The sequence below is a fragment of the Cryptomeria japonica genome, chromosome 4 (genome assembly GCF_030272615.1).
Source record: "Cryptomeria japonica chromosome 4, Sugi_1.0, whole genome shotgun sequence".
NCBI classification, from domain to species: domain Eukaryota; kingdom Viridiplantae; phylum Streptophyta; class Pinopsida; order Cupressales; family Cupressaceae; genus Cryptomeria; species Cryptomeria japonica.
Genome location: NC_081408.1, coordinates 598,768,523 through 598,840,611, shown reverse-complemented (window position 1 = coordinate 598,840,611; position 72,089 = coordinate 598,768,523). Strand labels below are relative to the sequence as shown.

Genomic DNA, 72,089 nt, shown 5'->3' with positions numbered 1-72,089 from the left:
CCTTAGGACACCATATAACCCACAACACAATTTGGTGTCTTAAGGGGTCGTATGGTGTCCTAGGACACCGTATGACCCCTTTGGACACCATATTACCCCTAACGACACCATAAGGTGTCATAAGGGGTCTTATGTTGTCCTTAGCAGTCATATGGTGTCCCATGAACCCTTATGACACCTTAGGACACAATATGACCCCTTATGACACCATATTGGGTCGCTTTGGGTCCTATGGTGTCCTAAGGGGTCATATTATGTCCTACGACCCCTTAGGACGCCATATGACCCCTAACGACACCATATGGTGTCATAAGGGGTCATATAGTGTCCATAGTGATCATATGGTGTCCTATGACCCCTTAGGACACCATATGACCCCTTAAGACACCATATTTGGTCGTTATGGGTCATATTGTGTCCTAATAGGTCATATTATGTCATATGACCCCTTTAAGACATCATATGACCCCTTAGGACACAATATGACCCCTTATGACACCATATTGGGTCGCTTTGGGTCCTATGGTGTCCTAAGCGGTCATATTGTGTCCTACAACCCCTTAGGACACGATATGACCCATACCGATACAATTTGGTGTCTTAAGGGGTCATATGGTATCGACCCCTAATGAAACCATATCATGTCATAAGGGGTCCTATGGTGTCCATAGGGGTCATATGGTGTCCTACGACCCCTTAGGACACCATATGACCACTTAAGACACCATATTGGGTCGTTATGGGTCATATTGTGTCCTAATGGATCATATTGTGTGAAATGACCCCTTTAAGACATCATATGACCCCTTAGGACACAATATGACCCCTTATGACACCATATTGGGTTGCTTTGGGTCCTATGGTCTCCTAAGGGATCGTATTGTGTCCTACGATCCCTTAGGACACCATATTAACCATAACGACACAATTTGGTGTCTTAAGGGGTCATATGGTGTCCTAGGACACCATATGACCCCTATGGACACCATATGACCCCTAATGACACCATATGGTTTCATAAGGGGTCTTGTGTTGTCCTTAGGGGTCATATGGTGTCCCATGAACCCTTAGGACACCCTATGACCCGTTATGACACCATATTAGGTCATTATAGGTCCTATGGTGTCCTAAGGGGTCATATTATGTCCTACGACCCCTTAGGACACCATATGATCCCTAACGACACCATATGGTGTCATAAGGGGTCCTATGGTGTCCGTAGGGGTCATATAGTGTCCTAAAACCCCTTAGAACACCATATGATCCCTTAAGACACCATATTTGGTCGTTATGGGTCATATTGTGTCCTAATGGGTCATATTGTGTCATATGACCCCTTTAAGACATCATATGACCCCTTAGGACATAATATGACCCCTTATGACACCATATTGGGTCTCTTTGGGTCCTATGGTGTCTTAAGTGGTCATATTGTGTCCTGCAACCCCTTAAGACACCATATGACCCATAATGACACAATTTGGTGTCTTAAGGGGTCATATGGTGTCCTAGGACACCATATAACCCCTATGGACACCATATGACCCCTAATGACACCATATGGTGTCATAAGGGGTCATATGTTGTCCTTAGGGGTCATATGGTGTCCCATGAACCCTTATGACCCCTTAGGACACAATATGATCCCTTATGACACCATATTTGGTCGCTTTCGATCCTATGGTGTCCTAAGGGGTCATATTATGTCCTACGACCCCTTAGGACACCATATGACCCCTAACGACGCCATATGGTTTCATAAGGGCTCCTATGGTGTCCATAGCAGTCATATGGTGTCCTATGACCCCTTAGGACACCATATGACCCCTTAAGACACCATATTTGGTCGTTATGGGTCATATTGTGTCATAATGGGTCATATTGTGTCATATGACCCCTTTAAGATATCATATGACCCCTTAGGACATAATATGACCCCTTATGACACCATATTGGGTCGCTTTGGGTCCTATGGTGTCCTAAGGAGTCATATTGTGTCCTACGACCCCTTAGGACACCATATGACCCATAACAACACAATTTGGTGTCTTAAGGGGTCATATGGTGTCCTAGGACACCATATGACCCATAACAACACAATTTGGTGTCTTAAGGGGTCATATGGTGTCCTAGGACACCATATGACCCCTAACGACACCATATGGTGTCATAAGGGGTTGTATGTTGTCCTTAGGGGTCATATGATGTGCCATGAACCCTTATGACCCCTTAGGACACCATATGACCCATTATGACACCATATTGGGTTGTTATGGGTCCTATGGTGTCCTAAGGGGTCATATTATGTCTTGCGACCCCTTAGGATACCATATGACCCTTAATGACACCATGTGGTGTCATAAGGGGTCCTATGGTATCCATAGGGGTCATATGGTGTCATATGACCCCTTAGGACACCATATGACCCCTTAAAACACCATGTTTGGTCGTTATGGGTCATATTGTGTCCTAATGGGTCATAGGACACCATATGACCCATAATGACACAATTTGGTGTATTAATCTCTCTCTCCTCCTCTCCCCTAATCTCTCTCTCTCCCCTAATCTCTCTCTCTCTCCCCTAATATCTCTCTCCCCTAATCTCTCCACCTATCTCTCTTTCCCCTAATCTCTCTCTATCCCTCTCCCCTAATCTCTCCATCAATATCTCCTTATCTCTCTCTCTCCCTTCCCCCTCCCCATCTCTCTCTCTCTATCTCTCTCTCTCCCCTAATCTCTCTCTCTCTCTCTCTCTCTCTCTCTCTCTCTCTCTCTCTCTCTCTCTCTCTCTCTCTCTCTCTCTCTCTCTCTCTCCCTAATATCATATACTAATTTACTTATAAATTAATATTTTATAATATTAATACATTAATAAACATTAGATTAATTATGTGCAAATTTAGTTAGTGAATTTACTTATTAAAATCGGATATCTGATTTGTGTTGTAAAATTTTTAAATTTCAAATTTTGGCTTGGGAATGCTTTGGGATTTGGCTTGGAAGTGACAAGCCTGGAAAGTTAACTGAAAAAATGTGTTTTTCAATAATCCTTGATTTTCCAAACTTTACACTGGTGGCTGATGGCTTTTTTTGTAGCCAAAATTGATAAAACGAAAAAGGGTTTGTTAAGGACGTTCTCATATTTCCAACAATATAAGGCTTGTCTTATTTTGACTTTAATAAATAATTATTATTTATTTTCTAATTGAATTTTGACAATAGTCCTGATTGATATATTGATTGAAAAATACTCATAACTTTCAAATGGTATAACATTTTTTTAATCTGAAACATGCATCATGTCCTATGCTTTGTCTACTATAGGGAAAAAAAAATTTAAAATTAAATTCCGTAAGGTTTTGACCAAGTTAAGGTGGTCAAACTTAGGAGTTTCTGAATTTATGAATTGCTATAGTAAAAAATTCATAAATAATTATTTACTTTATAAAAAATTTAAAAAAAATATGTGTCACATCCGGACATGAGTCTAATACTTATATTATAAATATTATAAAAAAATATTATGATTTGATTGTGATTAGGGTGGTCATACATACGTCTACTTCTTATCTTTTTCCTGAAATTTTAGTACCACTGCATTGAAATTTGAAATTTTCATCAAATAGGATTTTTTTTTTCCAAAACACAACTAGTAGCATAGAAACTATATTCAATTTTCTATATATTCTCTTCTTACATATTTGAAAAATAATGTTCACAACTTATTCAAATTTTCATGTCAAGTTGCATAACTCTGACTTTCTGAAATGTCTTTGCCACTTAAGAACCTGTTTTGGCACACCATGATCCTGGACATACCCTTGTCCTCCTATTAAGGTGGAGAGACTTTTTCTATGTTGGGATATGATTGAAATGTTTGGGCTTCTAGGTTGTTCTTCTCCTTTCCTATCTGAGGTGGCACTTTCTCCTATTGAGGTGGAGATTCGGTGGTTGGGAGTGGTCAAGTTTCAGCTTGCTGCTAGAGGGTTCTTAGGGTTGATGTCCCACCTTCTCTCTTGTCCTATCAAGGTGGACCTCTTCCCTATTGAGGTGGGTAAATGGTGTGAGGAGGCCTTTTGGATGGATGTTGTTGCGCGTGTTGTTGGTTGAAGTTGCCTTTCATTTCTCTCATGTGTTTCTTCATGGCAAGGTCTGGGTCCTCTGTGTCCCTACTACCTAGATTTTTTTGTGGCTTAAGGGACCCTTTCAAATCCCTCCTAATTCTATTTGGAATCAGTCGGCTAGTTTTTCGGTTTCAGGTTGTGGGAGCCTGGTACAACCCACAGGCGAGTTGGTTGATGCTAGTGTTTTCAGGTTTTTTTTCTTTCATGTGTGTGTTGTTCGTGGGAGCCTTGTTTTTCCCACAGGCAAGCTAGCTGCTATCAATTTTAAAAGGCCCAGTTTGGCAAGTTGTGGTTTTTGGTTAAGGGTTAGTTGTGTTGTTGGCAGGCTGAATACTTTGTTACAGGTTAAGGGAGCCTAGGAAAACCCTTGTTTGGTGGTTTTTGAGAGACAATTTAAATCCCATGATGAAGGTTAGGGAAGCATTTCAAAACCTCATTAGTCCAAATTGTGAGTATATGTTGATCTATTATAATCTGGTGTTGTTGAACTTGATGGGTGCCTAGATACACCCATGGAAACATATGTAAGTGAAGGGAGTCTTGTAAAACCCTTGTTTATGTGTTAGGGATGATTTTATGTCCAATTTGTCGTTTGGTTATTGGTATGTTGATGTTCTTTTCTTTTAGCTGTGTTGTATTGTGGGTTCCAGATCCTGGTAAAATCTAAGGGTTTTGGGTCCCTTCAAAACTTGTGGGGTTTCGGGTCCCCTCAAAACCTGTTTTATGGGGGTTTCTTGTCCCCTCAAAACTTGTTTACCCTTAATATAAAACATAACATTTTTCAAGGATCGTTTTTAAAGATCTTGGAGACATTTTTCTTAACTGCTACACTAACTATTTGAAATGCTTATGAAGCCAGCCCCTAGTGTTATTTCATGCATTTAAACATGGGAGTGAGAAAAACTTCTAAAAACACAAACCACACAATATAAGCATATATTCAATATGTTCAGTTATCAAAGAGATGTATTAAAACTTACATAATGACGAATACATTAAGCAAGATAAACTCACATATATGGCAGAAAAAGACAAGAATGAATAAAGGATATGTACAACTTGTTCAAGTCCTAGGGTATGTATAACTCCTCATTAAAAATATAAATAGACTTTGATCTAAACAAATTTGACAAGTAATATGTATATATAAAAGAAGAAAAAGAAAACATTGTTGATAGAACAATATAAATAAATTGAGACAACACACATAATACTAATTTGGGTTAATAAAGTTGAATGAATCAATGAGAGATGCACTTACTATGATCAAGAACTTCAAATTTAATAAAGACCTTTAAATATCACTTCTCACTATTGACTGTAGCCTTCATAACCTCTATTTCACCTTCCTTCTTTTTTCTATGATCCATGTTAATGTATTTGCTGCTCAAAATCTCTTGACCGTAGTCTTTAGAACATCTATTTCACCCTCCTTTCTTCAGTGCTCCATGTTTCCTTCTTTCTTTTGTACTCTGTGTTAATGTATTTGTTGCTCAATCTGCTACTATTTTTTCCCTTTTCTAAAGTTTTAGTTACATAGTATTCTTTTGGCTAATACTAATATTTTTAAGAAGACAATTCATTACATGGACATGCATTCAGCTTTTCTTTAAAAACTTTGACTTCTTTTTTATTAAAAAAGAGTCAAAAACTTTAAAAGTAATTAAATATTTTTTCCTTAAATTAAATGCTTTTTCTTATGAAATCTAATTTATAATTTTTTTCAATTATAATTTTTTATTTTATATTATGTTTTGATTAGTAAAAACATTTTTGTCAGGGCATCCACATGCATTTAGGCTTTAAAAAAAATTGATCTATTAAAAAAAAATTAAAATTAAAAAAAATTTAAAATCAAATGCTTTTTATTATAAAATCTAATATATAAGTTTTTTTTTCAATTATTAATTTTAATTTTATATTATATTTTGATTAGTAATTTTTTTTTAATATGATAATATTGTAAAATCAATTTTTAAGCAAAATTTGAATTTAAATAAAATAATTTCAATAATATAGACTACACTTTTTTTTAAGTTGACTTTGCATTTTAAAATTATTAAATTTATTTTAGTATTTTTTAAATAAATATTCTATTTAAAATTATTATAATTTTTTTTATTTTCATTTATTATTTTTAATTTTATATAATATTTTGATTAGTGATTTTTTAAAACTACAATCTTTTCCTTTAACTATTGCATGCTTAATACTTTTATATGCATTGAAAAAAACTCTAGTTTCCTCTTTATGCATTAACATGTATTTAGTAATAAAGTTTTGATTTCATATTATGCAATTTGCTAATATTGGCATGTCTAGGTTTCTTTATCAAGCTAACCAAATAATTATTATAAGTTTTTTTGTTCAATTATTATTTTTAATTTTATATTATATTTTGGTTAGTAATTTTTTTGAATATGATAATATTTTAAAATCAATTTTAAAGAAAATTTTGAATTTAAATAAAATAAAATAATTTAAATAATATAGATTATGCTTTTTTTTAAAATCTCTTTCCATTTTTAAATTATAAAATCTAATTTTTAAATTTTTAAATAAATATTCCATTTAAAATTTGTTATAAGTTTTTTTTCAATTATCGAGGTAATAATAGCTTTATAAACACTTCGTTGGTGAAGTGGCCACCAAGGTTCAAATCCCTGCTAGGCCATTATGCTCGCAAGCCCTTGTGCCTTCGTTGTCCCTGCTAGGCTATTGTGGCCTTGTGCCTTCGTTGGGCCATTGTGCTCACGGATTTGAACAAGTGAAATTGTTCTTTATCAAAAAAATAATAATAGCTTTAACAAAAAAATTATTATAAGTTTTTTCTAATTATTATTTTTTATTTTTTATTATATTTTGATTATTAAATTTTTTTGAATATGATAATATTGTAAAAGCAATTTTAAAGCAAAATTTGAATTTAAATAAAATAGTTTAAATAATATAAATTATGTTTTTAAAGAAAAAATTGAATTTAAATAAAATAAAATAATTTAAATAATATAGATTTTTTATTTTTTATTTTTAAATCTTTTCATTTTAAAATTATAAAATCTAATTTTTAAATTTTTAAATAAATATCTCATTTAAAAATTATTATAATTTTTTTCAATTATCCATCTAATAATAGTTTTAACCAAATAATTATTATAATTCTTTTCAATGATAATTTTTTTAATTTTATATTATATTTTGGTTAGTAATTTTTTTTAATATTATAATATTATAAAACCAATATTTAATGAAATAATATAGATTATGTTTTTTTATATTAAAAATAGAGTAATCAAAGAGAGAAGAAACAGCCCGAAGAAGTCCCAAGAAGAAATCAGCTCCGGAGGCAAGCCTCACACGGAGAGAGTGTCACAACCAAAAAAACTGAGTATATAAGTTACATTAAATACGGAACCAATATTTACAAAAGAGCAGAAACTTGAAAGAGATTAATAAAGTAAATCTTCAAACTGATCCACCCACGCAGTCCATCCAAGAGGCCCTTCCATCCAAGCTATGCTTTTATTGGCTTGGATTTGAGCAATCTTTTTTATCTGATCATCAGTTGCACTTTTGTTTTTGGTTATCTCCTTGTGTAATTTTTTCACCGTTTTGCTGAAGAGAGCCAAGTTGTTCATGTGCCTACGGTAATCGTACCCGTCTTTCATTTCAAACACGAACATTGTGGAGTGTCCCATTTTGAGGAATCTGATAAGTTTTTCCTTCTCGGTCATCATTGTGATACAAACCTGCGAAGAAATTTTAAGAAGGGTGAGTTTTAAGAACAACTCAGTAAGAGATCTATGCACACCTTGAAACCTTTCTTCATTTCTACATTTCCAAAGCTACCATAAAATGTTAGAGGAGATAATGAACCATAACATATTAGAATCATTTTTAAGACCATGTATATAGCCCGTAGCTATTTCAAAAATATCAATGAATTTAGGGTATGTTATTCCACATAAGGCCCAAATCTTCTTTGCAAATTTACATTCAAAGAATATGTGTCTACATGATTCAGGTTTATTACAAAGATAATAGAGATCATTAGGCATCAAGTACCTGTTGATGGGGAGCCTATTAAGCATCATAAGCCATTTAAAACATCTGATCTTGGGATCAATAGAGGATTTCCAGATTCTATTAAAAATTTTATTCCAATCCTTCATCTCCAGATCAGTATACCACAAGTTATTCACATGCTTTATAATATCTTGGTTATTATTCAAAGAATTATATACATTTTTAGCTTTGATTTTATATAGTAGGGTGCCATCCGTCCATTTGCTATTGTTGTATCTGTGTGAGTCAATGAAACATCTGGAGGGGATATTTGAGCAAGCTCTAGATATCATGAAGTAAGTTTTTTTATGAGCGGCCGGAAGATTGTATTTATTTTTTAACTCTTCCCAACTGATCAAGCAGTCATTCTCAAATAAATCAATGAAGGTGGAGATTCCTAATTTATTCCAGAATTTAGCCGAGCAGCCTTGAGTCAGGGCAAGAGGCTTCCCTTGGCGATACAGATTCCACCATATGGACCTCTCACCATGAAGAAGGTTGTCCGAGTGAAAGGAATTATCAGAAATACAGTGTCTCGAGGACTCCCAAGCTTTCCATATGGTTTTAAAGACAAGAGATCCATGAACATATGTTGGTAATTTGCCAAATAATATATCAGCAAATGGTAGCTCTTTCCATGATTTATCCTTTTTTGGGTAGCCCCTCAAAATATTTTTTCTGACAAGTACTTTCCAAGGTTCATCTCCTTCAACACAGTGAGAGACCCATTTGGTGGCAAGAGCTATACCTTGGAGCCTGAGGTCTTTCAGGCCTAGCCCACCATATTTTTTATCAGTACTGCACCAATCCCAATTAACGGCGTGATGCTTTTTGTTACCTTTACCGTCAGACCAAAGGAAGCTCCTTATGGTCTTCTGGATTTCCAATATTTGGTAGTTGTTAAACATCCAAGCTGAAGCGTAGTATATGTTGTATGAAGATAATATTTTTTGGCAAACTTGAAGTCTTCCAGCAAGAGACAAGGATCGGTTGTACCAGTTATTAATCTTTTTGGTGATCTTGGACTTAACCCAGATCCACATATCCTTAATAGAAGGATCAACAGCGAAAGGGATACCCAGGTATTTGACAATATTGTTGGGGCCCCCCCATTGGAATCCATAGTTCAAAAACCAACCCGGAGGTTGCTCGTTCCAGCCAAGACAAATGCATTTGCCTTGAGAGAGTCTAGCACCCGAAATCTTGCAGAAAAGGTCAAGCTTTTTGGTAAGATAACTAAAGTTAATATCTTCCATTTTAACAAATAAGCTAGTATCATCAGCGAATTGGCAGATGTTCAACTCTTCATTGTTAGGTAAGGTGATGCCTTTGACAGCTGGGGATATAGTATTATCAGTAAGAATATAGGATAAAGCTTCAGAAGCAATGACAAAAAGAGCAGGGGCAAGAGGACATCCCTGTCTAATAGATCGGGTCAGAGGAAAGGGATCAGATAAGGATCCATTAATTTCAACTTGAGCCATAGCATCTTTAAGAAGGATCTTTATGTAGTTACAGAAGATGTTAGGGAATCCAAAGGCCTTGAGCATAATATCGATAAAATTCCATTCAATTCTATCATATGCTTTCTCAAAGTCTAAGAGAAATATAGCAACGTTCTGATTGGAAGACTTAGCCCAGTTCATTGCTTCCCAGCTGGTTATGAGGTTTTCCAAGATATATCTACCTTTAATAAATCCAGTTTGAGTGGATCCAACAAATTTAGGCAAGATGCTTTCCAATCTGCGAGCTAATACTTTGGCAAGAATTTTATATGAGACATTCAATAAGGTAATTGGTCTCCAATTTTTTATATTTGTTTTGTCTTGTTGATAATACTGCCCAAAGACCCTTTATTAAAGGCTTCATTATAAAGGTCAAGGAGATCCGAGCTTATCCATCCAATATTAGCTTGATAAAACTCAGCCGGGATCCCGTCAGGACCAGGAGTTTTATCTTTCTTAAGAGAAGAGATAGCATTAATAATTTCCTGTTTAGTTATACTTTGCCCCAGAGTGTCTGAATCGGTCTGCGTTAATTTTTTGGGGATAATGGAACTAATTGTGTTCCTGAGAGCAGAGGATTCTCTGTTATCCTCGGAAGTAAACAGAGTACAGTAATAGTTAGCAAAAGCTTTCTTAATGTCATTAGGATCAACTAACTCCTTATTATCAACATAAATGCTAGTAATATTTTCATTAATATGTTTTTGCTTAAGATAGTTAAAAAAGAATTTGGAGCCTTTATCACCATTTTGTATCCAATGTGTCCTGCATCTAAGCTTGGCACCATTGACAAGTTTTTGTTGATGCAAGCGAAGGTTGTCCCTAGCGGCCGAAACAATAGTGACTAAGTTATGATTGGAAGGGTCATTCTGCAGAAGAGTTTCAACAGTTTTAAGCTTATCAGCGAGATTTCTCTCAGCCAATCTATAATTCTTGGCCTCTTTTTGTCCAATTGTTTGAAGCAGGGTTTTCCAAGCAAGCATATTTTTTTGCCATCTATCACAGCATGAAAGGGACGGGTATCCATTCTTATTGACCGAACTAATGAGTTGGATAGCAATCAAGATGTCATCATCTTCCAGCAAGGAAGTATTGAGGATATATCTAGAGTTACCATTCCGAGGGGCTTGAGGAATACATGTGAGTTTGATACAGGTAGATATGGGATGATGATCCGAGAGGGCCGTAGGATGAACTGAAACAGCATTGCCAAATTTATCAGGGATAAAGGAAAAGCTATTCGAATGAGCGTAGAATCTATCAAGTCTAGCATATATACGGGAAGAGCCTTGCTGAAAGTTACACCAGGTGTATCTAAGATTAGGAGAAATATTGACATTGTTTTTAATAGGATCAAAAAGTTTTTTATATTGGATCATATTATTCCAATGGTCAATCTCAGCCGGCTTCCAGCTAAAGGGTCTGCCACCCGATTTATCAATTTGAGATTCAATCATATTGAAGTCTCCTCCCAAAATCCATGGGATGTCTGGAAGGGAGGTTAACCAAAGCCAAAGGTCAGCCCTCTCCATAGGGTCATTAGGGGCATAGACAGAGCATATTCCAAAGGAAACATTATTGAAACAGAAAGATGCCCACACAGAACTATTGCATGGAGATCGACCTTTATCCATAATGTACTTGGTCCATTTCGGATTGATAAGCAGCGCAGTACCACCCCTACCTTTTGAGTGAGCAGTACAGATTTTTATGGAGTCTTTCCAGGTAATGTCAAGACTACAATCTAACATAAAATCAACAGCTTTGAGTTCTTGTAACATAATGAAATCTTTGTTCTTAATAGTGTCTAAAAAACGCTTAGCAATATATTTCCTATCCGGGGATTCAAGACCCCTTACGTTCCATGAGATAAAATTCATTCTAGATTGTTGTCAGTGGGAACGCAAATAAGTTCCATGGACCCTTCTGTCCTGTTAGAAATGCTTTGAGAGGATAATTCTTCAGTCCCGCACCCGCCAGGACTTTTGTTTTTTGACCCCGGAGGTCTACCCCGTCTCTTGGATCTGGGGAAATCTTTCTGCCATTCTAAGTCATCCGCTTCCGCTTCAGAAATCTTAGAGCAGACATTCCCACTTTCAGGTCTAAGCGACAGAGTAGAGATATTTTGGTCTTTTGTAGGCTCGGTAGGAATAGTTATCTTGTTACTTTTATTTGCTGGAACTATTTCCAGAAAATATCCTTCATCAATTTCTTTGAAGGTCTTAGTTTTAGCGGAGGTAGGATTAATATTAACTGGTGTGGGAGGAACATAGGTCGTAGGAGTCACAGGTGGAATGTTAGCTTTGTTAGTTTTATTACCTTGAGCTTCCGGGTTTTCAATTTTCCTTCTTCTTTTTATAAAGAAGAAGGAAAACTGATTATGTTTTTTGTTTTTTTAACTGCATTTTATAAAAAACATTATCTATATTATTTAAATTCAAATTTTGCTTTAAAATCAGTTTTTCTATATTTCTAATCAAAATATAATATACAAATTTTAAAAGAATGGAAAATTTATTTAAAAATTTATAAACTATATCTATATTATTGAAATTATTTTATTTAAATTCAAATTTTGCTTGAAAATTAATTTAATAATATTACTAATCAAAATATAATTAAAAATTTTTAAAATAATTGAAAAAAAACCTATAATAATTTTTAAATAGAATATTTATTTATAAATTTATAAATTAGAGTTAATAATTTTATTTAACAAATTAATTGAGGGTCAAATAATACTACAATGTCTACCACAGCGATTGCTCCTCTGTCTCTTCCGTACTGATACAATAAATAAAGTCTTAATACTTTGACCCTTAATTAATTTAAAGTATAATTAATTTTTGTTTTAAAAATAACGTAACACATATAGCTAAAACTTTAAAAGGAAATAATAAACATGCTTAAAATTATATCCATTCGTTTTTACCATACATTATATTCGATCCTTTGTATAATTTAGAAAGATACTTCCAGCTCCATTTTCTGAAACAGACGAATACCTAGCCAGTTTAGAATTTCGAAACTCGAAGAGAACATCAAATGAAAAAGGAAACAGCCAAGGTTCGGTGATGTTTACCTGATAAACCAAAATGGCAGCCCAAAAAACTCATAGAATTTATTGCCGTTCAATGAAAATCAAAGGCTGGCAATCGTCTTGCATCGAATTCAGAGGATGTCAACCGTTGATGCTCCGAAAAAATCCACCCATGTCGCAAAAAAACCATGAACTCGATCCTGATAAAAACACTTCTCGCTTATTCCGCGGAAAAAGATCTTTAATCGAAATTTGCTTTTTCCAATTGGATGAAAACACGGCGTTTTAATTGAAAGCGAGACTTATATCTAACGACAGAAGAACCCTAATATATGAATCGAAATTCTCTAGTTTTACATGAATTCCTGTGATTGTTTTGCCCTGAAGAGTAAATGGGTATAATGAGGAGGGATATAGTTAGAGCATGTATAGCAGCCGCCATGATAATAGCAGTCTGTGCAGGCACTGAAGAAGTAGAAAAGCTTTACATAGTCCACATGGACAAATCTCAAATGCCCACCACATTTCTCACCCATCATCACTGGTACAAATCGGTCATGTTATCTGCCATGGGCGTTGAGCGACAAGGTGAGGTGGAGAGAAAGTTGGTGTACACGTATGACATCGCCATGCATGGCTTCGCCGCATTGCTGACGTGGGCAGAGTTGGAGGCGGTAGAAGCATTGCCTGGGTATGTGGAAAGCCATGAGGACAGAGGCAATGTGGTGCTCCATATGGAAGAGTTTAAGGAACAACGAGAATGGATTCCACCCTCCAAGGGCAAGACTCGTTACGGGAGGAAGCTTCAGACTACTCGTTCATATCACTTCTTGGGGCTCTCGGAAGAGGAGGGGCTGTGGCCTCAGTCGGAGTTTGGGGATGCCAATGACATTGTTGTTGGCATTGTTGATTCTGGTATTTGGCCTGAGAGCCCAAGTTTTGTTGGGGATGGAATGGGTCCAGTTCCTACCAAGTGGAAGGGCACTTGTGAACCTGGCCAAGACTTTAATGTTTCTCTTTGTAACAGGAAACTTATTGGATCTCGCTATTTCAACAAGGGTTTTCTAGCGTTAGGTAATGTTAGAGATGAGATATTCTAAGGAAATGGTTTTCTAACATATTTTTAAGTTTAATGTTATTCTATTGTACATGTCATATCAGCAAAAATATGATTTCTATTAGTATATTAGTATTGGTTATGATCTTAATTTACATTCATTAAGTAATATATTAAGTCTAGAGAATGTCAGTTAATTCTAAGTTTTTAATATTTTTATGTCTAGAAATCAAAGCTTAATGTATGATTTAAGCCACTAACATTTTTATGTCTAGAAATCAAAACTTAGTGTGTGATTTAAGCCGTGCTATGATAGGTAAGAAGGTTGATTTGAAGAAGGATTTCAATTCAGCACGAGATGCTTTTCGCCATGGCACATTTTCAGCGTCTATCATAGCAGGCCAGGGTATCCCCAATGCCAACTTTTCTGGTCTTGGATTCGGTCTTGCCAAGGGAATGGCACCATATGCACGCCTGGCAATGTACAAGGTTGCATGGTATGACTCTAGTTCTACCAACAACATTTTCATTTCAGAAAGTGATATTGTGGGTGCTATGGAGCAAGCCATAGTAGATGGAGTGGACATCATCTCAATCTCATTATCATCAAGGCCACTCACTACAAACTACACAAAAGAGCCTGTTATATTCACCTCCTTAGAAGCTGTGCAAAATGGGGTGCTTGTGGTTGGTGCTGCAAGTAACACAGGTCCTAAGATCGGCACAGTTCAAAATGAGGCTCCATGGTTGCTCACAGTGGGGGCAAGCACCATCGACAGAGCCTTCCATGGCATGTAAGGAATGTCTCTCCCTATGTTATGTTGTTAACTCAATGCATCTTGGTCTAGTCGTTTACATGTGAAATTCATTTCTATTGTCAGGATCACCTTGGGCGATGGTCAGGTTGTTAAGGGAACCTCCATGTACACAAAAGAGTTCTCCACGTCTCAAAACTTCGAAATTATTTTCGGCTCCATATGTCTAGAGGATAGCTTGAACTCCACATATATAAGGGGCAACATTCTCTATTGCGATGATAGCAGTGATGTCGATGTGTATACACGTGTGCAGGTGGCCAAGACTGCTGAAGCAATCGCTGCCATTATTGTCTACAATGATGCAGTAGACCTGCTGGGAGGCATCTATTCAATGCCAGTTGTGTTTATAGATACAGACCAATCACAAGTCATAGCAGACTACATGGGTACCACAGATACTCCAGTTGCTAGCTTCCAGTTCCAAATAACAGAGCTTGACCATACTCCAGCACCCATGCTAGCAACGTTTTCAGCAGTAGGGCCTGGCCCCCTTTTCCCAGATATCCTTAAACCTGACTTGGTGGGCCCTGGTGTTAATATCATGGGTGCTTGCCCTAATAGGTACAGACCTGGTGCATGCACCAGTATAAGTTCTGGTACATCAGCTTCCACTGCACACGTGGCAGGCATAGCTGCACTGCTTAAGGCAGTGAATCCAGATTGGACCCCTGCAGCCATAAAGTCAGCTATTATGACAACGGCAGAGAAGCTAGACAACACAGGCCATCTCATCAAGTCTGCAAACATTGTAGCACCTGCATTGACCCCTCTTGAGATTGGTTGCGGCAATGTCAACCCCCAATTAGCATCTAATCCAGGACTCGTCTATGACATGGGCTACAATGATTACATGAATTATCTCTGCTTGACTAAGAGGACAAATGGCGTTATCTGCCAAAATGGCAAGGGTTCGCGATATGATCTCAACCTTCCAACTTTCACTGCAAATTTCCTTTCTAGGACGGAACAAGGGACAAAGCAGGTGAGGGTTTTTAAGAGAGTTTTAACCAATGTTGGAGGAGGGGGGAATGGTGTGTACAATGCCGTTGCATATATGAATCCAATGATAAATGTGACGGTGACACCTAATATGCTGGTTTTCAACCAAATTAATCAAAAGCTGGAATTCGCATTGACAATGGAATTGGCTGGGCCGGTCTTAGTGACAGATAAAGTTCTTGATGGTTTTTTGTTATGGTCTGATGAGTCAGACAACGGAGGGGGGCATCAGGTTTATAGTCCACTTGTTGCACTATTCCCGCATAATTATTAAATTTAATGATTCTCCTGTTTATATCAATCATCTATGTGCCTACCCATTTTTAACAGATTGATTTTTATGCTCTCTGATAATATTTGAATCAAGTTCTATTTGTGTTCTATAAGTATTGTATGAGCAAGCAAAAGATTGTCTCCTATGCCCAAGCAAAAGATTGTATGAGGAATGCCATTTTATGAGTTTTATTATGTTCAATCTATTTGTTCAGTTGTAATCAATACTACACTACTCATTGTTTATGCCTTTAGAAGATAAATTTTAAAGAAGACGACTTTCAAGTTCAGAATATCTGTGTTAGATGTGCAGTTGGATGTGCTATCATTGCCTTTTTTTCTGCAGTGACGATATTTACATGGCATCTCTAATGTTTATAGATTAGTTATAACCAAGACTGAAGTAGAATAATTACATGTTTTGTTTCTTTTGTCTCTGATCTTTTGCAAAATACGTATATATCGATTTGTAGAGTATAGACTCCTTTTGTAGTCTGTGTTCTCTCCAACAGAGGCCATTGTGTTGTTTCAGTTTTGCCTGGTATACATTGGCATTATACAACTCTTATAAGAGAATTATATGAAAAGATTTTGAGTTTCATGCGACAAGAAATATCATTAGATTATGAGAGAATTATGATACCCTTAAATTGGAAGATGAATCTTAAACTATAAATTATTCTAATAATATGACTCATTAGTGATCAAGTGATGCTTAATACTTGTGATATCAGAAGGTTAAATTTTATGGACATAATTTGAAAATATTTATATATTAAAAATAGTTTAAACATGAATAGTGATTTTAAATGGAAGCATATGGTTTTTGTCTTATGGATAAAGTGCTTTATTAGTTTTTTTTTTGTTTTTTTTTGTTATAGTAAGACTACACATGATTATGTTTTGGCTCAATGGAATTTTAAACTTAATTCATTAAATTATCAAATTTTGATTAAATAAGAATATTTTATTTTACAAGTTTAATTTTAGAATTAGATATTGTCTATTTGTATAATGCTATATACAACATATGAACATACCAACCTATGAGGTTGGTAATTTGTTATTGATGTTTGAGTTTACATTGAATTACATTTCTAATGGTTGTGAATTTAATTGAATCATTGATAAATAAAATATATAACTGTAATTTGATTTAGATCTTGTAGAAAACTTGATCGCCTTGTATGATTAAATCAATTTGAGGAAATATTGTCTTTTCTGATTATTGCCTTGCGAGTTTAATTTCTGTATTCGCCTTTAATTATGAAATGGCATGTTTTGCTTTGTTTAATAGGACCCTGTCGTATGGATTGACTTGGGGTACCTGTTTCAGTCCTCGATTCCGAGTTGACTGTTGTTTTGTGGTAATGTCGTAATCGGTCATATCCTCTTTGTGTGAGTCGAATGATGATTGTGGTTGACCGTTGTTGGTCGGGTCTCTAGTTAGAGTACCGTCAGTAAGTGTTTACCCTTGAGTCGTGTTTGACCTGATGATTGTCTCTTCTTCTTGAACTCCGTTCGTCTGACCATGTCTTTTCTTTGGTTTGAGTTCGTTTGAGTTTAGTCTAGTGTCGTATGGGAAAGTGGCTTTCGATTGGGGGCCGCACCCAAAGTGGTTGTTGGGTAACCCGTCGAAAGTGAGTCTAATAAGTGATAACCTAAGTAGATTAGAATGTAATCTCTAAATAAGATAATGTGCCTCACACATGAGATGAGTGCTATCATAGATTCGACATGCTGTGAGAAGGCCTGAAATGGCAAACCACCATTCTTGTCTTCACGAGAGGATGTGTGGGTCCACATGAGGCTTGGATGGGCCGGAAGCTCGGATTAGGTTGCCAGGGTGACCCAGTGTATGGGACCGGGACCTATGAAGACTTGCCATGGTAACCATACTAGGTTGTGTGATGACACTTGTCCCTACGTTCGCTAGTGTGTTGTCGTTTTGTTCTGTTAGGAGTACCCTTGTGAGTCGTCCTTTTGTCTCTGCCCTTGTGAGTGTCGGTTTCATGTTAGACCTTGGGTGGTGATGGCTCAGTTTTATGGATGCTCTCTTGGACTCTTGTTTTAGCTTTGATTATGTTCAGCTGGATCCTGTTCTTTTTAAGGATCGTTTATGTATTAATAGACCGATGTGGTCGTTTGTATATTGCTTATGTATCGCCTTGATGGCTGGATTGTAATTGGTGTAACCTCTTGTATTCTTAACTTTATTATTTATCAGAGGGGTCTTGCAGTTGCGCAGACCCGGAGATGTAGCCCTTTAGGGGTGAACTCCGAGATCATTATGGTGTTATGTGATGTATTCTCTTATGCTTCCTTTATTCAGCTTTATCATGTATGATTAACTTATGTTAGAATGGTTAAGTGGATAATTGGAATTGACTTTAAATGCTTTTATGCAGTTCTTTCTTGAATGCCATGTTGATCGAATGCTTAAGTGGTTGGATGAGATTTATGGTAAATGCATGTGTGATATTGTCTTTTAAAATGCAATAAGTTAGAATATGTAAGAACGTAACTTAGAGTAGTGGATATACTCAGTTGTTGTTAAGGAATTTAAATATGCTTGGAAAGATCTATTATGTTATGATGAAATCCTAGTGTATTAGAATGTTAGATGTATGGTTTGTAATTTTAAATGAAAAGATTGAAAGAAGAGTATGAATAGATCTTAATGGATGAGTCATTGCTTGCGATTTATATTTCCATCTTTTGAAATAAATTATCCTGATTAAGAATTATTTCATTGTTAGATTATCAGCTTATTGGATTAATTGTGTGAGTAAAGTGTATTGTGAAAATTTAAGTAATCTCGTTGGGAAACTCTTTAGGAGTTAGTTGAAGTCTTCCGCTATGTAATCTGAATCTTGTTATCTTGTTGCATCTTATGTGTTGTAACTTTTAAAAAAAAAAAAATTGCACTCTATTCTTGTAATTTTGGCTTATCCCTTCGGGGTTTCCTGGCGGGGCATTACAATACCAACCTATGAGGTTGGTAATTTGTTATTGATGTTTGAGTTTACATTGAATTACATTTCTAATGGTTGTGAATTTAATTGAATCATTGATAAATAAAATATATAACTATACTTTGTTGTAGCTATGTGTATGGATTTATTGATCTTTGCAATAAGGAACAACTATCAATTGAACAACGAAAGAATCATCAAGACCTTATCATTTAATCACTTCACATTGTGAACAATGTGAATTTTAACAATATGTATCGTAGAGAAATAGACACCTTAGCCTAACAAAAACTAAGACTTTAAGGGTGAATCAATTATCTTGGCCATGAGTGATTAAAATTTATTAATTAAAACCCTCATGATTAGCTATGATTTTTGTGTCTGATAATATAATGTCTAATGATAATATAAAGTTTAATGTCTTTTCATATTATGTAAATTAGAAAAATATAGATTTGTAATATTATCCAATTTTATAAGTGACAAAAAATGTTTATTTTTTTTATGGTTTATACATTGCTGGACTCCTAGGAGTAAGGTATTCCTTTAAGTCGTGATTTGAAGGGGCTCAATGAATAGTATCTACCATCCCCTTTAAAAGACTAGTATTAATAGAGATGTGAATAGTGGTTTGACCAATTATTTTTTCATGGAAGGCATACACACCCAAGTTATTTGGGTGTGCAATCTCATGACTTATATTCATGATATGTAAGGAATTTGGTTAAACTTATGTAGTGTTCCATGTGTCTATGTGTGACGTGGAATACCCTTGAAACCATTCATTTTAGACTTTTGCAATTTATTCTTCATTATATAAAATTATTCTTTTTTGAAGAGCATTTAGGGTAGGGAGTGGAAGACGATTTGAAAATATGGAAACTTGAAGGAGGAGAAAATTCTTGTATCCATGAATCTCATTAAGAGGATAAAATTTATGCTTGTATGTGTGTTGAAGAGAAAGAGTGCCCTTATGTTGTTTGTGGGATGAGAATGGGACCAATCCATCCATTTTATTTATGGTGATTCTAATCCCTATCACCTTTTCTATCATTTCGTTGGTCTTACAATATCCAAATATTGAAACTAGATTATTGATATTCCTCTTGCTTTAGTGATGGTGAGATCGTTATATGACTTTATGCACCATATTTTTTTGGGTGGACAGAAGTATGTTCGCATTGATATTATTATCATGCTTACTTGGAGCCTCTCTTAAGTTGAAGTGATTGAAATATAACTAAAAAAAGTAATAAATAGCATAAAAAATTGTATACATTTATGATTTAAATATATTATTTCTCTCTCGAAAGATAATGTTTCAAGTTGACTAGGTTGTGATAGAAATTTAATTTTTATGTGAGAAATATCTCAGATGAATTTTTTTTATATGTATAGCACTTGTAAGAGAATTGTAGTGTCATAAAATTGCGACACTAGCAATTTTCAAGTTCGAATCCCCTAGCCCCAAAATTGTGATGGGTCCTCACGCATGCGAGATCGAATCCCCTAGCCTGATCAGAGACTAGAGACTAGAGACTACTCAACCCTCAAAATTTGCTTCTTCCTTGGCCTCCGCACCACCCTTAAATTGGAAGATGAATCTTAAACTACAAATTATTCTAATAATATGACTCATTAGTGATCAAGTGATGCTTAATACTTGTGATATCAGAAGTTAAATTTTTTGGACATAATTTGAAAATATTTATATATTAAAAATAGTTTAAACATGAAAGGTGATTTTAAATGGAAGCATATGGTTTTTGTCTTATGGATAAAGTGCTTTATTAGTTTCTTTTTTGTTTTTTTTTGTTATAGTAAGACTACACATGATTATGTTTTGGCTCAATGGAATTTTAAGCTTAATTCATTAAATTATCAAATTTTAATTAAATAAGAATATTTTATTTTACAAGTTTAATTTTAGAATTAGATATTGTCTATTTGTATAATGCTATATACAACATATGAACATACCAACCTATGAGGTTGGTAATTTGTTATTGATGTTTGAGTTTACATTGAATTACATTTCTAATGGTTGTGAATTTAATTGAATCATTGATAAATAAAATATATAACTATACTTTGTTTTAGCTATGTGTATGGATTAATTGCTCTTTGCAATAAGGAACAACTGTCAATTGAATAACAAAACAATCATCAAGACCTTATCATTTAATCACTTCACATTGTGAACAATGTGAATTGTAATAATATGTATCGTAGAGAAATAGACACCTTAGCCTAACAAAAACTAAGACTTTAAGGGTGAATCAATTATCTTGGCCATGAGTGATTAAAATTTATTAATTAAAACCCTCATGATTAGCTATGCTTTTTGTGTCTGATAATATAATGTTTAATGATAATATAAAGTTTGATGTCTTCTCATATTATGTAAATTAGACAAATATAGATTTGTAATTTTATCCAATTTTATAAGTGACAAAAAATGTTTATTTTTTTTATGGTTTATACATTGATGGACTCCTAGGAGTAAGGTATTCCTTTAAGTCATGATTTGAAGGGGCTAAACGAATAGTATCTACCATCCCATTTAAAAGACTAGTATTAATAGAGATGTGAATAGTGATTTGACCAATTATTTTTTCATGGAAGGCATACACACCCAAGTTATTTGGGTGTGCAATCTCATGACTTATATTCGTGATATGTAAGGAATTTGGTTAAACTTATGTAGTGTTCCATGTGTCTATGTGTGACATGGAATACCCTTGAAACCATTCATTTTAGACTTTTGCAATTTATTCTTCATTATATAAAATTATTCTTTTTTGAAGAGCATTTAGGGTAGGGAGTGGAAGAAGATTTGAAAATATGGAAACTTGAAGGAGGAGAAAATTCTTGTATCCATGAATCTCATTAAGAGGATAAAATTTATGCTTGTATGTGTGTTGAAGAGAAAGAGTGCCCTTATGTTGTTTGTGGGATGAGAATGGGACCAATCCATCCATTTTATTTATGGTGATTCTAATCCCTATCACCTTTTCTATCATTTCGTTGGTCTTACAATATCCAAATATTGAAACTAGATTATTGATATTCCTCTTGCTTTAGTGATGGTGAGATCCTTATATGACTTTATGCACCATATTTTTTGGGTGGAGAGAAGTATGTTCGCATTGATATTATTATCATGCTTACTTGGAGCCTCCCTTAAGTTGAAGTGATTGAAATATAACTAAAAAAAGTAATAAATAGCATAAAAAATTGTATACATTTATGATTTAAATATATTATTTCTCTCTCGAAAGATAATGTTTCAAGTTGACTAGGTTGTGATAGAAATTTAATTTTTATGTGAGAAATATCTTAGATGAATGTTTCTTATATGTATAGCACTTGTAAGAGAATTGTAGTGTCATAAAATTGCGACACTAGCAATTTTCAAGTTCGAATCCCCTAGCCCCAAAATTGTGATGGGTCCTCACGCATGCGAGATCGAATCCCCTAGCCTGATCAGAGACTAGAGACTAGAGACTACTCAACCCTCAAAATTTGCTTCTTCCTTGGCCTCCGCACCACCCTTAAATTGGAAGATGAATCTTAAACTACAAATTATTCTAATAATATGACTCATTAGTGATCAAGTGATGCTTAATACTTGTGATATCAGAAGGTTAAATTTTATGGACATAATTTGAAAATATTTATATATTAAAAATAGTTTAAACATGAATGGTGATTTTAAATGGAAGCATATGGTTTTTGTCTTATGGATAAACTGCTTTATTAGTTTTTTTTGTGTGTTTTTTTTGTTATAGTAAGACTACACATGATTATGTTTTGGCTCAATGGAATTTATACTTAATTCGTTAAATCATCAAATTTTGATTAAATAAGAATATTTTATTTTACAAGTTTAATTTTAGAATTAGATATTGTCTATTTGTATAATGTTATATACAACATATGAACATACCAACCTATGAGGTTGGTAATTTGTTATTGATGTTTGAGTTTACATAGAATTACATTTCTAATGGTTGTGAATTTAATTGAATCATTGATAAATAAAATATATAACTATACTTTGTTTTAGCTATGTGTATGGATTTATTTATCTTTGCAATAAGGAACAACTATCAATTGAATAACGAAAGAATCATCAAGACCTTATCATTTAATCACTTCACATTGTCAACAATGTGAATTTTAACAATATGTATCGTAGAGAAATAGACACCTTAGCCTAACAAAAACTAAGACTATAAGGGTGAATCAATTATCTTGGCCATGAGTGATTAAAATTTATTAATTAAAACCCTCATGATTAGCTATGATTTTTGTGTCTGATAATATAATGTTTAATGATAATATAAAGTTTAATGTCTTTTCATATTATGTAAATTAGACAAATATAGATTTGTAATATTATCCAATTTTATAAGTGACAAAAAATGTTTATTTTTTTTATGGTTTATACATTGCTGGACTCCTAGGAGTAAGGTATTCCTTTAAGTCATGATTTGAAGGGGCTAATCGAATGGTATCTACCATCCCATTTAAAAGACTAGTATTAATAGAGATGTGAATAGTGGTTTGGCCAATTATTTTTTCATGGAAGGCATTAACACCCAAGTTATTTGGGTGTGCAATCTCATGACTTATATTCGTGATATGTAAGGAATTTGGTTAAACTTATGTAGTGTTCCATGTGTCTATGTGTGACATGGAATACCCTTGAAACCATTCATTTTAGACTTTTGCAATTTATTCTTCATTATATAAAATTATTCTTTTTTGAAGAGCATTTAGGGTAGGGAGTGGAAGAAGATTTGAAAATATGGAAACTTGAAGGAGGAGAAAATTCTTGTATCCATGAATCTCATTAAGAGGATAAAATTTATGCTTGTATGTGTGTTGAAGAGAAAGAGTGCCCTTATGTTGTTTGTGGGATGAGAATGGGACCAATCCATCCATTTTATTTATGGTGATTCTAATCCCTATCACCTTTTCTATCATTTCGTTGGTCTTACAATATCCAAATATTGAAACTAGATTATTGATATTCCTCTTGCTTTAGTGATGGTGAGATCCTTATATGACTTTATGCACCATATTTTTCGGGTGGAGAGAAGTATGTTCGCATCGATACTATTATCATGCTTACTTGGAGCCTCCCTTAAGTTGAAGTGATTGAAATATAACTAAAAAAAGTAATAAATAGCATAAAAAATTGTATACATTTATGATTTAAATATATTATTTCTATCTCGAAAGATAATGTTTCAAGTTGACTAGGTTGTGATAGAAATTTAATTTTTATGTGAGAAATATCTCAGATGAATGTTTCTTATATGTATAGCAATTGTAAGAGAATTGTAGTGTCATAAAATTGCGACACTAGCAATTTTCAAGTTCGAATCCCCTAGCCCCAAAATTGTGATGGGTCCTCACGCACGCGAGATCGAATCCCCTAGCCTGATCAGAGACTAGAGACGAGAGACTACTCAACCCTCAAAATTTGCTTCTTCCTTGGCCTCCGCACCACCCTTAAATTGGAAGATGAATCTTAAACTACAAATTATTCTAATAATATGACTCATTAGTAATCAAGTGATGCTTAATACTTGTGATATCAGAAGGTTAAATTTTATGGACATAATTTGAAAATATTTATATATTAAAAATAGTTTAAACATGAATGGTGATTTTAAATGGGAGCATATGGTTTTTGTCTTATGGATAAAGTGCTTTATTAGATTTTTTTTTGTGTTTTTTTTGTTATAGTAAGACTACACATGATTATGTTTTGGCTCAATGGAATTTTAAACTTAATTCGTTAAATTATCAAATTTTGAATAAATAAGAATATTTTATTTTACAAGTTTAAGTTTAGAATTAGATATTGTCTATTTGTATAATGTTATATACAACATATGAACATACCAACCTATGAGGCTGGTAATTTGTTATTGATGTTTGAGTTTACATTGAATTACATTTCTAATGGTTGTGAATTTAATTGAATCATTGATAACTAAAATATATAACTATACTTTGTTTTAGCTATGTGTATGGATTTATTGATCTTTGCAATAAGGAACAACTATCAATTGAATAACGAAAGAATCATCAAGACCTTATCATTTAATCACTTCACATTGTGAACAATGTGAATTTTAACAATATGTATCGTAGAGAAATAGACACCTTAGCCTAACAAAAACTAAGACTTTAAGGGTGAATCAATTATCTTGGCCATGAGTGATTAAAATTTATTAATTAAAACCCTCATGATTAGCTATTATTTTTGTGTCTGATAATATAATGTTTAATGATAATATAAAGTTTAATGTCTTTTCATATTATGTAAATTAGACAAATATAGATTTGTAATTTTATCCAATTTTATAAGTGACAAAAAATGTTTATTTTTTTTATGGTTTATACATTGCTGGACTCCTAGGACTAAGGTATTCCTTTAAGTCGTGATATGAAGGGGCTCAACGAATAGTATCTACCATCCCATTTAAAAGACTAGTATTAATAGAGATGTGAATAGTGGTTTGGCCAATTATTTTTTCATGGAAGGCATACACACCCAAGTTATTTGGGTGTCCAATCTCATGACTTATATTCGTGATATGTAAGGAATTTGGTTAAACTTATGTAGTGTTCCATGTGTCTATGTGTGACATGGAATACCCTTGAAACCATTCATTTTAGACTTTTGCAATTTATTCTTCATTATATAAAATTATTATTTTTTGAAGAGCATTTAGGGTAGGAAGTGGAAGACGATTTGAAAATATGGAAACTTGAAGGAGGAGAAAATTCTTGTATCCATGAATCTCATTAAGAGGATAAAATTTATGCTTGTATGTGTGTTGAAGAGAAAGAGTGCCCTTATGTTGTTTGTGGGATGAGAATGGGACCAATCCATCCATTTTATTTATGGTGATTCTAATCCCTATCACCTTTTCTATCATTTCGTTGGTCTTACACTATCCAAATATTGAAACTAGATTATTGATATTCCTCTTGCTTTAGTGATGGTGAGATCCTTATATGACTTTATGCACCATATTTTTCGGGTGGAGAGAAGTATGTTCGCATTCATATTATTATCATGCTTACTTGGAGCCTCCCTTAAGTTGAAGTGATTGAAATATAACTAAAAAAAGTAATAAATAGCATAAAAAATTGTATACATTTATGATTTAAATATATTATTTCTCTCTCGAAAGATAATGTTTCAAGTTGACTAGGTTGTGATAGAAATTTAATTTTTATGTGAGAAATATCTCAGATGAATGTTTCTTATATGTATAGCACTTGTAAGAGAATTGTAGTGCCATAAAATTGCGACACTAGCAATTTTCAAGTTCGAATCCCGCACCAAAATTGTGATGGGTCCTCACGCACGCGAGTTCGAATCCCCTAGCCTGATCAGAGACTAGAGACTAGAGACTACTCAACCCTCAAAATTTGCTTCTTCCTTGGCCTCCGCACCACCCTTAAATTGGAAGATGAATCTTAAACTACAAATTATTCTAATAATATGACTCATTAGTGATCAAGTGATGCTTAATACTTGTGTTATCAGAAGGTTAAATTTTATGGACACAATTTGAAAATATTTATATATTAAAAATAGTTTAAACATGAATGGTGATTTTAAATGGGAGCATATGGTTTTTGTCTTATGGATAAAGTGCTTTATTAGATTTTTTTTTTGTGTTTTTTTTGTTATAGTAAGACTACACATGATTATGTTTTGGCTCAATGGAATTTTAAACTTAATTCGTTAAATTATCAAATTTTGATTAAATAAGAATATTTTATTTTACAAGTTTAATTTTAGAATTAGATATTGTCTATTTGTATAATGTTATATACAACATATGAACATACCAACCTATGAGGCTGGTAATTTGTTATTGATGTTTGAGTTTACATTGAATTACATTTCTAATGGTTGTGAATTTAATTGAATCATTGATAAATAAAATATATAACTATACTTTGTTTTAGCTATGTGTATGGATTTATTGATCTTTGCAATAAGGAACAACTATCAATTGAATAACGAAAGAATCATCAAGACCTTATCATTTAATCACTTCACATTGTGAACAATGTGAATTTTAACAATATGTATCGTAGAGAAATAGACACCTTAGCCTAACAAAAACTAAGACTTTAAGGGTGAATCAATTATCTTGGCCATGAGTGATTAAAATTTATTAATTAAAACCCTCATGATTAGCTATGATTTTTGTGTCTGATAATATAATGTTTAATGATAATATAAAGTTTAATGTCTTATCATATTATGTAAATTAGACAAATATAGATTTGTAATTTTATCCAATTTTATAAGTGACAAAAAATGTTTATTTTTTTTATGGTTTATACATTGCTGGACTCCTAGGAGTAAGGTATTCCTTTAAGTCGTGATATGAAGGGGCTAAACGAATAGTATCTACCATCCCATTTAAAAGACTAGTATTAATAGAGATGTGAATAGTGGTTTGGCCAATTATTTTTTCATGAAAGGCATACACACCCAAGTTATTTGGGTGTGCAATCTCATGACTTATATTCGTGATATGTAAGGAATTTGGTTAAACTTATGTAGTGTTCCATGTGTCTATTTGTGACATGGAATACCCTTGAAACCATTCATTTTAGACTTTTGCAATTTATTCTTCATTATATAAAATTATTCTTTTTTGAAGAGCATTTAGGGTAGGGAGTGGAAGACGATTTGAAAATATGGAAACTTGAAGGAGGAGAAAATTCTTGTATCCATGAATCTCATTAAGAGGATAAAATTTATGCTTGTATGTGTGTTGAAGAGAAAGAGTGCCCTTATGTTGTTTGTGGGATGAGAATGGGACCAATCCATCCATTTTATTTATGGTGATTCTAATCCCTATCACCTTTTCTATCATTTCGTTGGTCTTACAATATCCAAATATTGAAACTAGATTATTGATATTCCTCTTGCTTTGGTGATGGTGAGATCCTTATATGACTTTATGCACCATATTTTTCGGGTGGAGAGAAGTATGTTCGCATTGATATTATTATCATGCTTACTTGGAGCCTCCCTTAAGTTGAAGTGATTGAAATATAACTAAAAAAAGTAATAAATAGAATAAAAAATTGTATACATTTATGATTTAAATATATTATTTCTCTCTCGAAAGATAATGTTTCAAGTTGACTAGGTTGTGATAGAAATTTAATTTTTATGTGAGAAATATCTCAGATGAATGTTTCTTATATGTATAGCACTTGTAAGAGAATTGTAGTGCCATAAAATTGCGACACTAGCAATTTTCAAGTTCGAATCCCCTAGCCCCAAAATTGTGATGGGTCCTCACGCACGCGAGATCGAATCCCCTAGCCTGATCAGAGACTAGAGACTAGAGACTACTCAACCCTCAAAATTTGCTTCTTCCTTGGCCTCCGCACCACCCTTAAATTGGATGATGAATCTTAAACTACAAATTATTCTACTAATATGACTCATTAGTGATCAAGTGATGCTTAATACTTGTGATATCAGAAGGTTAAATTTTATGGACATAATTTGAAAATATTTATATATTAAAAATAGTTTAAACATGAATGGTGATTTTAAATGGGAGCATTTTAAACTTAATTCGTTAAATTATCAAATTTTGAATAAATAAGAATATTTTATTTTACAAGTTTAATTTTAGAATTAGATATTGTCTATTTGTATAATGTTATATACAACATATGAACATACCAACCTATGAGGTTGGTAATTTGTTATTGATGTTTGAGTTTACATTGAATTACATTTCTAATGGTTGTGAATTTAATTGAATCATTGATAAATAAAATATATAACTATACTTTGTTTTAGCTATGTGTATGGATTTATTGATCTTTGCAATAAGGAACAACTATCAATTGAATAACGAAAGAATCATCAAGACCTTATCATTTAATCACTTCACATTGTCAACAATGTGAATTTTAACAATATGTATCGTAGAGAAATAGACACCTTAGCCTAACAAAAACTAAGACTTTAAGGGTGAATCAATTATCTTGGCCATGAGTGATTAAAATTTATTAATTAAAACCCTCATGATTAGCTATGATTTTTGTGTCTGATAATATAATGTTTAATGATAATATAAAGTTTAATGTCTTTTCATATTATGTAAATTAGACAAATATAGATTTGTAATTTTATCCAATTTTATAAGTGACAAAAAATGTTTATTTTTTTTATGGTTTCTACATTGTTGGACACCTAGGAGTAAGGTATTCCTTTAAGTCGTGATTTGAAGGGGCTAAACGAATAGCATCTACCATCCTATTTAAAAGACTAGTATTAATAGAGATGTGAATAGTGGTTTGGCCAATTATTTTTTCATGGAAGGCATACACACCCAAGTTATTTGGGTGTGCAATCTCATGACTTATATTCGTGATATGTAAGGAATTTGGTTAAACTTATGTAGTGTTCCATGTGTCTATGTGTGACATGGAATACCCTTGAAACCATTCATTTTAGACTTTTGCAATTTATTCTTCATTATACAAAATTATTCTTTTTTGAAGAGCATTTAGGGTAGGGAGTGGAAGACGATTTGAAAATATGGAAACTTGAAGGAGGAGAAAATTCTTGTATCCATGAATCTCATTAAGAGGATAAAATTTATGCTTGTATGTGTGTTGAAGAGAAAGAGTGCCCTTATGTTGTTTGTGGGATGAGAATGGGACCAATCCATCCATTTTATTTATGGTGATTCTAATCCCTATCACCTTTTCTATCATTTCGTTGGTCTTACAGTATCCAAATATTGAAACTAGATTATTGATATTCCTCTTGCTTTAGTGATGGTGAGATCCTTATATGACTTTATGCACCATATTTTTCGGGTGGAGAGAAGTATGTTCGCATTCATATTATTATCATGCTTACTTGGAGCCTCCCTTAAGTTGAAGTGATTGAAATATAACTAAAAAAAGTAATAAATAGCATAAAAAATTGTATACATTTATGATTTAAATATATTATTTCTCTCTCGAAAGATAATGTTTCAAGTTGACTAGGTTGTGATAGAAATTTAATTTTTATGTGAGAAATATCTGAGATGAATGTTTCATATATGTATAGCACTTGTAAAAGAATTGTAGTGTCATAAAATTGCGACACTAGCAATTTTCAAGTTCGAATCCCCTAGCCCCAAAATTGTGATGGGTCCTCACGCACGCGAGATCGAATCCCTTAGCCTGATCAGAGACTAGAGACTAGAGACTACTCAACCCTCAAAATTTGCTTCTTCCTTGGCCTCCGCACCACCCTTAAATTGGAAGATGAATCTTAAACTACAAATTATTCTAATAATATGACTCATTAGTGATCAAGTGATGCTTAATACTTGTGATATCAGAAGGTTAAATTTTATGGACATAATTTGAAAATATTTATATATTAAAAATAGTTTAAACATGAATGGTGATTTTAAATGGGAGCATATGGTTTTTGTCTTATGGATAAAGTGCTTTATTAGATTTTTTTTTTTTGTTTTTTTTGTTATAGTAAGACTACACATGATTATGTTTTGGCTCAATGAAATTTTAAACTTAATTCGTTAAATTATCAAATTTTGAATAAATAAGAATATTTTATTTTACAAGTTTAATTTTAGAATTAGATATTGTCTATTTGTATAATGTTATATACAACATATGAACATACCAACCTATGAGGTTGGTAATTTGTTATTGATGTTTGAGTTTACATTGAATTACATTTCTAATGGTTGTGAATTTAATTGAATCATTGATAAATAAAATATATAACTATACTTTGTTTTAGCTATGTGTATGGATTTATTGATCTTTGCAATAAGGAACAACTATCAATTGAATAACGAAAGAATCATCAAGACCTTATCATTTAATCACTTCACATTGTCAACAATGTGAATTTTAACAATATGTATCGTAGAGAAATAGACACCTTAGCCTAACAAAAACTAAGACTTTAAGGGTGAATCAATTATCTTGGCCATGAGTGATTAAAATTTATTAATTAAAACCCTCATGATTAGCTATGATTTTTGTGTCTGATAATATAATGTTTAATGATAATATAAAGTTTAATGTCTTTTCATATTATGTAAATTAGACAAATATAGATTTGTAATTTTATCCAATTTTATAAGTGACAAAAAATGTTTATTTTTTTTATGGTTTATACATTGTTGGACACCTAGGAGTAAGGTATTCCTTTAAGTCGTGATTTGAAGGGGCTAAACGAATAGCATCTACCATCCTATTTAAAAGACTAGTATTAATAGAGATGTGAATAGTGGTTTGGCCAATTATTTTTTCATGGAAGGCATACACACCCAAGTTATTTGGGTGTGCAATCTCATGACTTATATTCGTGATATGTAAGGAATTTGGTTAAACTTATGTAGTGTTCCATGTGTCTATGTGTGACATGGAATACCCTTGAAACCATTCATTTTAGACTTTTGCAATTTATTCTTCATTATACAAAATTATTCTTTTTTGAAGAGCATTTAGGGTAGGGAGTGGAAGACGATTTGAAAATATGGAAACTTGAAGGAGGAGAAAATTCTTGTATCCATGAATCTCATTAAGAGGATAAAATTTATGCTTGTATGTGTGTTGAAGAGAAAGAGTGCCCTTATGTTGTTTGTGGGATGAGAATGGGACCAATCCATCCATTTTATTTATGGTGATTCTAATCCCTATCACCTTTTCTATCATTTCGTTGGTCTTACAGTATCCAAATATTGAAACTAGATTATTGATATTCCTCTTGCTTTAGTGATGGTGAGATCCTTATATGACTTTATGCACCATATTTTTCGGGTGGAGAGAAGTATGTTCGCATTCATATTATTATCATGCTTACTTGGAGCCTCCCTTAAGTTGAAGTGATTGAAATATAACTAAAAAAAGTAATAAATAGCATAAAAAATTGTATACATTTATGATTTAAATATATTATTTCTCTCTCGAAAGATAATGTTTCAAGTTGACTAGGTTGTGATAGAAATTTAATTTTTATGTGAGAAATATCTCAGATGAATGTTTCATATATGTATAGCACTTGTAAAAGAATTGTAGTGTCATAAAATTGCGACACTAGCAATTTTCAAGTTCGAATCCCCTAGCCCCAAAATTGTGATGGGTCCTCACGCACGCGAGATCGAATCCCCTAGCCTGATCAGAGACTAGAGACGAGAGACTACTCAACCCTCAAAATTTGCTTCTTCCTTGGCCTCCCCACCACCCTTAAATTGGAAGATGAATCTTAAACTACAAATTATTCTAATAATATGACTCATTAGTGATCAAGTGATGCTTAATACTTGTGATATCAGAAGGTTAAATTTTATGGACACAATTTGAAAATATTTATATATTAAAAATAGTTTAAACATGAATGGTGATTTTAAATGGGAGCATATGGTTTTTGTCTTATGGATAAAGTGCTTTATTAGATTTTTTTTTTGTGTTTTTTTTGTTATAGTAAGACTACACATGATTATGTTTTGGCTCAATGGAATTTTAAACTTAATTCGTTAAATTATCAAATTTTGAATAAATAAGAATATTTTATTTTACAAGTTTAATTTTAGAATTAGATATTGTCTATTTGTATAATGTTATATACAACATATGAACATACCAACCTATGAGGTTGGTAATTTGTTATTGATGTTTGAGTTTACATTGAATTACATTTCTAATGGTTGTGAATTTAATTGAATCATTGATAAATAAAATATATAACTATACTTTGTTTTAGCTATGTGTATGGATTTATTGATCTTTGCAATAAGGAACAACTATCAATTGAATAACGAAAGAATCATCAAGACCTTATCATTTAATCAATTCACATTGTCAACAATGTGAATTTTAACAATATGTATCGTAGAGAAATAGACACCTTAGCCTAACAAAAACTAAGACTTTAAGGGTGAATCAATTATCTTGGCCATGAGTGATTAAAATTTATTAATTAAAACCCTCAAGATTAGCTATGATTTTTGTGTCTGATAATATAATGTTTAATGATAATATAAAGTTTAATGTCTTTTCATATTATGTAAATTAGACAAATATAGATTTGTAATTTTATCCAATTTTATAAGTGACAAAAAATGTTTATTTTTTTTATGGTTTATACATTGCTGGACTCCTAGGAGTAAGGTATTCCTTTAAGTCGTGATTTGAAGGGGCTAAACGAATAGTATCTACCATCCCATTTAAAAGACTAGTATTAATAGAGATGTGAATAGTGATTTGACCAATTATTTTTTCATGGAAGGCATACACACCCAAGTTATTTGGGTGTGCAATCTCATGACTTATATTCGTGATATGTAAGGAATTTGGTTAAACTTATGTAGTGTTCCATGTGTCTATGTGTGACATGGAATACCCTTGAAACCATTCATTTTAGACTTTTGCAATTTATTCTTCATTATACAAAATTATTCTTTTTTGAAGAGCATTTAGGGTAGGGAGTGGAAGACGATTTGAAAATATGGAAACTTGAAGGAGGAGAAAATTCTTGTATCCATGAATCTCATTAAGAGGATAAAATTTATGCTTGTATGTGTGTTGAAGAGAAAGAGTGCCCTTATGTTGTTTGTGGGATGAGAATGGGACCAATCCATCCATTTTATTTATGGTGATTCTAATCCCTATCACCTTTTCTATCATTTCGTTGGTCTTACAATATCCAAATATTGAAACTAGATTATTGATATTCCTCTTGCTTTAGTGATGGTGAGAACCTTATATGACTTTATGCACCATATTTTTCGGGTGGAGAGAAGTATGTTCGCATTGATATTATTATCGTGCTTACTTGGAGCCTCCCTTAAGTTGAAGTGATTGAAATATAACTAAAAAAAGTAATAAATAGCATAAAAAATTGTATACATTTATGATTTAAATATATTATTTCTCTCTCGAAAGATAATGTTTCAAGTTGACTAGGTTGTGATAGAAATTTAATTTTTATTCGAGAAATATCTCAGATGAATGTTTCTTATATGTATAGCACTTGTAAGAGAATTGTAGTGTCATAAAATTGCGACACTAGCAATTTTCAAGTTCGAATCCCCTAGCCCCAAAATTGTGATGGGTCCTCACGCACGCGAGATCGAATCCCCTAGCCTGATCAGAGACTAGAGACTAGAGACTACTCAACCCTCAAAATTTGCTTCTTCCTTGGCCTCCGCACCACCCTTAAATTGGAAGATGAATCTTAAACTACAAATTATTCTAATAATATGACTCATTAGTGATCAAGTGATGCTTAATACTTGTGATATCAGAAGGTTAAATTTTATGGACATAATTTGAAAATATTTATATATTAAAAATAGTTTAAACATGAATGGTGATTTTAAATGGGAGCATATGGTTTTTGTCTTATGGATAAAGTGCTTTATTAGATTTTTTTTTTTTGTTTTTTTTGTTATAGTAAGACTACACATGATTATGTTTTGGCTTAATGGAATTTTAAACTTAATTCGTTAAATTATCAAATTTTGAATAAATAAGAATATTTTATTTTACAAGTTTAATTTTAGAATTAGATATTGTCTATTTGTATAATGTTATATACAACATATGAACATACCAACCTATGAGGTTGGTAATTTGTTATTGATGTTTGAGTTTACATTGAATTACATTTCTAATGGTTGTGAATTTAATTGAATCATTGATAAATAAAATATATAACTATACTTTGTTTTAGCTATGTGTATGGATTTATTGATCTTTGCAATAAGGAACAACTATCAATTGAATAACGAAAGAATCATCAAGACCTTATCATTTAATCCCTTCACATTGTCAACAATGTGAATTTTAACAATATGTATCGTAGAGAAATAGACACCTTAGCCTAACAAAAACTAAGACTTTAAGGGTGAATCAATTATCTTGGCCATGAGTGATTAAAATTTATTAATTAAAACCCTCATGATTAGCTATGATTTTTGTGTCTGATAATATAATGTTTAATGATAATATAAAGTTTAATGTCTTTTCATATTATGTAAATTAGACAAATATAGATTTGTAATTTTATCCAATTTTATAAGTGACAAAAAATGTTTACTTTTTTTATGGTTTATACATTGCTGGACTCCTAGGAGTAAGGTATTCCTTTAAGTCGTGATTTGAAGGGGCTAAACAAATAGTATCTACCATCCTATTTAAAAGACTAGTATTAATAGAGATGTGAATAGTGGTTTGGCCAATTATTTTTTCATGGAAGGCATACAAACCCAAGTTATTTGGGTGTGCAATCTCATGACTTATATTCGTGATATGTAAGGAATTTGGTTAAACTTATGTAGTGTTCCATGTGTCTATGTGTGACATGGAATACCCTTGAAACCATTCATTTTAGACTTTTGCAATTTATTCTTCATTATATAAAATTATTCTTTTTTGAAGAGCATTTAGGGTAGGGAGTGGAAGACGATTTGAAAATATGGAAACTTGAAGGAGGAGAAAATTCTTGTATCCATGAATCTCATTAAGAGGATAAAATTTATGCTTGTATGTGTGTTGAAGAGAAAGAGAGTCCTTATGTTGTTTGTGGGATGAGAATGGGACCAATCCATCCATTTTATTTATGGTGATTCTAATCCGTATCACCTTTTCTATCATTTCGTTGGTCTTACAATATCCAAATATTGAAACTAGATTATTGATATTCCTCTTGCTTTAGTGATGGTGAGAACCTTATATGACTTTATGCACCATATTTTTCGGGTGGAGAGAAGTATGTTCGCATTGATATTATTATCATGCTTACTTGGAGCCTCCCTTAAGTTGAAGTGATTGAAATATAACTAAAAAAAGTAATAAATAGCATAAAAAATTGTATACATTTATGATTTAAATATATTATTTCTCTCTCGAAAGATAATGTTTCAAGTTGACTAGGTTGTGATAGAAATTTAATTTTTATTTGAGAAATATCTCAGATGAATGTTTCTTATATGTATAGCACTTGTAAGAGAATTGTAGTGTCATAAAATTGCGACACTAGCAATTTTCAAGTTCGAATCCCCTAGCCCCAAAATTGTGATGGGTCCTCACGCACGCGAGATCGAATCCCCTAGCCTGATCAGAGACTAGAGACGAGAGACTACTCAACCCTCAAAATTTGCTTCTTCCTTGGCCTCCGCACCACCCTTAAATTGGAAGATGAATCTTAAACTACAAATTATTCTAATAATATGACTCATTAGTGATCAAGTGATGCTTAATACTTGTGATATCAGAAGGTTAAATTTTATGGACATAATTTGAAAATATTTATATATTAAAAATAGTTTAAACATGAATGGTGATTTTAAATGGGAGCATATGGTTTTTGTCTTATGGATAAAGTGCTTTATTCGATTTTTGTTTTTTGTTTTTTTTGTTATAGTAAGACTACACATGATTATGTTTTGGCTCAATGGAATTTTAAACTTAATTCGTTAAATTATCAAATTTTGAATAAATAAGAATATTTTATTTTACAAGTTTAATTTTAGAATTAGATATTGTCTATTTGTATAATGTTATATACAACATATGAACATACCAACCTATGAGGTTGGTAATTTGTTATCGATGTTTGAGTTTACATTGAATTACATTTCTAATGGTTGTGAATTTAATTGAATCATTGATAAATAAAATATATAACTATACTTTGTTTTAGCTATGTGTATGGATTTATTGATCTTTGCAATAAGGAACAACTATCAATTGAATAACGAAAGAATCATCAAGACCTTATCATTTAATCACTTCACATTGTCAACAATGTGAATTTTAACAATATGTATCGTAGAGAAATAGACACCTTAGCCTAACAAAAACTAAGACTTTAAGGGTGAATCAATTATCTTGGCCATGAGTGATTAAAATTTATTAATTAAAACCCTCATGATTAGCTATGATTTTTGTGTCTGATAATATAATGTTTAATGATAATATAAAGTTTAATGTCTTTTCATATTATGTAAATTAGACAAATATAGATTTGTAATTTTATCCAATTTTATAAGTGACAAAAAATGATTATTTTTTTTATGGTTTCTACATTGCTGGACTCCTAGGAGTAAGGTATTCCTTTAAGTCGTGATTTGAAGGGGCTAAACGAATAGTATCTACCATCCCATTTAAAAGACTAGTATTAATAGAGATGTGAATAGTGGTTTGGCCAATTATTTTTTCATGGAAGGCACACACACCCAAGTTATTTGGGTGTGCAATCTCATGACTTATATTCGTGATATGTAAGGAATTTGGTTAAACTTATGTAGTGTTCCATGTGTCTATGTGTGACATGGAATACCCTTGAAACCATTCATTTTAGACTTTTGCAATTTATTCTTCATTATATAAAATTATTCTTTTTTGAAGAGCATTTAGGGTAGGGAGTGGAAGACGATTTGAAAATATGGAAACTTGAAGGAGGAGAAAATTCTTGTATCCATGAATCTCATTAAGAGGATAAAATTTATGCTTGTATGTGTGTTGAAGAGAAAGAGTGCCCTTATGTTGTTTGTGGGATGAGAATGGGACCAATCCATCCATTTTATTTATGGTGATTCTAATCCCTATCACCTTTTCTATCATTTCGTTGGTCTTACAATATCCAAATATTGAAACTAGATTATTGATATTCCTCTTGCTTTAGTGATGGTGAGATCCTTATATGACTTTATGCACCATATTTTTCGGGTGGAGAGAAGTATGTTCGCATTGATATTATTATCATGCTTACTTGGAGCCTCCCTTAAGTTGAAGTGATTGAAATATAACTAAAAAATGTAATAAATAGCATAAAAAATTGTATACATTTATGATTTAAATATATTATTTCTCTCTCGAAAGATAATGTTTCAAGTTGACTAGGTTGTGATAGAAATTTAATTTTTATGTGAGAAATATCTCAGATGAATGTTTCTTATATGTATAGCACTTGTAAGAGAATTGTAGTGTCATAAAATTGCGACACTAGCAATTTTCAAGTTCGAATCCCCTAGCCCCAAAATTGTGATGGGTCCTCACGCACGCGAGATCGAATCCCTCAGCCTGATCAGAGACTAGAGACTAGAGACTACTCAACCCTCAAAATTTGCTTCTTCCTTGGCCTCCGCGCCACCCTTAAATTGGAAGATGAATCTTAAACTACAAATTATTCTAATAATATGACTCATTAGTGATCAAGTGATGCTTAATACTTGTGATATCAGAAGGTTAAATTTTATGGACATAATTTGAAAATATTTATATATTAAAAATAGTTTAAACATGAATGGTGATTTTAAATGGGAGCATATGGTTTTTGTCTTATGGATAAAGTGCTTTATTAGATTATTTTTTTTGTTTTTTTTTGTTATAGTAAGACTACACATGATTATGTTTTGGCTCAATGGAATTTTAAACTTAATTCATTAAATTATCAAATTTTGATTAAATAAGAATATTTTATTTTACAAGTTTAATTTTAGAATTAGATATTGTCTATTTGTATAATGTTATATACAACATATGAACATACCAACCTATGAGGTTGGTAATTTGTTATTGATGTTTGAGTTTACATGGAATTACATTTCTAATGGTTGTGAATTTAATTGAATCATTGATAAATAAAATATATAACTATACTTTGTTTTAGCTATGTGTATGGATTTATTGATCTTTGCAATAAGGAACAACTATCAATTGAATAACAAAAGAATCATCAAGACCTTATCATTTAATCACTTCACATTGTCAACAACGTGAATTTTAACAATATGTATCGTAGAGAAATAGACACCTTAGCCTAACAAAAACTAAGACTTTAAGGGTGAATCAATTATCTTGGCCATGAGTGATTAAAATTTATTAATTAAAACCCTCATACTTAGCTATGATTTTTATGTCTGATAATATAATGTTTAATGATAATATAAAGTTTAATGTCTTTTCATATTATGTAAATTAGACAAATATAGATTTGTAATTTTATCCAATTTTATAAGTGACAAAAAATGTTTAATTTTTTTATGGTTTATACATTCCTGGACTCCTAGGAGTAAGGTATTCCTTTAAGTCGTGATTTTAAGGGGCTAAAGGAATAGTATCTACCATCCCATTTAAAAGACTAGTATTAATAGAGATGTGAATAGTGGTTTGGCCAATTATTTTTTCATGGAAGGCATACACACCCAAGTTATTTGGGTGTGCAATCTCATGACTTATATTCGTGATACGTAAGGAATTTGGTTAAACTTATGTAGTGTTCCATGTGTCTGTGTGACATGGAATACCCTTGAAACCATTCATTTTAGACTTTTGCAATTTATTCTTCATTATATAAAATTATTCTTTTTTGAAGAGCATTTAGGGTAGGGAGTGGAAGACGATTTGAAAATATGGAAACTTGAAGGAGGAGAAAATTCTTGTATCCATGAATCTCATTAAGAGGATAAAATTTATGCTTGTATGTGTGTTGAAGAGAAAGAGTGCCCTTATGTTGTTTGTGGGATGAGAATGGGACCAATCCATCCATTTTATTTATGGTGATTCTAATCCCTATCACCTTTTCTATCATTTCGTTGGTCTTACAATATTCAAATATTGAAACTAGATTATTGATATTCCTCTTGCTTTAGTGATGGTGAGATCCTTATATGACTTTATGCACCATATTTTTCGGGTGGAGAGAAGTATGTTCACATTGATATTATTATCATGCTTACTTGGAGCCTCCCTTAAGTTGAAGTGATTGAAATATAACTAAAAAATGTAATAAATAGCATAAAAAATTGTATACATTTATGATTTAAATATATTATTTCTCTCTCGAAAGATAATGTTTCAAGTTGACTAGGTTGTGATAGAAATTTAATTTTTATGTGAGAAATATCTCAGATGAATGTTTCTTATATGTATAGCACTTGTAAGAGAATTGTAGTGTCATAAAATTGCGACACTAGCAATTTTCAAGTTCGAATCCCCTAGCCCCAAAATTGTGATGGGTCCTCACGCACGCGAGATCGAATCCCCTAGCCTGATCAGAGACTAGAGACTAGAGACTACTCAACCCTCAAAATTTGCTTCTTCCTTGGCCTCCGCACCACCCTTAAATTGGAAGATGAATCTTAAACTACAAATTATTCTAATAATATGACTCATTAGTGATCAAGTGATGCTTAATACTTGTGATATCAGAAGGTTAAATTTTATGGACATAATTTGAAAATATTTATATATTAAAAATAGTTTAAACATGAATGGTGATTTTAAATGGGAGCATATGGTTTTTGTCTTATGGATAAAGTGCTTTATTAGATTTTTTTTTTTGTTTTTTTTTGTTATAGTAAGACTACACATGATTATGTTTTGGCTCAATGGAATTTTAAACTTAATTCATTAAATTATCATATTTTGATTAAATAAGAATATTTTATTTTACAAGTTTAATTTTAGAATTAGATATTGTCTATTTGTATAATGTTATATACAACATATGAACATACCAACCTATGAGGTTGGTAATTTGTTATTGATGTTTGAGTTTACATTGAATTACATTTCTAATGGTTGTGAATTTAATTGAATCATTGATAAATAAAATATATAACTATACTTTGTTTTAGCTATGTGTATGGATTTATTGATCTTTGCAATAAGGAACAACTATCAATTGAATAATGAAAGAATCATCAAGACCTTATCATTTAATCACTTCACATTGTCAACAATGTGAATTTTAACAATATGTATCGTAGAGAAATAGACACCTTAGCCTAACAAAAACTAAGACTTTAAGGGTGAATCAATTATCTTGGCCATGAGTGATTAAAATTTATTAATTAAAACCCTCATGATTAGCTATGATTTTTGTGTCTGATAATATAATGTTTAATGATAATATAAAGTTTAATGTCTTTTCATATTATGTAAATTAGACAAATATAGATTTGTAATTTTATCCAATTTTATAAGTGACAAAAAATGTTTACTTTTTTTATGGTTTATACATTGCTGGACTCCTAGGAGTAAGGTATTCCTTTAAGTCGTGATTTGAAGGGGCTAAACGAATAGTATCTACCATCCCATTTAAAAGACTAGTATTAATAGAGATGTGAATAGTGGTTTGGCCAATTATTTTTTCATGGAAGGCACACACACCCAAGTTATTTGGGTGTGCAATCTCATGACTTATATTCGTGATATGTAAGGAATTTGGTTAAACTTATGTAGTGTTCCATGTGTCTATGTGTGACATGGAATACCCTTGAAACCATTCATTTTAGACTTTTGCAATTTATTCTTCATTATATAAAATTATTCTTTTTTGAAGAGCATTTAGGGTAGGGAGTGGAAGACGATTTGAAAATATGGAAACTTGAAGGAGGAGAAAATTCTTGTATCCATGAATCTCATTAAGAGGATAAAATTTATGCTTGTATGTGTGTTGAAGAGAAAGAGTGCCCTTATGTTGTTTGTGGGATGAGAATGGGACCAATCCATCCATTTTATTTATGGTGATTCTAATCCCTATCACCTTTTCTATCATTTCGTTGGTCTTACAATATCCAAATATTGAAACTAGATTATTGATATTCCTCTTGCTTTAGTGATGGTGAGATCCTTATATGACTTTATGCACCATATTTTTCGGGTGGAGAGAAGTATGTTCGCATTCATATTATTATCATGCTTACTTGGAGCCTCCCTTAAGTTGAAGTGATTGAAATATAACTAAAAAATGTAATAAATAGCATAAAAAATTGTATACATTTATGATTTAAATATATTATTTCTCTCTCGAAAGATAATGTTTCAAGTTGACTAGGTTGTGATAGAAATTTAATTTTTATGTGAGAAATATCTCAGATGAATGTTTCTTATATGTATAGCACTTGTAAGAGAATTGTAGTGTCATAAAATTGCGACACTAGCAATTTTCAAGTTCGAATCCTCTAGCCCCAAAATGTTGATGGGTCCTCACGCACACGAGATCGAATCCCCTAGCCTGATCAGAGACTAGAGACTAGAGACTACTCAACCCTCAAAATTTGCTTCTTCCTTGGCCTCCGCACCACCTTGTCTACATTCTACCTTGGGAAAAAGGGCAGGATAGGGGCATGGTACCCCTGTCCCCCCTTGGACAGGGACGTGGTGCCCTTGTCCTCCCAGGACAGGGGCTTGGCACCCCTGTCCCTGCCCTATTTTGGGGAAGGACCTCTACCAAGCATTCATTGTACTTTGTGTAGTGAGCGGGAAAACTCCCCTGATGTTGGCCTGTGACGAAAATCAAATTTATTGACATGTATTTAAGGGGCATTTGTCCTCTCATTTGCATGGGGTGAATTTGGATAAGTTGGTCAAGTGGCATAAGCGATCAAGCATTCAAGAGCATTCAAGAGCATTCAAGCATCCCTTTCAAGTATTGAGCATCTCAAGTCCCCCTTCAAGGCTAGGTGTTGCATTCAAGTCAAGGATTCAACCATTGAAGAGGAGATTTATTCCAATATTCAATTCCACACAGGCATTTCTATCAACATTTCTATCACAACCTCCCTTGAGGTGATTTGCATTTCAGTCTTTCATTTACATCCTTTTGCAAGTACTTTCTTTCATTACTTGGTTTATTCCAAAACTGGGGTTTGACCTGAAGGCAAACCCCCAATCTCAACCCATTTTCCTCTCTTTTATGTGTGTAGGTTGTAGGTGCGTAGCTGTACTTTCATATTAGGGCTTTATTTGCAAAAGCGGAAAAACCCTTTTCATTTCACGGATTTTTCAGAGGACCATGTACATTCCCGCCATGGTCTGGGCAATTTTTCCTCAAATTCATAGGGTGACTTCGTCTCAACATATTACTTCCTGATCCAAGTGCACAACTTCATCACATACTCCGATCTCAATTTATAATCAGTTCTTTGTCACTTTTGCACTACATAATTCAATCAATTCCTTTCCATTTCAAATAGAAAGAGGGGATCAACTTATAATTCACATTTCACTCAGAATTCTATCTTTATCTTTGGAGGTTGAATCTAGTGAATTTTTCTCTCCTCTTCCAATGTAATTGGGTGAAAAGTGTTTCAAGGGAAATTTTTAGTGAAACTCTCATCTCTCCTTGGAGGGAAAGGGTAGTTTTCCTCTTCACACATTCTTCACCCACCAATACATTTTGGTAATGTTTATGGTAAAAATGGAAACAACAATATTGAAAGACTAAAATAGATTCAACCACAAAACCCTAGCCTAACAACAACAAAGATCCACCATAACATATGAAGATTACCTAAGACAATGCAAATCAACAAAAATCGAAAATATTATACCATCACATGTCCACTAGGATTTGAATCTTCATTCTTCCTATCTCCATTGATCTTGCTTGATATATTTTCTCTCAGATTTTATGTGTGCACAAGAGCTCAACAAAGAATGGAAATGTGGTTGATAGCTTGATCTCATATGAAAGTTTGAATGCTAGAATGCTTAGAATGTGTAGGATGCTTCGGTGAATGTAAGAGAATGTGGAACAAAAAGATATCCCACCATGTCTTGAAACTAGTTCATGTTCAGATCAGTGGGTACAAAGGTTTCTCTCAAAGCTTTATCAAGGATGGCTTTATGTGCGGGGGATATGCATAAAATCTCAAGAATGGAGATAAGCGCAGGCGTCTTCCCTAATTGTTCTACTAGGTCGTACTCAGGTTTGGTTGCTGAGGAAGCGGTGGTTTTAGCTGGAGCACCTTGCAAGGGGACCTTACCTCGACGAGTTGTGACATTACATTCAGAGGTAGATTCAGAAGAAGTTCCAATGCCTTTTAGGACAACTTTGGCTCTTGGGGTAGAACTTTCAGGCATTTTGTCCTTTATGATAATAGTAGAAACATAGTTGTCCATCGAAATGTGATTAACAGTTGAATCATAGTTATAGGACACTTTGGTATAGTTAGCTTGCTCATCTGTGGCTTTGGCTTTTCCTTTGTCATGTTTAGGGAATGGTTCCTTAAACATCTCATGTTCTTGATTAGATGTATGTCCTTCGATCTCAATGTCACCTCTATCAATAAGATCTTGTATAATGTTCTTCAAGCGATCACAATTTCCAGTTTTATGTCCCTTGCTCTTATGATACTCGCAGTACTCATCGCCATTCCACCAATTTGGTTTGATATTTGGCTCATATGGAGGATTGTCTGGAATTGTTATTATCTTGTTTGACACTAGCTTCCTAAAAGCTGACTCAAGTAGTTCTCCCAATGGGGTGTATTTCCTTCATGGTTTTGAAGTTCCTTGAGTATTTACTTAGTTGTTTGTAGAATAACTTGACCCTGAAAGAATGATTTTTGGTCTCTTTATGTTAGCATCAACAACGCCATCATTTACTATGTTCTTGTTCTTGTTCCAAAATTGTGGCTTGTCCTTTCCTTTAAAATCCTCTTTATTTTCTTTCAATATCTTGATGATTCCTTGCTCAATTAAGACCTTCTCTATTGCCAATCCTTTTTCAATGACATCCTTGAAAGTAGACAAACAAGATTTCCTCAAGTCATAACCAATTTCTCTGTTGACATCTTGTGTAAACATCTCTACCATTTGTTTTTGTGGAATCTCACAAGAGCATTTGCTGGCTAAATTCCTCCATCTTTGTAAGAATGATGAAAATGACTCCCCATCTTCCTGTTTGGTATTGCACAAAGTGGTAACTAATATATCTATCTCTATGTTATATGAGAAATATTGTATGAAAGCCTCTGCTAGATCACCCCATGACTTAATTCCAAGTGGAAGTTGGGAGAACCATTCCATAGCTTGATCACCTAAGCTTTGTGGGAACAATCTCATCAAGTATGTTTCTTCTGCTGCTACCTCAAAGCAAGCTATGAAAAACTATCTTATACGTGCCTTAGGGTCTCCTTTTCCTCTGTACTTATCAAACTTTGGTGTTACAAAATGTGTAGGAAATGGAGGCATTGGAATGCTTTTATCAAATGGATAGGGACATATATCTCTCATTATGTAAGATAATTTTGGTGTATTGATGTCCTCCATCTTCTTCTGTAAGTCCTTTCTCTGTTGTTCCAAATTTTTTTGGGGTGGGGACCGACTTCTTTGACCATATCCCATGCCTGAGCCACTAGGTGGAAGAGGAGGATATTGCATATATGGATGGTATTGATTGTAAACATGCTCATATGGAGGAGGTCTATAATGATACTGTGTATAGGGACCACTTGGTATAGAGTCATAATGAGGAATAGAATATCGGCTTCAATCTAGGTATATCATATTCTACAGGCATGTCATGAGTTTGTTCTTGTGTAGTGTCCCCAAATTCGACACGAGATTTTCTTATGTCCAAATTTTGAACATGCCTCTGGATATCCAATTGTTTTGGAGGTTGGTCCTTAGCATTGGTATGTGATTGAGTGTATTTTTCTACATAAGATTTCCATAAAGGTTTGCGTAGATGGAGTTGTTCATGAGATGTTCTTTCATGAGTATCATAAGCTTGACCATGTGTATTTGGGATCTTAGGTTTTTGAAACAAGGATAATGGTGACTCGAGCATGAAACGTGGTCCTCTAGTACCTCCACTATGAGGTCTCCTTTGATCTATGTTGAGTTGACTTTCTTAAGTAGGTCAATTTTCCACTATTTGGGACATGTCAAAATCATGAGGTATCTTAGCTCCACTTTGTGCCATCACTTGCAGGAAATATTGTCTATCTCTTCACATGATTTCTTCAACCAATCTATTAAAATGGGAATCCATGATAGAGTATTCCACTTCTGTTGAATGTACTGAAATGTTATCCACATTGTCATTTTGTGCATCATTGTTGTTTCTATTATCCATGTTCTCAACATTCTGAATGTTTCTATAGATATCCATGTCAGGTAATATGGTATGATCAGAATTGAAAAATATATTGTTGTCATACTCGTAGCCACTCATGTTTGTAGACTCTTGAGCCTCTTTAGCTTCCCTCCTAGATTTTTGGGAACGGGTTTCAACCATGAACTAGGTCTTGACCAATATGTGTGAGAATAGATGAAAATGGAAAGAGCATGGAAGACCAAGAGTTGGGTGGAATGTAAATGAATCTAAGGTGTACTTGCAATGTCCAAAGTGTAAGACCAAGTACGTATGTAGTAGAGTATGTGTGGCTTCCAAAGAGATGATAGATCTCTTGATGAGGCAAGTTGACCTTGACTCTAAGTAAGACCAAATGAGACCTAAGGTGATATACCTTGATGAGGGACCACTTAGCAAAATGTTGTTGTATGTATTATGTTGACAAAGCAAGATGGGGACAAGAAAGTGACCTTTTGAATCAAGTTTAGACAAATGTGAATGTAATGAAAGGTGTAAAGCAATGATGAACTTTGTGAGACCCAAAAATAGGTTGAATGCTAGATGAAAACTCAGAGAAATAACCTAGGAAGCTCAAGAAATCTGAAACTGATTGCTCTTGTTTGCTGGACTGTAAATTTTCCCAATACTGAACACAGACGTTCCTGTATACTTCATAGACACGGTTACCCAACATAGACGTGATTAGATACTGCATAGATGCATTTCTAAGATTTTGTGAATGCAATTTTCTATGATAACACAGACGCATTTTTGTCCTACACAGACATGATTATAGGACATAAATGTGTTTCTGTCAAACACAAACGTGTTTCCAGAATCTGAGTGCAATTTTTCCAATTTATGAAGTTGTTTGTTTTGACCAAATCTGAAAAAAAAAATTTACTATTTTTCATAACAAGAGGACACAATGTTGATGAGGACTCAATGTTTGCAGGTGTTTAGAATCAAAATGACTCAAAAGAAAGTGTGTTTTTTGATGTAAAAATGTTTTGCATACAATTGAAGACACAAAAGACACAATGTTTTGATGTTTGATCTTGAATGTTTGAATGATTAAAAGAAGACAAGCACAATTCTTATAGTTGGCCAGGACAATAGTTGTTGATCCCACATGGGGTTTCCCCCGAGGCTAGGCTATTCAAAGTGGATACTTAGATGCTTGACCCCACTAGCTCCACCTTCGGCACTCACTTCTTCGGGGCAGCCAAGCACCAGTCCCCATGAAAACTCCTCATGGTGAACTTTGTATCTCTACTAAGAATCGTATGTGTGTGGGCCGCTCTAGAGGTCCGACCTCCTGCCCCAAAAACTAGAAGGATTTTGGCTTTCTAAAACAAAAAGGTGCTAGTAAGGGCATCCGCTCGTGTGGCCATACATGCGGCACTTTCAGCTCTGTAAATACAAAAAGCTCCCAACCGATAGGGGTTACGCCCTACTATTGATCAAATAAATTTGATCAAATGGTTTTATGGGGAGACATAGTGTCAGTATGAACTAATCAGCACACGTTACCCATGGCTTTCACCATGGATACAGTTATTTATAGTGGTTTGAAAGAGGTGCATTTTCCTCACTACCACTTGGGTCGTTCCCTCCTCACTAGTAGTCCTAATGACCACATGGGGAGGCAGGCCCTCTAAAGATTAAACACAAAGAGCCTATTGCTCAAGACACAAAAGACACCGGTTCAATTTTAGTGCACCAATTGAAGTGTTTGCTAATCTATGAAAATCAAGAGAAAACCCTTGCCAAGATCTTGCAACAAATATTTGTCAGTAGTTTGGGTTGTTTCAAATGATTACCCCTTCCTGCAAGCAAACAAGTTAGGTTTATTTTAACAAAATCTCAAAACACTTTGTGAAAAATAGGGGTCTTCAACACATGATTTGCTTCAAAGACAAGCTACACCTCTTTGTTAGATAGATCACAAGATATTATCTCAAATAAACCACATCTGAAACATTAATTGCAAGACAAAATGACAAAAATGAAAACCCTAACTGAGGAAAAAAAAAAAATTGAAAACACGGACGCAATTCTGCCCTACACAGACGCGGTTTCATAATACAGACACGTTTTAACACCTCATAGATGCATTTCTATAAAAAGAGAAAAAATAGAAAATCCCGCAGGACACAGACACGGTTAAAATGATCACAAACGCGATTAAATCGCCCACAGGCATGCCTATAATGAAAGCCTACAATCTGGAAAATGAAAATACTATCAAAAACACAAACACGAATCAAAGGTTCACAAACGCGGCAGAAAAGAAAAAAACTTGGTTCTAGAATGCGTAGATGCAAAAAGTCCAAATATTGTCAAAAATGTCAGATCTGCAACTTCAAATACACAAAATCTGCAACAAAAGATGTTAAATGCAAAAGGGACAAGAGTCCCACCGGGTGTGCCAAAATGTTTATGGTAAAAATGGAAACAACAATATTGAAAGACTAAAATAGATTCAACCATGAAACCCTAGCCTAACAACAACAAAGTCCCACCATAACATATGAAGATTACCTAAGACAATGCAAATCAACAAAAATCACAAAGATTATACCATCACATGTCCAATAGGTTTTGAATCTCCATTCTTCCTATCTCCATTAATCTTCCTTGATATATTTGCTCTCAGATTTTATGTGTGCACAAGAGCTCAATAAAGAACGGAAATGTGGTTGCAAGTAGGCTTGATCACATATAAAAGTTTGAATGCTAGTTGAGGAGTTGATAATGAAGGAAGCATCTCCTTATATAGAAGACACTGTAAGAAATGGAGGGATAAGATTAAGAGGTGTAAAAGATAAATGGTCGGCTAGGATTATAGGGTAGGTAGAAGAAATAAGAAAATAATGAGAGGGTAGGTAGTGTAGGAATTAAGAGATGAATGACATGTGTCATGTGTAGAAAAGGCTAATGAATTAATTAAATAAAAAATATATATTTAATTAATAGAATAAGTGGGATCAATTAAATAAACAAAAGTATTTGTTTAATTTAGGAAAAGGACAATTTAAATAAATAAATGTATTTATTTAAATAAGAAAATAAGGCTAGAAAAGGATAAATGAATTAATTAAATAAATAAAGATTTATTCAATTAATAGAAGATTTAGGCTTAAAATAATTAAATAAATAAGAATATTTATTTAATTAGACAGGACAATTTTAGGTGTCTACAGGTAACATTACATTTTTGTGAACTTGGCGTCTTGCATGCTTTCATTTGAACAAAATTGCATATTTTCCATTTGCAAGTTTCAAATTTCTGCAAACTTAGTGGTTAAATCATTAAAAAACCCTAGTTTTTAAAAATAAAATTGAACTTGTGATTCGTAAATATTGCTTGTGGTTATCTTAGATCTGAAAATTATTTTGTTTGTCAAATTCAATTTCCTCATTGTCTTGTTCAATTTGCAAATCAAATTTACAAAATTAAGCAATTACTTGTTAAAACCCTAATTTTCAATAATCATCTTGAACTTGTGCAAAAATTGGATTTCCATTTAATTTTCAGATTTGTGATTGTTCTCGAACTTGTTTTCATTCCTAAAATTCAAATTTTCAATTTCCCTCATTTTTCCCAAAATTCAAATTTCAAAATTAAGTGGTCATAAAACCCTAATTTTTAAATTTAATTAATTTTGTGCAAATTTCAATCGCTTTCATTTAAATTCAGATTTCTAAACATTTTCCAAGGTGTCCCTATCCATTAGGTTTGACCTTTTTCAAATTTGCAATTCAATTCCTCGTTTTCTTCAAAACCCTAATAGGATCCCATTTTTACATTTGAACCTTCATTTCGCCCATCTAGAAATCATAAAATTCGCCAATTTTTTAGGGTTATCTTTGAAATCATTGTAATATATTCGTCCCTAAAAAAATTTTAAAAAGTTGGTCGAACCATGTGCGTTCCTGCCACAGTCCTCAACTTTTTTCCTGAAATTTTGGGAGACTGTTATGACTGTATTTAAGTTAGCCTAAATCCAAAAGATTGGCTGATTTTGTCGATTTTTTATCTCTCTAGAATCGGAAATACCTCCAAAATTCAACATTTCAAATTTCAAGAAAAAATTTAAAATTAAGAGGTTAATTATAATCTGCCCTGATTTTAAAAATTTTGATTTTAAAATTAAGTGGTATTTCCTTGGCCCTAATTTTAAAATTCCAATTTCCTTTCATTTTTGGAAATTGTGTCATTCTCTTTCTCCAACAAAGTTCAAATTGTGTAATCATTATTTTCTTTCATTTTGCATTACTCAATTTTGTAAGCTTTGTTCCAAATTCAAAATTCAAATTTTCCCTCTAGTGCATGAGTTTTACCACTATTAGTCCTACCTATACGATCCCCGTTAGACAAAGCATTAGAATTAAGGCCTCCAAAGGTTTAATTACTAAGGAGATGGAGCCTAATTTGGGTGACTTCTTTAATGAGGATCGTGCTAATTCTTCCCACAGTTATCATGTGCCTATTCACCCCATTGATGAATCCCATGATGAAGAAGAAGCTTTAACTGGGTCTCTATAGATCAACTTTCCACATTGGACAATCAATTTGATAACTTTCAGCAATGGATGTCCCAAGAATACCCTAATAGTGAAGCTCTTCCATTAATTGAAGGCCTTAAGCGCATGATTCAAAGTGATAATAATGGAATTGATAGACTACGTGGCATTGCACATATTGTTGATTCTAATGTTATGCCTATCAAGAGTTATGTCGAAACGCTAGGTTACCATAGTGTGTTACCACCCCGATGTTCTCGATTTCGGTTAATGGATCTCCTAGCAGTCACTTCTCCTGTGGCAGGGGTCTTTGTCAAGGGGACCCTCTTTCCCCCTACCTTTTCATTATTGTTGTTGAAGTCTTAGGGAGAAATATTGAAAGACTTAAAAGGACTAGAAGACTAAAAGGTATCAAAGCGACCTCTACTATGGACCCTATATCTCATCAACAGTTTGTGGATGACACAATCATCTTTGGAGAAGCCTAAATATTGAAGGCCAATTTGGTTGGAAGGAGATCCTTGAGAATTATGCTATGATATTGGGTCAACATATTAATCATGAGAAGAGAAAGTTGTTCTTTATGAATGTTCACCATGACCTTTAGGCTAAAATCACAAGAATTTTGGCCTGTGAGGCTACCTCCTTACCTGATTTCTATCTAGGGTTGCCTCTCATTTATAAATCCCCCACCATTCTCTTTGGGAATGGTATCATTGAAAGATTTCAAAAGAAGTTGGTTGGTTGGAAAGGAAAATTGCTAAGCTTGTCTTGTAAAATCCAATTGGTCAAATCCTACCTACAAAACATCAGGTAGTCTACTACCTCTCTCTTTTTAAGATGCCTGGATCTGTTGCTGATAAGATTGAAAAAAATGAAAAATGTTTCCTTTGGATGGGTACTAAAGAAAAAAAAAAGACTATATCTTATTGCTTGGGACAAAGTTTATAGTTTCATTAGTGAACGTGGGCTTGGTATAAGAAAGCTCAAACTCTTTAAAAGGGCCTTAATTTCTAAAATTGGGTGGCAGTTGATTGAAGGTGCTAAGGACTGGACGAAAATTATTACTGCTAAATACCTTAATAATGCCAGTAGCTACATCTTTCTTACTAATAAAGATTTACTCTCTAGTTCTTTCATTTGGAACAATGTTTCCGGAGCACAACTTCGTTTATATTTTTATTCATTTTTTAAAGGAATATACAACAAAAATTCATTGGGTATAGTACTTTAATCTTATTTTTCATATTTTTGAGCATTTAATGAGTAATTTTGAGTATAAACAAAGGAATTTCAAGAGATAATTGGAGGGAAATGAATGGTCAGATTTGGGTTCCTCTTTGTGATGTATCAAAAGGTTTATATTATCTATAAATTTAGCCTTCAATGGTGATAAGAAGCAACAACCAATAAAAGCAAGGTTGGAGAAAGCACTTGCAAGTTTCTCTAGAGAATTGCTCCAGAGAAGAGTGCAAACAATTATCTTGCCAAGAGGACAAAGATAGAAGAAGAGAAAGAAGAATTTACAAGTTTGTTTGTGGTGTTCAAGAAAACCATGAGAGTTGTAGGATAAACAAAAATATTTTACTTCAAATAAGGAGTCGAGCCATGAAGATGCAAAGGCTTGAAGCTTTGAAAACTTGTAGGTGTGAAGTTCCTAGAGTCATTGTAAATTTTTTGAATTTTATCTCTTGTTGAATGAATGTTGAAATAAAGATAAGCTTTAGATTTTTTTTCCATATAAAATTTTGATGGGATATTAAGGCTACAAGATTGGGTAGTTTGATAAGACCCCCTAGTCTTATTTGTATCAATTTTTTTTAATTATGTTTATTTTTTTGGATTGGGTGAGCTATATTATATAATTTCACTCATATGGAGTTGTATGATTTATTCTATTAAGAAAAAAATGACCATGAATCATGAACAAATTTATGCTTTATTTCTAATAGTGTAATGCACATTTTAAATTGATATTGTAGCCTAGGAAGAAGATTTGTCTTCTAATGTAGATGTGAATTGATACATGTTTTATCAAATAAATCCAATTATCTTTCCTTTACTTATGATGTACATGGGATCAAAATCATTTGCCTTAGATCTTGCATTGGAACCTGACTGTGCATCAAGGTTGAAATGTTTCAAATTTTCCAAGTTTAACTTGTCAGCAAAAATGGTACTCTTGATCTATGGTACTCTTGAAGTGGTGCTTATAACATATCTTGTTTGTTTGGGAATCTTTCTAATGAGTGTGTTTATATCCATATATGGAATGTTTGTATTATGTGTATATGTTAGTATAAGCCATATTGTGATTTTGTCTTATAGACAAATCTTAGCTAACTCACAAGTTTTTTTTGACAAATTTCCTTTTCATTTAAAAAATAATAATGTGTCAAGTTTGGAAGTAATTTTGATGCAAGAGCATCTGGGCTCACGAGAAATTGCATCACAATTAATATATTTTATTTTTATGTCCTTATTTTTCAATCTTTGTATATTTTGAAGCTTCAAGAGTATATTTTAAAGTGTTTCAGTGATAAAATCTTCATTCATCAAGACTTGGCTTCCATTTTAAAAATAAGAGGGAACTAGATGCTTAAATGGAGAGAAAAACTAGTAATTTTTGAAAAAATAATTATTGACTCTTCAAATTATAAAGGAGCATGAATTGTGTAGACACCTAAAATTAATTAAATTTGTAGGATTTTTGCCAAGATCAAGGGCACAATGAAAAGCATAAAAAGAGAGACAATAGAATGACAAGAACAAAACTGTATTCTCATCAATATGCAAATGATCAATTGGATTAACCAATACAATGAATATAGGCCTGCTTATATAGGCAAAGCCATATGGATGTACGAGCACACAATTATGACATGTGGCTCAATGAGAAACAAGGGTAGGTAAGAAATACTAGGGGTAGGTAGGAGAAATAATATAATATTCCACAAGAGGTGGATGACCCACCGAATGTGGAGTGTAATAGCAAAATAAGACCACAAAAGGTGGAATTTCTCTTACAAGCTCTATCCCTATGTGCACACTTCTCTAAGTGTCTCAAATCCAAACTACGAAGAGATGCATTATCCTAAGTTAACTTAAGTAAAGTGTAATAATATCCAAAATGAATATTTATTTACACCAACACCCCCCCTTAAGTGCAACTTAGGGGAATGAAGACTCAAGTCAACAATGCAAGATGGGTCCCAGCTACTAGGCCATGATAGGTACCCATGTACAATATGCAAATGCAAGCAAAACCATGCAATGCATTCTCTCACAAACGGAGAAAAGGAGAAAACCCAGTGGGAAAAAAACTTCCCCCCAAAAGAGAGATGAATGTACAAAAGACTCTCAAAGAAGAAGGACAAAACCTCAAAGAGGAAAAAGTCCCCCCCATAAGAGAGGAAGGAGAAGTCAGCTGATCCCCCCTAATGACACATCCCGCACCCCCAAGAGAGCTCACAACTGCTAGAAATTGCTCTCGATGAAAGGTTTGGTGAATATGTCAGCAACCTGCTCCACTGTAGGACAATACTGCAAATCAATGACCTACTCCTGAATGAGCTCTCGGATATAGTGCATATGAATCTCGATGTGTTTGGTCCGCTAGTGCTGGACCGGGTTCTTCGAGATTGCAATAGCACTCTGATTGTCACAATGTAGAACTGTCGACCGTGGAGTGGTGAATCCAAACTCTATGAGAATCTGTTGGAGCCAAATGGTCTCAGTTACCACGTTAACAGTGCCTTGATACTCAGTCTCAGTCGAAGAGAGAGCAATAGCATGTTGCTTCTTGCTCTGCCAACAAATGGGGCCCGAACCAAGGTGAAAACTGTAACCGGAAGTAGACTTACGATCATCGAGATCGCCAGCCCAATCGGAGTTTGTGTAACCAACCAAGCGAAGTCTTGTGCCTGCTACATAGTGAATCCCATAGTGATGTGTACCCTAGATGTAATGAAGGATGTGTTTGGCGGCTTTCCAATGAAGCTCATGTGGTTCCTGCATGAAGCGGGAAACCATGCCAACTGCAAATGAAATATCAAGGCGTGTATGGGTCAAGTAGATGAGACTACCCACAAGCTGACGATACAAAGTGGCATCAACTGGTGGAGAAGAACATTGAGCCTCAAGCTTGACTCCTGAAAGAAAGGGAGTTGAGGCAGGCTTACAATCAGCCATATGAAAGCATGCAAGTAGATCAAGAGCATACTTGGGCTATGATAGTGTAATCCCGGAAGGTGATTGTGAAATCTCTATCCTGAGAAAGTAGTGCAAAAGACCCAAGTCCGTCATAGAAAATCTGTCATGCAAAGCAGATTTGACCCTACTAATGATGGATGAAGTACTCCCTGTAATGATCAAGTCATCAACATAGAGCACAAGTATCAAGTGAGAGTCATCCTATCACAAAATGTAGACATTTGGATCGAAATGACACCTGGTGAACCCTGGGGAGAGAAGAAAGGAATCCATCTTGGCGTACCAAGCCTTGGGGGGCCTGCTTAAGGCCATAGAGAGATTTCCTTAGTCTGCAAACCAAGGAAGTATCCTGGATGAAACCTTGTGGCTGCTCCATATAAATCTCCTCATCAAGATCACCATGAAGAAAAGCACTCTTCACATCCATCTGATGTACAGCCCAACCATGAGCTACAGCAATAGCAAGTGTCAAACGAATGGAGTTCATCTTGGCTATGGGTGCAAAGGTCTCAGTATAGTCAACACCTGCAACCAAAGAGAAACCTTTCACAACAAGCTGAGCCTTATACTTATCCACACTACCATCCCCTGCAAACTTGGTCTGATAGATCCACTTACATCAAACCATCTTTCTCTCCTTAGGGAGATGGACTAAATCCCAGGTGTTGTTCCTCATCAAGGAACTATACTCTTCCTCCATAGCATCGTCCCACTCAGAAACCCTTGATGCTTCCCGAAATGTCTATGGATCGAAAGCGGTAGCAATGAATGCATGTGGTAGATCCTGATGCTGTGATCGAGTTCTCCATGTATCTGAAGGATCCCCAACAAGAGAACCCATGGACTCAAGTGTCTATTGAGCCCAACGAGGTCTAGGTGGAGGTGGAGAATGAGGCTCCTCAACTACAAGTGGACCCTGTGAAGGTGTAACCCTGCGAGTCGGAGTTGTAGGAGTCTCATCATCTGAATCACTAACATCACTATCCACAATTGAGGAAGGTGGAGGAGGTAGAGAGGCTAAGCTAGGAGAGCTTTCCTCAAAGTGAACACTCCTCTCAATGAACACCTCATGTGTCTCAGGATCCATCAATCTATATGCCTTAACACCCTCAGGATATCCAACAAATATGCAAGGCCGATTCTGAGGTTCCAATGCCTTGCGTTTCTGCGGAGGTATGTGAGCCCATGCTAGACACCCAAAGACTCTGAAATGTCTCACAATCAGTTTCCTACCAGCCCAAGCCTCAAAAGGAGTAATAGCTTGCAAAGCTTTGTGAGGAACCCGATTCTGGATGTGTGTGGCACAACTGATAGCCTCTGCCCAAAAAGTGGGATCAAGAGAACGTGCATGTATCATACAACTAGCCATTTCTTTGAGAGTTCTATTCTTGTGTTCTACAACTCCGTTCTACTGTGGAGTGTATGCAATAGAATGTTGAAGATCAATCCCCTCAAATGTACAAAAATCCTCAAGTTTTTTGTTCACATATTCCCTTCCATTATCTGTACGAAGAATCTTGACCACTTTCCCTAATTGCTTCTCCACACGAGTCTTGAAATCCTGAAATCTGTCAAATACTTCACTCTTATGAATAAGAAAGTAAACCCAAGTGAAGCGCGAGTAGTCATCAATGAAGGTGAGGACATAGTGGGCCTTACTAAATGAAGGTGTTGGAAATGGACCTGCTACATCGCTGTGAATAAGTTGAAGAACTTCCAAAGCTCTCCAAGCTTTCCCCTTATCAAACTTCTCCTCGAGATGCTTGCCCATGGAACACCTTGAACATACACCCTCTGAAAAATTGATTCGAGGTAGACCTATGACCATGTCTTAAGTGCTGAGCTGCTGAAGATAGCGGTAGTTGAGGCGACCAAACCGCTCATGCCATAGCTTACTTTCTGAGTTTGAATGAGTAAGCAAGGCCCTAGAAGGTGAACTTGGCACAAAGTGGGAGAATGAATAAAGCCTTGAGTTGTCATTGACTTGTCCCACTGCTACCAAGGCATCATTATCAAGTTCCTTTACCACAACTAAATCTGGTGTAAACTCAACCTTTTTCCCATTTCCATAGTGAGTGATTTGGTAGATAGAGAGAAGGTTGGTAGACAAGTTAGGAACATAGAGAACATTCTAAAATGTTCCATCATCCATGTCAATTGAACATTTCCCTTCAACCTCTACTTGTGTATCATCTCCTATGTAAATGTGAGGTACTTTAGATGGCTCCAATGAAGAAAACTGCTCCTTTGTAGAACCCATGTGATATGAGGCACCCGAGTCAAGTATCCACTGCTGTGAAGAACCTATTGTAGCCACAAATGCTTGCCCTTTTCCCTTAGACTGTGAGGAAGAGGAAGGAGATGAATCCTTCTTTGTGTAGGCGGATGGCAAGTTGATGTTGTTTTTCTTAAGAAGATTAGTTAACTCATCAACTTGCTTTGTGTGGCATCGATGCTCATCATGACCATACTTCTTGCAATATGCACAAGTTGGTTTATCCTTCTTAGGTGGTGTCCCCTTCTTGGAAGAGGATGAAAAATCACCTTGTGATGGAGAGGATGATTGTCCTTTTTCCTGGTGTGGCTTAGACTTGGATTGCTTCTTCTTCTTGTTGGAATCTTTGCCTTGATTTCCTTGATTCCCTTGATTAGCCACCAAAGCCTTGGACTTTGAAGACTTGAGAAGCCCCATGTTCAACAAATTAGATTGTTCCAATACCAACATTTCTGTGAAAGCATCAAATGAAGGCATAACATAGGAACTCCCCACTGTCAAACGATGAGTTTGGAAGCTAGACACAAATGTTGTATATTCTGGTGCAAGCTTGTCCAACAAGTTGAATATCAACTGAGCATCCTTTTTGTCAATTCCACAATCCTTAAGCTTTGCTCTTAGCTCATTTGCTTTGGTGACATAATCTTGGATTGTATCAAAACTCTTGGGATCCAAGTTGGTGAGCTCATTGTCAATCTTATAGCCTCTAATTTCATCAACTTGACCATACAATTTCTGAAGCATATCCCAAGCATCTTTGATTGTAGTACACTTTTCAATATGAAAGATGAGGTCATCTGATACATACTTGCACAAAGTTCCAAGAGCCATGCAATTCTTTGTGAGCCATTCTAACTAAGCATTAGAATCAGCCTTAGGATTAGGTGGTGCTGCTATTGTTCCATCTATGTAATGCGTGAGACCCTTTTCCATTAATTTACTCCATACTTTAATTTTCCATGATGCATAATTATGTGGAGTTAAAGGAGGAAATTTATGAGGACTCATTGCAACAAAAATGAAAGAGCACAAAGAGAGGCACAATCACACAAGACACCCCCCCAAATTCACTCAATCAAAGAACCCCCCCAAAAGTGATGATTTGGCACTTTATACTTAGTGCGTATACAATGGGCCACTTGCAAAAAATGGCAAAGTGGGCTTCTGATTACAATTTTACAACTGCCTCAATAAGGCCAAAAGAGACTCAAACTAATAATGCAAGAGATCTAAACTAAGATCCAAGCACTTTATAAGTACCTAATAGGCCAAATAAGACCAATATCTGAAAGTACAACTTCCACTCAAAATATCTAAAATTTGATCATATATTATGAAATTAGAAGAAAAAACATGCACTTTCAAAAAAAATGGCACCTGAAAAGGAGGTCGTATGAGCTCAAACGAGGCCTTTGAAGTTGCAAAATTGAGGATTAGACAGGTACAGCTGAGAGAATCCAAAAATTTCGAAAAACCTATGCACAAAAATCAGAAAATAACCACACCACTATGAAGATCATGAAATTTTAGCCCATTTCAAAAAAAATTGCACCAAAAAAGGAGCAAAAAGGAGCAAGATATGGCCTTTCAAAGTCAAACTGCAAAACTGAAAAGCTCAATGAAGAGGGGGTCAAAAAATTTCAAAAGTCTACTGATGTGGCGCTGACATCAGCAAATGACAGGCTTAAATTTGATACCTGTCTGGCTATCACAAAAATGTCATCTCCCTGCATGGCATCCGTACCGTACGAACTACTGACGTGGCGCGGTGATTTCGCTGCTGATGTGGCGGTGACTGGGCTGCTGATGTGGCAGTGACTGGGCACACAGGCAGGGACGTGTGTGCGTCACGTGGCTGGGTCCCAAAGACCACGTGGCAGAAGGTGCAAGGTCACCTGAGGTTGGGTGCCGGCGGCGAGGTGGTTGCCGAAGGTCGGGTGCCTACGGCACAGACTGGAGGCGCGGCGGTGTAGTTGGGTAGTCGGCGGTGTGCGGAGTAGGGCAGCCGGCAATGTGAACCGGCAACAATGGCGATCGAGGGGGTACTGGCGAGAGGTGCACGGCGGCGGCGGGAGGCTCTGGAGCTGCGGTGGCCGAGGAGAGTACGGGGCGACAGCACCGGTACAGCCCTGCAACCTGCAACCTGTAGAGTACTGCGGGGTCACTGGGGTGGGGGTCTGTGGACCCCCCCAAAAAAAAAAAATTATTTTTTATATATTTTTTTATTTTTTGATCGCCTTTTTCAAAAAAAATTCTTTTCTCCTCTATTTTTTTCCGAAAAATAATTAAAAAAATTTCGAAATCTGTACAATAATAGCCAAAATGGGGAAAAAAAATTCCTCACCAAAATAGGTCGACTTTATAGTCAAAATTCATGGAAACGGCCTTCCAGATTCAACCGTGATGTCCAAATTGTTGTACGACGCCCCCAAAAATTGAAGATCCCCAAGTTCGAAAATTGAAGCCTCCAAAATGTCTCCAAAAAACTAATCAATGAAGCCCTATAAGCTCTGATACCATGTAGGATTTTGCCAAGATCAAGGGCACAATGAAAAGCATAAAAAGAGAGACAATAGAATGACAAGAACAAAACTGTATTCTCATCAATATGCAAATGATCAACTGGATTAACCAATACAATGAATAGAGGCCTGCTTATATAGGCAAGGCCATATGGATGTACGAGCACACAATTATGACATGTGGCTCAATGAGAAACAAGGGTAGGTAAGAAATACTAGGGGTAGGTGGGAGAAATAATATAGTATTCCACAAGAGGTGGATGACCCACCGAATGTGGAGTGTAACAGCAAAATAAGACCACAAAAGGTAGAATTTTTCCTACAAGCTCTATCCCTATGTGCACACTTCCCTAAGTTTCTCAAATCCAAAATACGAAGAGATGCATTATCCTAAGTTAACTTAAGTAAAGTGTAATAATATCCAAAATGAATATTTATTTATACCAACAAAATTAATATTTAATTAATTTAAGCCTATCAACATAACTAATTAATTTAATTATGTTATCCTTATTCCTCTTAGAATCAATTAAATCTAATTTAATTAATCCTATCACTATTGTCCAAATATTAATTTATCAAATAAATTAATTATTCCCCTATTCTTCCAAGTCCCCTACAATAATTATTTCCTCTAAACCCCACTCAGTTAATTAATTCTAATTAATTAACCTAGTCATGTGATTCCTACACATCACTTTTCCTAATCCCACTCTGTTAGGCCCAATATGGAAAGCTAATGTACTGAGAGTGGAGGGGTGAATCAGTACTTCAAATCCTTCTACCAACAATATCTTTACTATTATGCATAAACCACAAACTATTGTAACATAACATAAAGCTAAAACAAATAAATAACAATCATACATGATTCACTCCATAACACATATATTTTGGTTACACAGAAACTTTTGGTTAGAGAGAAAAACTACGGTGGGGATGGCACCCACAACTTCACTACTGCAATAAAAAAGGTTGGATAGTTAGAGCTACATGTTCAGCTATTTCTGATAGCTTACCCTGTTAGGAGTATCAAGATCATTAGTTCTACCTTGCTAAAGGATTTTACAACACTTATTCTAAATGTTGCACCTGGTTAAAGGCTTTACAATTTATAGACTTTGTTAGAGTCTTTTACCCTATTAAAGGTTTCTCTTACAACTTCAAAATATTACAATAAAATCTTTACAAATATCTGCAACTTTACATCTAGAATGTTATAGTAGATTCTATGTGCTCAAAATGAGATTACCTTGCTTATAGCATACCTCGGTAACCCATAAAGTAACTCGGTAAACCCTTCTATTTACTCTGTACCTTGACTGTTCTCTAAAATCCCTCTCGGTGACCTCTGTGTCTCTGTAACAGTCATAACACTCAGTGCTTTCTTATGTATCGCACATGTCTTGCTTCATACACCTCTATATGTCTCTATCTGATCTCAATCCATGTTGTATAAATAGATCTTTTATGTTAGTGATCTGGTTCATTGCTTCGATCTTACAAACATGATTTATTGATTGAATAACTGATGCACTGCAAAATGGACAAGGTTAGCAAATGACAAACAACACAAGACACAAGAAATCGTTAGTGTTAGTCAATCAAAAACTAATCTAAACAGGCATATCAAAAGAGATACTAAAATCATGCTAATATATCTAACAAATGAAACAAAGATAATAAGGCATCTCCAAATGCCTCTTAGCATGCTCTTAGCTCCTTCTCCCTTGTTCCTCTCCTCTCCAAGTTCCAAAATAGTGTAGCTCTCAGTAGCTTTTTGCACTATGGATGCTTATGAAGGATTGAGATTTTAGTATTTTGCTCCAAATGTAAAATGAAAAGCTAAAATACTAGATGCTATTAAAATGATTGATTTTAACCAAAATAACAAGATTTTTAGTTTGCTATGCTAAATGCTCTCTAAAATGCCTATAGGTTAAATGCATACAAGTTTTTAGGATCTGGATTATGAAGAAATGGGCTCTATTTATAGGAAAAATGGAGCAATGGATGGTTGAGATTGAGCAATCTCAACAAGGGTCAGGATTGAATGATTTCAAATCCATGTGAGGGCTTTCAACCCAATCCCAAGATGACAAGTGTCAATGTGAGATAGGTTGAGAGGAGAGGGAATAAGCATTAAATGCTTGATATGACCTTGGGAGTTAAGGTCAAGGTTAGTTGAATGAATAAACTCTTTATTCAAAGAATAAAGCTTTTATCCAATGGATAAACTCTTGTGCAAAGGGCAAGAGGGATAAACATGGTCAAAGCAATAAATGTTTGGGGAGACAAGTTTGAAATAACCATAAATGGTTATGTAAGAGCCATAAATGGTCATGTAAGAGCCATTAGTGGTTTTGGAAGACTTTGGAGGTTAATTTGTTGAACACGCAAAGCATTAAATGTTTTTCAAAGACTTTTGAAGTCTTTGAGAAGTGACTTGATTTTGCTTAGGAATGTGACAATAATTAGGGGATGGATTAGGTTAATTAGGAAGGGGTTTAGAAGAATCTAGAAGGGGATTTAGGAATGCAATTGGATTTGGTGGGTGAGGGAAAATAGGATTTTATCAAAATAAAAATTCATTTATTTCAATAAATGTGTGCAAGTTGCATTTGTAGGAAAATGCAAGTGGGGGGGGGATAATGATTTAAATAAATGTTTTATTTAATTTATTTAAAAGAGGAAAAGGGGGATTTAATTAAATAAATAGATTTTATTCATTTAATTGATTGTGAATTTGGTTTAATGAATTAATTAAAATAAATTGAATAATTTATTTAATTAATAGGAGAATGTTTGGAGATGAATTAATTAAATATTAATTTAATTAACTGATGGCTAGTGGATTTTTAATCAAATAAATAGGGAATATTTATTTAATTAAGCTGGACAGATTTGTGTGACTATAATAACCATACAAAATATTTCATTGGATAGATGACCTCGAAATCATACACAATCCTTAAGTGCAATTTCCAATGTGATAACGATTCTATGTTCCTCGATCTTGTAACACGTTTCCACATTTGTGTCTAGGTTCAATGAATCCGGTAAAATGTTTCACTTAGTGTATCATTATTGCTGCTCGGTAGACATGGAATGTTACTCGGTAGACAGCTCAGTGAATACTGGGCTCTGTGACTACTTTCTTCTATAACCGACTGCTCTGTGCATACCAACTGAATGTTTTGGTAGAGGTAACCAACTAGAGTATATAGAATGACTTTGGATATAAAACTAATGGCAACTATAATTAGTAGTAACACACTCAACCTAATTAATCCTTCTAGAATCTATCATAATCATGCTTATCATTATCCATCAATTTTTAATTCCCACTCATGTCACATCAACATTGAGTCTCTCAAATAAATTCAAATTTCTTTGAATCCCTGAATGCATCCTTATTTAAGAATTTTTAATTCCTCATTTTGAATTCAAATTTCTCCCCCCTTTTTCCAAGGAATTTTATATTCCTATTTATTTTCCCAACGCACCCTTGATCCATGCCTTCTATCTAAAATCAATCTCAACCCTTCATAATCAAATCAATCTTGGCCCTCCATTGGCCTCATCCAATCTATAAATTGGAGCCTATTCTCCTCACAAATCATCCACTTCTCATGAATTGTCATGCTGCCTATTTCTTCTCTCATTCTCTTCTAATTCAAATCCTCCTATCCACCACTCAAATCCAATCCAAATATCAATCCATTAATCTTGTTTGAGCACAAGGAGAGAAATCTGCATTCACTTCATCCCTCTCCCGCTCTCCATTAGTCAAACTTTGGAGCTAGCAAAGTTCATGGAGGCGAGGAGGACAAGGAATAGATACTTGCAATGGGAGCTTTATGAGTATATTCTATTTATGTTGTCTTGTTTTCATGATGTTCTTATTTAATCTTTCTTGATATCTCATTTAAATGGTTTTTGGTTTTATTGAATATTAATCATGCACTAACCATTTTATTGTGAGACATTTTGCAAACCACTGCTTCCTCATCAGCCTTCCTCCTTATCATTCTTCCTCATCTCATGACTAGGGCATCATGCTACTAGTCCTTATCCTTTTCTTCCACTATGTTTTATTCTTCTTTGATATAACATCATTTCACAATGCTATATCAAAGAGGGGCAAAATGTAGACACCTAAAATTAATTAAATTAATATTTAATTAATTTAAGCCTATCAACATAATTAATTAATTTAATTATGTTATCCTTATTCCTCTCATAATCAATTAAATCTAATTTAATTAATCCTATCACTATTGTCTAAATATTAATTTATCAAATAAATTAATTATTCCCTTATTCTTCCAAAGTCCCCTACAATAATTATTTCCTCTAAACCCCACGTAGTTAATTAATTCTAATTAATTAACCTAGTCATGTGATTCCTACAAATCACTTTTCCTAATCCCACTCAACCTAATTAACCCTTATAGAATCTATCATAATCATGCTTATCATTATCCATCAACTTTTAATTCCCACTCATGTCACATCAACATTGAGTCTCTCAAAGAAATTCAAATTTCTTTGAATCCCTCAATGTATCCTTATTTTGGAATTTTTAATTCCTCATATTTGGAATTCAAATTTCTCCCCCTGTTTTCCAAAGAATTTTATATTCCTATTTATTTTCCCAAGGCACCCTTGATCCATGCCTTCTATCTCAAATCAATCTCAACCCTTCATGATCAAATCAATCTTGGCCCTCCATTGGCCTTCTCCAATCTATAAATTGGATCTTATTCTCCTCACAAATCATCCACTTCTCATGCATTGTCATGCTGCTCTTTTCTCCTCTTCTTTCTCCAATCTTTCAATCCAAATCCATCCATCTTCAATCCATCACTCAAATCCAAATCCTATCAAATCCACTTACCTTGTTGATCATTTGGAGAGCATTCCACATCCATCAAGAAGGAGCCCATCCAATCAAGTTGAAGAGAGGCGCTATTAAACTTCACTGAAGGTTCAATCTGAGGGAGAAGGTAAAGGTTTGCAAGGTATAAGCTTTATCTTCATTTTTTATGTGGTTTTATACATGTTTCATGTTTGAATATCTTTTAATGTTTTGTTTGTGCACTAACCACTTGAATCCACCTTGCTGGTTTTTCCCATCTTCAAATTGGTTTATTTTTTTATTCATTTTTCAAAAGTGTATAAAAAAACATGTCATTGGGTATAGTGCATGAAGCTTATGTTTCATATCACTTAACGAGGAATTTCAAACATAAAAAAAGGAATTTCAAAAGATAATTGGAGGGAAATGAAAGGGAAGGTTTGAGTGCCTCTTTGTGATGCCTCACAAGGCTTCTAATATCGATAAAAATTTTCCTTCAATGATATTAAGGAGTGGCAATCGACAAAAATAATGTTGGAGAAAAAACTTCCAAGTTGCTCCAGAGAATTGTGTAGGCAAGAGTGTAGGGAATTGGCTTGCCAAGAGGACAAAGACAAAAGAAGAGAGGGGAATTTTTAGGTGTTTTTGTGGTGTTCAATGAAGCCATGAGATTTGTAGGATGAACAAAAAAATTATACTTCAAATGAGGAGTAGAGCCAAGAAGGTGCATAGGCTTGAATCTTTGAAGACTTTTAGGCATGAAGTGCCTAGAATCATTGTAAAATTTATGAATTTTATCTCTTATTGAATGAATAAATATACAAACCTTTGAAACAAAGATAAATTTTAGATTTTGTTTCCATATAGAATTTTAAATGGGATCTTTGTTGAGACATGGACCAGCTAGGACTCGAACCTAGGACCTTCCAACACCCCCCCTTAAGCCACACCTCTCGTGTGCTTGGGGATCCTAGCCTGGATCTGGCTCTGATACCATGTTAGTTTTTTTTAGTGATCAGATTAGCAGTAATTAACAGAAAATACAAATGCAAAGTAAAGTAAACACATAACATGATGATACCCTGGGAAAACCTCCCTCTTGGAGGTGAAAACACAGCAACTAATATCTCAGATTATATTGAACCAATCTCAATGACAGATATACAACTTGGACAACAAGAACTTATCTTGTTGTAGATGCCACATTATACCGAAGGTTTTATCAATTCATTATCTTAGCAATGGTTTGCCAGCCCTTGAAGATGATTCGTCAACCTAGTATAATGTCCTCCACTTCTCAACAAGAATTCGTTATACTTGGATGATTATCCAAGTTAATTTGTTGTCCTAGATCACTGATAATGTGCAGAACAAACTCGTTGATTGTAGCTAGGGAGATAACTCACTGAATGTGATCTCTAGATGGGATTCGCTGGCACCTATGATCAGATCATTGACTTTGTGACTAAGTTCGCTGACTTCAAAATATAGTTCGCTGATCTTTGGAGCAAAACAGATTACATTAAGGCAGATGATATTCGCTTGAGTTATCTCACTTGTGACCTCAAGTCACTTCCTTTATATACATGCCCTTAACCCTTATGCCTAGGTCGACATTGGCATCAAACTACAAATTCACAAGTCACATTATAGGGTCAAACCCATTTATAACTATAAGTTACATTCGCCATTATAGGGTCAGACCAATATCACAAGTTACATCGGTTAGGAAATAACACTTTACAAGTTACATATTAATAGGTCCTAACCTATTGAATTTACAAGTTACACATGAGATGTTCCCAAATAGGGCCTGCCCTATTACACAATCGCCCAAATAGGCCAAGTTAAACATATGCCAAATTTCTAAGGCCAAAGGCCACTTAGCACTTAGGTGAACTAGGTCAGCCCTAGAAGGGATCCGACCTAGATACACAACAACACTCCCTCTTAGATAGGGAGGATTTCTTCTAAATGACCAAGTCACATAGTGACTATCACCATGGCTATTCCCATGGATGAGACACACCATGGCTACTCCTAGAGGGTGAACAAACTCATCATGGAACTTCTTCCATGATACCCACCATACCTACTCATAGAGGGTGGGCTCACCATGCCTACTCCCAGAGGGTTAACAAGTACACCATGATACCCACCATACCTACTCGCATAGGGTGGATCCACCATGCCTACTCACAAAAGGCGGAACGAGGGCTTTCACCTCAACCTTCTCCAGGAAGATGCCTTAACTGATGGCTTTTACCTCAACCTTCTCCCGGAAGGTTTCCTTAACTGAGGGCTTTCACCTCAACCTTCTCCCGGAAGGTTGCCTTAACCAAAAATGTGGCTTCCTCTGAAGCTGAAATAACAAGCTCCCTCTGAAGCTTGAAACAATAAGCTCTCTCTGAAGCTTGAAACAACAAGCTCCCTTTGAAGATGAACCTTATCATATTATCACCAACTAAGCTATGTCTCCTAGTCTTCAGCCTATGATGCTTCCTCACAAGATATCTCAAAACCTTCCTCTCTTGAATACAATCATCATCTTTATGCTCCTCAGTCTGTCCTGAAAGCATTTAAGAGAGGTTACTGATAGTTCAAGACTATCATACATGATTCACTATCCAATGAATTGATAACAACATAAAAAATTCAAAAAATACTTCTCTTATAAGTTAGTTTTCAACATAACCATCCACTTAGATCACACTAAATCATCTTATGATGGCCTTCGACCCTCGCCATCACTCAAAATTCATTCTCATCCATAAGAACTTCATAAATACCCTCGCTATAGGAGTGTGAATTTAGTTTGAAGTTTGTACACTACATGACATTAGCAATCAATAGTTGTGAATCATTTCCCAGTCTGTATGAGTAGAGCGATAAGCCTAATATAATTACATTCATGCTAGTCTTCTTCAACACTTCTCTATGCTACCTGCTCTGATTTCTTAATCTGCAAAAAAAAAAAGATACATGATCTACCTTCAAGATGTTAAGCTTTATAGAAGGAACCCACTCTGATACCATGTTGAGACATGGACGAGCTAGGACTCGAACCTAGGACCTTCCAACACCCCCCCTTAAGCCACACCTCTCGTGTGCTTGGGGCTCCTAGCCTGGACCTAGCTCTGATACCATGTTAGTTTCTTTTAGTGATCAGATTAGCAGTAATTAATAGAAAATAAGAATGCAAAGTAAAGTAAACACATAACAAGATGATACCCTGGGAAAACCTCCCTCTTGGAGGTGAAAAACCCAACAACTAATATCTCATATTATATTGAACCAATCTCAATGATAGATATACAACTTGGACAACAACAACAACTTATCTTGTTGTAGATTCCATAGTATATTGAAGGTTTTATCTATTGGAAACTAATAACACTAAGAGGGGGGGGGGGGGGGGGGGGGGGTGGTGAATTAGTGTTATACTAGAATATAAAATTTTAGCCTTAACAAAACATTCATGCACCAACCGGTATACCAGTATAAACAGAATTGAAAGAAGTAATGCAACCAATAAGACAAACATATAAATGAGAACCATAACACACGGATTTATACGTGGAAAACCTCAATGAGGAAAAACCACGGTGGGATTTGTGACCCACAATATCAATCCACCGGCCATATGAAGAGATATTACAATATATGATGGGCCTCCACTTGCTGGAAGGCTTACAGCCTAGAGCACACTTCTCAATCACAATAGGAGCCTCATTGACTACATAAAATTCCAAACAACAATCCGGAGAAGTGTGAATTGCTAAGATAGCATCTGCTATGCCAGAACACAATTATGGTTTAAGCTTTGTCTGTTTTGGTTAAAACCCTAAACCTCTATACCGAAATAACCCTTACAATAAATTCCTCACATACATAATCTCTCTGATATATTTCGCATCACATTACATTTACATATCCATTACCATGTCTCTCTCCTTCTTACAAAATGATCTAATCAATCTTCCCTATATACCCTATACAAATTTATGCCTTATGTCGGCTTACAAGGATATATACAATATCAAATTACATGTTGGCCATATAACATAAATGAATAAACATTAAAACAAGTTGCCAATGCCGGATCCAAGATATGTCGGCCTCTAATACCAATGACCTTTACTATACCATGTCGGCCTGCATTGTCAGTGACCAAAGAAATCTTCTATCCTACTAGTGCTAGTGTCGGTGTAGAGTCTGTGAAGTGCCTGTTAGTACACCATATGAAGTCGCAACCCAAAATCATGTTGCCATTAATGACAACATAGCGAAACCTAACCAATAGAGTGTCAATTTCCAACAATCTCCCCCTTTGGCATTGATGCAACACTCATGTGAAAAATGGTCATGGTTTCTGTAGACACCTAAAATTGTCCAGTCCGATTAAATAAATATTTTATTTATTTAATTATCTTATCCTAATTCTTCTATTAATTAAATAAATATTTATTTATTTAATTCATTCATTTATCCTCTTCTAGCCTTGTTTCTCATTTAAATAAATACCTTTATTTATTTAAATTATCATTTTCCTAAATTAAATAAATACTTTATTTATTTAATTGATTCCACTTCCTCTATTAATTAAATAAATATTTATTTAATTAATTCATTCATTAACCTTTTCCACCCATGACACATGTCATTCATCTCTTAATTCCTACACTACCTACCCTCTCATTATTTTCTTATTTTCTCTACCTACCCTCTAATCATAGCCGACCATTTATCTTTTACACCTCTCAATCTTATCCCTCCATTTCATATAGTATCTTCTATATAAGGAGATGATTCCTTCGTTATCTAGCCCTAGACTTATACATTCTAGTCAAGCATCCTAGCATTCGAACTTGCATATGCGATCCTACTTGCAACCACATTTTCATTTTTTGTTGAGCTCTTGTGCACATATAAAATCTGAGAGCAAATATATCAAACAAGATCAATGGAGATAGGAAGAATGGAGATCAAAACCCTATTGGACATGTGATGGTACAATCTTTGTGATTTCATTTGATTTGCATTGTCTTAGGTAATCTTCATATGTTATGGTGGATCTTTGTTGTTGTTAGGCCAGGGTTTTGTGGTTGAATTCATTTAGTCTTTCAACATTGTTGTTATCCATTTTCACCGTATACATTTTGGCACACCCGGTGGGACCCTTGTCCCTTTTTGCATTTAACATCTTTTGTTGTAGATTTTGTGTTTTTGAAGTTGCAAATCTGACATTTCCGACAATATTCTGATATTTTCGTGTCTGTGTACTTTCGGGTCGCGTTTTTTTTATTTTCTGTCGCGTCTGTGACATCTGGAATCATGTTTGCGCCTTTGATAGTATTTTATTTTTTTTGCAGATTCCAGGAAACGCATCTGTGTTCCCTAGTCGTGTCTGTGAAGTCTTCAGGCGCGTCTGTGTTCAAGAACCACGTCTGTGTCAGATCTAATCATGTCCGTGTTCAGAAACTGCATCTGTGTCAAATCTAATCATGTTTGTGTTTCTAGTAACCGCGTCTATGTGCAGTTGTTGCATTTTGATTTCTTTGATCTGGTTTTTCATCATTCGGATTTCAAATCTAGTTTATATTGAGCTAACATCTTCAGATCTAGCTAACGAAATTGGTGCAGCTTGTCTTGAAAGCAAAAGAAGAAAAGAAATCGTTTTGTCAAAGGCCCTATTTCACAAAGTTTTTTGGATCTAAAATTTACCTAACTTGTGTGCTTGCAGGAAGGGGTGATCATTTGAAACTACTAATAGATCTTTGTTGCAGAGCCTTGGCGAGGGTTTTATTGTGTGCCTTATTTTCATAGATTAGCAAACACTTCAATTGGTGCACTAAAATTGAACCATTATCTTTTGTGTCTTGAGCAATAGGCTCTTTTTGTTTCATCTTTAGAGGGCCTGTCTCCCCGTGTGGTCATTAGGACTAATAGTGAGGAGAGAACGACACAAGTGGTAGCGAGGAAAACTCACCTCTTCTGAACCACTATAAACAACTGTATCCATGGTGAAAACTATGGATAACATGTGTTGATTAGTTCATACTGACACTATGTCTCCCCATAAACCCGTTTGATCAAATTTATTTGATCAGTTGTAGGACGTAACCCCTACCAGCTAGGAGCCTTCTGTATTTACAGAGCTGAAAGTGCCACATGTATGGCCACACGAGTGGATGCCCTTACTAGTACCTCTTTGTTTTAGAAGCCAAAATCCTTCTAGTTGTTGGGGCAGGAGGTTGAACCTTTGGAGCGGCCCACACACATACAGTTCTTAGTAGAGATACAAAGTTCACCACGAGGAGTTTTCATGGGGACTGATGCTTGGCTGCCCCGAGAAGTGAGTGTCGAGGGTGGAGCCAGTGGGGTCAAGCATTTAAGTATCCACTTTGAATAGCGTAGCCTCATGTGGGAATCAACAACTATTGTCCTAGCCAGCCATAAGAATTGTGCTTGACTTATTTTAAACATTCAAACATTCAAGACCAAACATTAAAACATTGTGTCTTTTGTGTCTTCAAGTGTATGCAAAACAATTTTACATCAAACAACACACTTTTCTTTGAGTCATTTTGAGTCTAAACACCTGCAAACATTGAGTCTTCATCAACACTGTGTCCTCTTGTCATGAAAAACAGTCAAAAATTCAGATTTGGTCACAACAAATCACTTCACGGATTGGAAAAATTGCACAAAGTTTTCAGAAACGCGTCCGTGTCTGACAGAACTGTGTCTGTGTCATATAACTGCATCTGTGAAGGGTAGAAACGTGTTTGTGTTCTCTTGAGCAACATTGCACTTACAGCATCTCAGAAACGTGTTTGTTTCTAACAGAACCACGTCTGTGTCATTTAAGCACGTTAGTGTCTGACAGAATAGCATTTGTGTCATTTAAGTGCGTCTGTAAAGTATACAGGCATGTCTGTGTTCAGAATTAAAAACTTTCATAATCCAACAAATAAGGAACAGTCAGTTTCAGACTTATTGAGTTTCCTAGGTATCTCTCTAGGTTTTCATCTATCATTCAACCTGTCTTTGGGTCTCACAAAGTCCATCATTGCTTTACACCTTACATTACATTCACATTTGTCTAAACTTGAGTCTAAAGGTCACTTGCTTGTCCTCATCATACTTTGTCAACACACTACATACAACAATTGTTGGCATTTTTGATGTTTATGTTGTGATTGTCATTGATGGACACACACTTGTATTGAGATCCCCTTTATATGTATGAGCTAGATCTCAACCGATATTTGTTTCAGCCAGTATGTTGTATTCTAGTCTTTAGACTATTGGTGATTTTGCATAATGTGTTTCCCAGTTGAAAGCGGCATGTCGACCCTAAGTGGCTCGTAGATCTCAAGCAGTACGAGGGAGAAAAGCGGCATAACACATTCTTACCAGTCTTCATTTTTGTCAAACTGGCAACCGGTATTTTGTATGAACCAGTAATACTCTGTGATGAGTTACCAACCGGCATTTTGTGATGAGTTACCAATCCACCGATTGATTGAAGATGCCGACACACTGACGGTGTTTTTTGTGTCATGTTACTGAGTATGTCTAGATTCATTGAACCTAAGAAATTGTAATGTAATCCTATTGGACCGACATGAAATCAGATTCCTTTAAAAGGACATCATGTCTAGGGTTTTAGGTTGTTGCTGAAAGGGTTTATGTTGTGACTAGGGTTTAAGGTGGTTGTTGAGTTGTTGTAAGAGTGATCTTATTTGAGAAGATCAAGTTGTAACTGAGAGAGAGATAGAGAAGACTGAAGTAATGCTGGAATGCATTAGCAGTGAGCTATACTGGATCTAACCAAGCAGTTTGTGTTATTAGATAGATCAAACACTTGTTGATTACTCACATCTTTGAAAAGTTTG

General features: G+C 34.3%; 1 protein-coding gene across 1 annotated transcript; it reads left to right on the top strand.

Annotated features, from left to right (window-relative positions):
- The first annotated feature begins 13,126 nt into the window (after positions 1-13,126).
- LOC131040316 (subtilisin-like protease SBT3) lies at positions 13,127-58,786 on the top strand. The gene is made up of 4 exons (XM_059219301.1): positions 13,127-13,808; positions 14,108-14,585; positions 14,673-15,840; positions 58,640-58,786. Exons 1-4 carry the CDS (start codon positions 13,127-13,129, stop codon positions 58,784-58,786), a joined length of 2,475 nt encoding a protein of 824 aa, XP_059075284.1.
- The last annotated feature ends 13,303 nt before the right edge of the window (positions 58,787-72,089 follow it).

Coding starts and splice junctions, on each gene's coding strand:
- LOC131040316 (XM_059219301.1), top strand. CDS start 13,127: ATGGGTATAATGAGGAGGGATATAGTTAGAGCATGTATAGCAGCCGCC. Junction 14,586..14,672: donor GACAGAGCCTTCCATGGCAT/GTAAGGAATGTC, acceptor TTCTATTGTCAG/GATCACCTTGGGCGATGGTC. Junction 15,841..58,639: donor ACAACGGAGGGGGGCATCAG/GTTTATAGTCCA, acceptor GCACACAGGCAG/GGACGTGTGTGCGTCACGTG.